Below are 72,089 nucleotides of genomic sequence, written 5' to 3' on the forward strand. Positions count from 1 at the left end.
TCTTAACAAAGGTAAAAAAGGAATCAGTCCATGTTAAAAAAATTGGTTTAGCAGTTAACTAACCGAAACGAACCGAAATAACCACCAATAAACGATTAACCGAAATTGAATTGAAATGTTCGGTTATGGTTTCGATTATATCCATTAACGGAACCATGCACACCCTAATGTAACGTTAAAAGCATTTTATGTTGCGTAGATAATTCCATCTTGTAATTCATTTTTGAATCCCATCGCATCACGTGGTAATCTAAGTAGTTGGTACGCATAAGGAAAGCGACCTGCACCATAAATTGCATAATAACTTTAATACCTCACTACATTAGAAATTCACTTATCTAGATTCAAATTAGTGAATCGAGGCAAGAGTGATGTTGATTATTGTTGAATCGTTAATACCTAACCGGGAAGATAAGAGTACATCGTCTAGTAAAGCGTGAAACTTAGGGTTAACGAAACTGAAGTAGAAATTACTGATTGCAGATCCTCTGCCAAGAGAAGGTTCATCCTGGTCAGTCAGCCATAATTGCTAAAGGGAGTTTTTAAGCACCAATGTTATGATTTGATATTAGCACAACTAAGTTTGAATCAAGCTCATGGTATTTCATAATCCCTACTATCGATCTCTTTCTTGCTTATATCCAGCCGCTTCCACTGATCCATTAATTAATTCGCCTGGTAGGTTAGGCTCATGAATACGATTCATATAACTTAATAAAGGATTATTGCGCACTTTTTTAGGTAGACAACCAATTTTTAATAGAGAAAATTCAAATGTTTATTGTAAACTAATAGAAATATATATACATATATTTTGAGGAACGAAATTTCATACTAAACATGAACTCAAATTGAAGTATTTTTTGTTTGCAAGTAACAACTAAAAACAGACAAATAGAATGGACTGCATCACGTAATAAGTCCATATATTCCTTCATCAAGAAGTGATTATCATAACATTAGACAGGCAAACTTTAAAGAATATGTGCAATCGTGCTTGAACATGGTTTGCAGAAGGCTTGTAACGGCTTCAGTTTTGCCATAGACAAGCCATAAAAAACAGTCATGTCAACCTGCTCCTCCGTGCCTATCTTCTCCCATTCGAATACTTGAATCAAAGTTCCCAATGCCAACCCAAGGACACGATATCCTAAATTGGTTCCCGGGCATCCACGCCTACCAACACCAAATGCAAGCATTTTATATTTATCCTCACCCCTCCTATCAAACCTTTCAGGCATAAATTTATCAGGTTCATCCCACAAGACAAGATCCCTTTGAATGGCATGTGCATTAACCATCAACATTGTTCCACGAGGCACAGAGTAGCCAGCAATTGTAATATCTTCGGAAGCTTCGCGTGGAAGTAGTAAGGGAAGAGCTGGATACAAACGTAGACTCTCGTTTATGACATTTTGAAGGTATCTTAGTTTACCCAAATCGCTTTCTTGTAATAAACAGTGAGAACCAACGTGAATGTTAATCTCGTCCTTGATTGTTTCCATAGTATTCGGATTGTTCAGTATCAACGACATACACCATTACAGTGCTATATATGATGTTTCTGTACCGGCAACTAACATTTGCTGCAGGTTTTGAGGCATGGATCAGGTGGTTAACACTATTCCTTTTATATTGTAACAATAAAAATAAATTCAAGAATGGAGAGACAGCGTTAAAGTAGTTATCTAAAAACGAGTTATTCCCGACGATTATTATTATTATTGGGGAAAGTTAACGCACAAGTTAAATTAATGTGCTAATCGTGAGAATCAAGTAGAGTAATCATGTAATTATATTACTTTATGATGTAATTACATAATTACTCTAATTGTATATATAATTACTGTATTTGATTCTCATAATTAGCCATACGGGGCGGACCCCATGGTCGTGTAATTATAACTGAAGTGTTTAGAAGAAGGTGTTAATGGTCGATTGGCTAACGCGATGTCGTTTGTTTTGGTGAAGCATTCTTCGACCGCGGACGGACAAGTGACGATTACTGCCCTTTGGACACCAAACCGGATCAACATCACAGGACCATATTTGTGGGAGATGTTAAGTAGGGATTCGTAGAGGGGTTGTTTAAGCAGATGGAGATGGCCGAGAATAGGCAGTGCCGGAGGGCTTGGGGGTAGGCTTGATTTGGTAATTATTTTTTTGCATATCATGAAGATGATGATCGTTAGAACTAGCGAGAGAATGAAGGTTAACACATTTGTTTCTACCATCTTGTTAAATTTTGAGAATTCTTCACTTGCATAAAGTGTGTATATATATAAATATATAGGGTCAAGTCCAGGAAAGAAGTAAGTAAGTTATGGCGAGAAATATGAGAAATAATTCTGACCAATCACTAGAATGACATATTAGTAAAATTATTGATTTTCTTAGTTTGATAATTGTTTCTAATTAATAGTAAGTTACACTTCAATATATTAATTAATTTACTTTTTACTTTAGCCTAACATTATGATTGTTTTATTAGTTTGTAAATTCAGATCACTTTTACTCCTACACAACAATTTATGGATCCTACATAAATTTTTATATCGTAAACAACGTATATGGCATCCTACACAACCTTTGTATATCACAAATAAAATATTATCATTTATTACTACACAACAATTATGTATACTACACAAACAAAAAATTGTCTTTCATTCCTACACAACAATTTATGAATCCTACACAAATTGTTATATAACAAACAATGTACATATATGTTTCTGACACAAACTCTATATATCACAAAGAAAATAATTTATTTCATTGCTACACACCATGTAAGGCTCATTTCTAGTTTAGTCTTTTGTATTTGTAACATGAATTTTGTTAGTAGTTTGTTTAATTTATCTTTGTAATGATTGGCCCAATGTCATTTGTACTTAAGCCCATTGGGCTATTTTTTTGATAATGAAAGACTTGTGCATGAGAATACACACACTATATATAGTGTGTATCTCATACACAACATAACCCTTTTGCATATATCTTATCTTTAACTCTCAAACTCTCTCTTCTCCTTCTTTACTCACGCCAATAAACATACACACTCAAGATCCTAGATCTTGGTCCTAACTAGTTGTTTCCGCCAATTAGTGTAGAGGTTGATCCAAAATAACTAGTACTAGTTGTTGTTTTGTTAGATCTGGTCAAGGAACTAGTACCTGAAACTTACAATCTCGAGCTCTAGGGCTTATGGCTTAATAAATACTACTTGCAGGCTTACTCCTAGTACCTGCGGCAACCATGTGTATACTAAACAAATAAAAATTGTCTTTCATTCCTACACAACAATTTATGGAACCTACACAAATTGTTATATAACAATTGTGGTACATGTACGTTTTCTACACAAACCCTATATATCACAAAGAAAATATTGTCTTTCATTGCTACATACCAACTACGTATACTACACAAACAAAAATTGTCTTTCATTCCTACACAACAATTTATGAATCCTACACAAATTGTTATATCACAAACAAAGCACATGTAAGTATCCTACACAAACCTTATATAAAACAAAAATATTGGACACCAATTACATACTTTTAGATATACTACACAAGCATCAAGCATGTATCATGCATAAACTATTATATATATAGTATAAAGTGTTAAATTTTAACAATAATTACATGGTTTGAAAATTGTCACGTATATAGAAACCAACAAACCTGCAAAATGAATCCTAAATACTATGGCATTATTGTAATTATTGAGTTTCTATTTTAAATGTGTTTTAATTGAAAAAGGGTATTTTAGTATTTTGGCTGATAGAAAGAGATTATTATAACTCTATTGGTGATTATTATAACTCTATTGGTGGCCGGGTATGAAGAGTGGTGTAGTAGATTATGTCAGTGAGTGCTTAACTTGCTTGTAAGTCAAAGCTGAACATCAGAAGCCTTATGGGAAAATGCAGCATTCGGAGATACTAGAATGGAAATGGGAACACATCACCATGGATTTCATAACTAGGCTACCCTGTACAGCTAAAAACATCATGATACCATCTGGGTGATTGTGGACCGTTTATCAAAGAGTGCTCACTTTCTGCCTATACGAGAGGCTATCTCGTAAAAAACGTTAGCAAGTTTGTTCATAAAGGAAGTTGTGACTAAGCATGGAGTGCCATTATCAATCGTGTCCGATAGAGATACTCGTTTTACTTTGAGATTCTTGAAGAAGTTCCATGAAGCCATGGGGACAAGATTGAACATCAGTACGGCGTATCATTCTCAAACAGATGGACAGTGTGAAAGGACGATCCAAACCCTTGAGGATATGCTACGTGCTTGTGTTTTAGAATTTGGAGAGAGTTGAGATATAATCTGCATCTGGCAGAGTTCTCCTATAACAACAGCTACCATTCAAGCATTGGTATGTCACCATTCGAGATGTTGTATAGAATACGATGTAGATGTTGGGGAGAGATTGGCCAGAAAGAGATGGGAAGTCTAGAAGTTGTGCAAGAAACTTCTTCAAAGTTTGATCAAATCAAGGCAAGAATGAAAGCAGCTCAAGATCGTCAAAAGTCGTATGCTGATAAACGGCGACGACTGATCGAGTTTAACATTGGTGACAATGTGATGCTCAAGGTCTCGCCTTGGAAAGGAATTATTCGTTTTAGAAAGAGAGGAAAGTTGAGTCCGAGGTACATTAGACCGTTTAAGATTGTAGATCATGTGGGTGAAGTGGCTTATAAGCTAGATTTACCCGAAGAGTTCGAAGGAATTCATCCAACCTTCCATGTTTCTCATCTGAGGAAATGTCTGGATGATGACACGTCTCATGTGCCACTGGTAAACATTGAGGTTGATGAACGATTGAACTACATTGAGCAACGAGTAGAGATAGTTGAACGCAAGGAAAAGCAACTCCGTCACAAGGTTATACCCTTAGTGAAAGTGATATGGAAGCATCGCAAAGGATCAGACGCTACTTGGGAAGTTGAAGAAGACATGCACAAGTTTCACCCAGATTTGTTTTAGTAATGGTTAGGTTTTGGGGACGAAAACTCTTTAAGGAGGGAAGACTTGTAACATCCTAAACATTATAATAATAAATAAAGGAAATGATGTTCGTTTATTTAAATGTGTGTTGATATTTAGTTAGGATTAAATATAATAAAAAAGTATGGATTTGGGTGGGGAAAGATGGAATACGGGATGGGAAGGGCCATAGGTCCATGGGTTTAAAAGAGTATAAATACTTCTTAAACCTCCCTAAAACCCTAAATCCCTCATTCTCATCTCCTAGCCTCCCTACACACTCTAAAAACACATACACCACCCTATATCACGGCCGCGACCTAGTGGAAAGATCCAAGACCGAAACCAAGCTTGGATTTTGATTGATCTTGATTATACAAGCTAGATACGACTCGTGAGAGCATAATAAAGCTAAACTGTAGCCTAGAAACGTCAAAAGGTATGTTCTTTGCATATAAAAGTTATGTTTTTATGAACGGTTTGCCCTAAAACTTAACCCTAGAGCGAATCGGGTTTAAATGTATCATAAAAATACAAACTTGATGTTTAAAATGGACTTAATGAACTCGTTAGTAAAAACGGTTCACTTAGAAACCCTAGATCTAGCTTAAAAGCTTTTAAAACTAATAAAGGTTCAAACTTTATGATACCCGAACTAGATCTTGGGCAAAGGAGGTGACAGAAACGTTTAAGGGTAATATGGTACGAAGTTAGGAGAATGGATGATAGCCGATGGCTTGAAAAACGATAATAATGGACAAAAAAGTAACAGCTCATTCGAATACAATTGAGATTTCGCATATAACTGGGATTTTGCATACAATTGAGAATTCGCATACAATTGAGATTTTGCATACAATTGAGAATTCGCATACAATTGAGATTTCGCATAAAATTGAGAATTCGCATACAACTGAGATTTTTGCATACAATTGAGATTTTGCATACAATTGAGATTTCGCATAGCATACAATTGAGATTTCGCATACAATTGAGAATTCGCTTACGATTCACATTTCGCATACAATTGAGATTTCGCATACAATTGAGATTTTGCATACAATTGAAAATTAGCATACAATTGGGAATTCGTGTACAATTGAGAATTTGCATACAATTGAGAATTTGCATGCAATTAGGATTTCGCATACAATTGAGATTTCGCATACAATTGAGATTTTGCATACAACTGAAAATTAGCATACAATTGAGAATTTGCATACAATTGAGAATTTGCATACAATTGGGAATTAGCATACAATTGGGGATTCGCATACAATCCCCTTGTGCATAAAAGTGTTTTACTGGAATACAAGTTATAGGTCTAATCGAACAAGGGAAGAAAAGAAAAGGAATACAAAGGGTTCGAATACAAAAGTATACGAATACAACTGTATTCAAATACAAGAGTACTCGAATACACGTATTCGAATACTAGAGGGTTTGAATGCGATGTGTTTGAATACAATGTAATCTAACGAATAGGCAAGACTTAACCGTTTCTATTAAAACCCAAATAATGTGATTAGGACCAGTATTGATACACGTATTAATGTACAGTTAGCCGAGCCCAGTTAAAGAGAGGAATAACAATTAACGGAGAACGTAACATAATCCAAATGAGTTTCTAGCCCCATTTCCTTGTTACGTTTTCGGGGTTGTGTGCACACTCAATGTGAATGTTAATACACTTACCTTAAATGGTAATTGTATGTCTTAATGATGAATGTGATAGTTATGTTTATATTATGAATGAATGTTTGACAATACGTGAACGGTCTTCGGATATTGCACGTATTGTTAAGGAAGGTATAGTATAGTAAGTATAAAATGAGTATGTGAAAGAAAGTATGTATGAATATTGCATGTATGATATTATGAAAAGTATGTATGAATGTTATAATGATAATAACAAAGACAGGTAGTGTATGGTGGTATGGTATGAAAGGAACCGGGCTCTAATAATACTCGAGGCAAGAGGGAACCAAACCCAAAAAATATTCGAGGCAAGAGGGAACCGAGCCCTAACAATACTCGAGGCAGGAGGGAACCAAACCCTAATAATATTCGAGACAAGAGGGAACCGGGCCTTAAAAATACTCGAGGCAGTAGGAACCGGGCCCTAATAATACTCGAGGAAAGTAGGGCGTAATGTTCTTTAAAACGTAAGGTATGAAAATGAAAGAAAGAAAGTATGAAGGCAAGTAAGTGTATAATGAAAGAATGTATGAAAGTATAATGTATGAACGAAAGTATGTATTTATGAATGTGTTATATGTTGTATGATTAACTAGAACTCACTCAGCGTAGTTGACTTTTAGTATGCACGCAGGTGAGAAGAACGAGGCAGCTAGCTTGAGCGTGGCACATGGCAGAGGAATAAGAGGCTGGCATATGAAGACTCAAGATATTTTTATGTTTATTGATGTTTAATTTGAAAGACAAGAATGCTTGTTTACGACAAGTTATGAAATGCTATGAATGTTTAATGCAAATTTTTATATTCCGCGAAAGTTTTAATTAACTCTAATATTTAGAACTGTGTTTATGAGTAAATCCAACGTCCAATGTAGGGCACCGGTAACGGGACCTTACACTAAATTAGTCTTGTGCACCAATAATTCAAATCGCCACGCTTGCTCGTTTATTTTTCTTTTGTCCTGATCATGTTATGTTCGTTTAATATGAATTTGTCTCAATTTATGACCTTACACTCTCCCCTATGATGCTACTAAAACCTTCAGTTTGAACAACAACTTTTGCGTCCAATGCTCTTGCAATCTCCTTTTTTTATTGCATCATCCAACTTTGAACTATAGATACTCCATATGCTTTCATTGCAGGGAATAATCTTGAAAGAATAATCAACTTTGATACAAAGATCAATCAAATATATTTTTGAAAACATTTAATCAAGTTATTAAATTTTATACAACTTGAATTTTTTGCTTTCGTGAGCTAAGCATCTCACCTCATCTCCATCATAATCATACACCCTAAATGGGTCCCAACATCATCAATATCATGACGAGTTCCATAACAGCATACACCGGATTCACATATGCACGATTAACATGATGATGCGTTTATATCACATAATTCATCAATACTAATGCCTAATGCATGGGAGTCTGCCCACCAAACCAACGCAACAAGCGATCGGTTGGTCCTACAAACAAAAGTTCACATAAAGCACAACCTATCGGGTAAGAAAACCTTATCGAGCTGCGCATCAGCCCTTTGTGTGCGTGTTTAAACTAATTGTTCAAGTTGATCCATGCTTCATAATGGTGAGAGTTTCTTGCCACTTTGTTACTTAGCAATAGACGATTAAACACAAATAATTAACCCAAATGTTAGTTGTATTCATGTTTATTATCATCTTTAATTATATATTAATTTAATTTATTGATTTTTTTATTATTGCAATGGGTCCATCGTCATGAATCGATTTCGACGGGGTGGATGCAGCGACGTAGGTGGTGGTTATCGAGAAACAAAAACGGATCTTCTTTTGAGAGCATGTTCAAATAACGATGATGATAAAAGCTTTTCTTCTTTAATGATACCAATGTAGATGGTACTCTCTCCACTAACATAATGCAATGTGTTGGATCTTCGTAGTTAAGTGAGACAATTTATTGTTACATTTCTATAATTTTAATCTTTTAGTGTGTTATGAGAGATATTTTGTTTGTATTTCTGGTACTACATAAACTTTTGGAATTCAAGTCAATTGTATTTCTGTTATGAGAGAGATTTTTAATTTAAACATTCAATTGTTCCACATAAATTTTCAAATATTTCACAAATTTAACCAAATTGACAGGGTAGTTAAGCAGGGGCCGTGAATTTGTATGAAGCATAAGAAAAGGCAGACCAACCCCAACTATGGTGGATAAGTTGTGCTTTGGAGTCCGCACCCGCAGCACCCATGGCAACATGCAATGGGTAGAAATGGTCGGGCGTTGGATGTGACAAGATTCCATGTGGAGCCTTCTCCTTGTAGTTGTTTACATCATCATACCTCCCATCAATTAGAGCCTCTTTGAGCCATGTATCAAACTCTTCGGCCCAAGGTTGCACCGCAGGTTGCACCACAGTGGCTTTCTGAAACATTTTGAGGTTGTGGGTGGTGCCACCTGAACCCACAATGAGCACCCCTTCGTCTTTAAGGGTGCCAACGCCTTACCCATATTGTAATGGTAAGTGGCGTCTTTATCTGTTTGAATGGATAGTTGACAAACTGGAATATCAGCCTCTGGATACATTAGCAACAGTGGGGACCATGCACCATGGTCAAGCCCCCGATTCTTCTCCTCATCGACCCTCTTGAACCCGGTAGACATTAACAGTTCCTTGACTCTCTTTGCCAGTTTTGGAGCTCCTGGAGCTGGATACTTGAGCTGGTATATTTTAAAATAAACAATGTTATCCTATTACCAAATTAAATAGGGGTGTCAATATTTTGACATGGCACAAAACATAGACATGAAAATAATCAGGTATTAGATTGACATATCTAACTTATTTAAATGACAGGTTGTGTTTGGGTTGGACTGTTTAACTAGTTTATTTAATCATGTCTACTAACCAACTAGTTAACTAAATAGGTCGACACGCTAACCCGTTTACCCATTTTTTCACAATCCACCAACCCAGTTAACACGCGTACAAGTTGATTATTACCCGTCAAACTGCTAGCACGTTTAGATAAATAAGCTAAATGGGTTTTTAAGTGTGTGCATGGTTCATGTTCTTTACACAAATGAAGATATCGGTGTAGTGTTTGGGTTGAACAATTCTACCTGGTACATAGCTTCAGGGAAACCATCGAAATCGTATATGGTATCAGAAGGGCCGCCAGAGACTACGTTGACGGTGGGATATGAAGTCTCCCAGTGACCGGAGATGAGAAGAATGGAAGAAGGACGATGATGGCATTCCGTTTGTTGGAAGGATTGGAGGAAGTGTCTCAAGGGGATACACATTTCTTCGATGATCAAAGAAGGAGGTCCATGTGATATGTAAAATGTGTCTTTAATCTTCTTCATCGCCATGAATATGATGAGTTGATTACCAGAACAAATGAAACTGATCATGAAAGTCAAATAATTAGGAGGATTATAAAAAAATGGAAGGTTCTTTCAGGTGTACCTACTATCCCAATACTTCCAATCAGAATTGCTTACTTCAAATCTTTTTATTGTTTTTAATATTTGGATCATATCTTTTATTATTGTTATTTTAATTAATCCAAAATCTATCTAATATTAGAATATGTAAAAAGCAAGTTAACAAGTCATCTAGAAGATGAAAGAAAAAAAAGTATCTACAAGTTAGGTGATGACATGAGAAGCATATTGAGTCGCTTAATTAAATTAACTTCAACTTTTGACATTTTACAAACCAAGTAAAAGACATTTAATATTTTAAACTCAACTCTAGATCAATATTTGGTCCATTTCGCAATGCGTTTTCTTTCTATCTAACAATCTAACCAACACAAAACAGAGTCGAGCTCGAGCTCAAGTTTTTATCTTGAGTTAAGATCCAGGTTGAGCTAAGTCAGGTCGGTTTAAAAGAAAAGCCAAGATCAAGCTTGATCTAGCACGTCTTCTAAATAACCCTATAGGTTAATGTTGTCTTTAGACAAATGTTAAAAAACATATTTTTTACAACTATTAGTTTTAAATGAAAAGTACATTGACAATCATATATTAAATTAATAATGAGATAAAAGTATGGTTCGGTTAAGTTGATCGATATGTTATTCATATTATTGTAATTGTTCTTCAATTTAATTCATATGTATATGTAGTTGGCAGTTATTAAGCGACACAGGTAATTGATTTAAAGTTGGTTTGGAGCTCACTTATTTTATGGAGCAGTATAATTACGATTCAAGATGATCAAACTTCCAAGTGATAGACCCTTTGAGCGATTCATTTCAATTTTCTTCATGTGAGGGAGTTTTCAAAGGCACATAATTACCGTTTGAAATCTGTAATGGCAAAGTTCGTGAGAGCTACAAGACCAACCTGGGGTCATGATAAAACCCATTTTGTGCATATGATAATCAATTGTACATTATCGGAAATCCCATTAATAGGAATCTTCTTGAATGAGGGATGAACTGTTGTTACAGATTGGGGCCAATCACAACTGTTTGTAGTTTTAGCAGCCATAAATCGTTACCTAGCAAAGCTTGTCCAGAAGACAGTCTTGGGACAAAGCCCAAATATCCATGTGACAAATCGCGCGGGTCATACAATGCACATGGGTAACCTGTATACCACATTTTAGACCCCGACGGCAACAACTGAGTTTCAAAATTAGAGCTTCGAGCCAATATAACCTCTGCTGCGAAGGTAGTTGTGGATGGCTGGAGTCATGGTGGATTTAATTGACTATAATAATAAGTACTTGAAGTTACAATCCAAATTCAGTTCAACTTGATACTTAACGTTAACCCGCCTGTAAATACTACGAAGCCAAAACAGAGACGTATAGCGAAAGAGAAAGTGTAGCCAGTTGTGGGGTTCGTTAGCATCCAGGTTGATTCGATTCTGGGGTATTTATATTTTGTTGATTTTTTTTCATGTTAAGGGGTAAAATAGTCTTTTTGTATAAGGGTGTTTGGGATTCCTTATTTTACATCCTTATAACTTTTTCCATAAGATAATAAGTTACAACTTTGTATTTTATTAACTTAACCTCTCAAAATAACACATGATACCAAACACCATTTAACATTTTCAAATGTTAATATGTCATAAGTTACTTAAAATAAGCAAATCCCCAACACCCCCTAAGTTGATGGAAGTTAAAACGCTAGTTAGTGAAAAGAACCAAATTTGTTACGGGTGGCAAAATAATGAGTACCAACATTTCTCTATAAAACAGCAAAACACGTTACGATTATAGTCAAGTAATAGTATCCATATATTTATGTAACATATTTGTGAAAATATTGATAATGATCTCATTGTATAGAGATAGGATTTGTTCCCATAAATTACGGGATTCGATTATTGTATATATAGAGTCGATTATCAATGAAATCAGGCAAGGAATTACAATCCTATATGGTATCAATAGCCTAACCTCCCCACCCCCCACCGTCGGCCCTACTCTCTCCCCCTCCTTCACGGCAGTTTACACCACCACCGATCTTGCAACCTTACACCCTCTACTCACCATCTCTCCATGGATTCAAAACTTCACCCCGGCGGTTACCGTATCCAACATACACCTCCTAATCCCCATCGTTCTTGAAAACGAAACCGGGCAATACACTTCCTGGTCCACCCTCTTCAAGATTCACTGTCGTGCATACCAAGTGTACGATCACCTTCTTCCTCGTGTCACAACATCTGCTTCCTCCTCCACCCCACCCCACCTGACGCTGCCAAACTGGCTGCAGCCTCAACCCCAGACGACCAATGGGATCGACTTGACGCCATAGTTCTCCAATGGATCTATGGCACCATCTCGTTGGACCTCATCAACACCATTCTTAAACCCGTCACCACCGCTCATGAAGCTTGGACAACTCTTGAAACCCTTTTTCAAGACAACAAATCGTCTCGTTCCATCTATCTCACCCAGAAATTGAATAACACCCGCCTTGAAAACTTTGACTCCATGGCCGCTTATTGCTGTGACACTCGTCAATTTCAGGTTAACTCCGTAATCCAAACTCCGCCAATTCAAACTTAAGATCACTAGAACTATAACGCACATCTCATTACATTTAAACTAGGGTTTTAAATGACGCTCGACAATCACTACACATGTAGTCTTTTGGGATTGCACTAAAACGCAAACGAGTTGACTCAAACCATTGGTGAACAAACGACAAATATCAAACGATAAATACTTGATAATTATGTGTTAACCTATATGTTACTTGATATGTATGTGAAATATTAAACGCAAGAGACAAGAGTTATTGTTTTACACTAGAGTTTGAACAACTAGAAGTAGAGGGACCATTGTGTAACATTATTAATATTAAATAATAACAAAACCCTAACCCCTACCCCTCCCCATAACCGATCGGCCTTCACCCCCTCTCCCTCTCCTTTGGCAGCCGTGAGCACACACACACATACATACAACCTTGTTTCAAGTTTTGTTGAAGAATTAAGGTGCTAGGAAGGTAATTAACAACTACTCTATGCATTTTATGTGTTTAATTTTAATATTGAATGGGTTAATCAAAACCCTAATTCTCGAAATTGATGATTAAGATGAGTTAGGGTTTGATTGCATGTTTGATGATGATTTGCTAGTGAATTGATAACTAGTTGTGTTACAATTGCTTGTTAATTACTTGTTCTTTGATTTTAAACTTTCAAGTAAAACCCTAACTATGTGTGTAACGTAAAATTGATATGCATGGTTGGTAAATCTTGTGTATAGAGTGTTATATGCATGGATTATGGTTCATAGATTGTTGTTATGTTGAGTTTTGATGTAAACTGGTACTGGACAGATTGTTAAATTGATGTTTAGACAACTGTAACTGGATGTTAATGTGGTAATTGGTCGAAATTATTAACACTACAGTGTACTAGGTTGAGTCTAGTTTCTAAAGAGTCCAAATTTGTAATTTTTGGACGTGTAAAAGTTAACTTTTATTATTTTACAAAACTGTAGTGCAAGTCTGAATTGTGAGGTCTGCTGTTAGGCTGTTTTGAAATTATCATATCTCATAAACTACAAGACCAAATGGGTTAGTTTCACTTCTGGAAGTTAAAATATTGAGTTAAGAATCTAACCCAATTGGTCTTGCATTAATAGAATTTACCATTTAACGGGAATAACAAATATCATTCTGTTGCGTACGATTTTGACTGCTGTGAGTTTACTGTAATGTTTTGGTCTTCGTGAGAAAACTATGTGGAATAAAAATAAAATAAAAATATTTCTGGAATCCTAACTCATGTGTGATTTTGTGACGATTTTTGGTGAATTAATTGATATGTTATGATCTGTTGAATAGAGTAATCTTTCAAGTATAAATCTGTCTTGATAAAACTAGCTGCTGAACTATGTGAAAATACATGAAACGTGTTTGTTAATAGATAATTGCCATGTTTTACTAAATTGCCCCTGCGGGGAGATAATTTACTAGTAATATACAATGTTAGTATTTGATTCTTAAGTAGTTGTATACACCTGTAACGTGTCACCAATGTGTTTGTCGAGTCACACATAATTCACAAACGAAACACGAAACGTATCTCATGCATAGGTATTATGTGCCAAGTCTAGAGACTCAACAGTAGCTTAAATACTTAGAGAATCTCATTTTTGTTTTAGAGCACTAGTGAGGATTTTCTTTTACGCGCATCTCTCGGATTTGTTTTTGAATTCTTCGCAAACAGTGAGTTTCACGTTCCCCTTTTACTCTTTTAAATGCTTTTTACTTGGGGGAGATAACATACTCCAAACACTTTAGATTTTGTTATTGGTTATATATCGCTTGTAAGGCTAAGTGGCAAACAAACCAACTAAAGTCCTTCATAACATCGAACCATTTAGTATTTATATAATAGCGAGTCACTTTTGAGTAGTACTACTGGTTTGACAAACCCCACCCAACCAGAAACTCGACTGTAGGTCGAGTGGGTGTAATCTTGGCTAACACATTACCATGGTCGTGGTTGACATGGTGGCAAGGCATATGATAAACAGTCAGCTTCGGTGTCGAACACTTAGTAATACTTGTTTTATAGGCTAGCTACCTATTGATATATAATTGACTTAACATTATCTTGTAACGCAAACGCAAACACTTAAACGTAAACGTTTTCCTTTATTTATATATGTGAACTCACCAACCTTGTGTTGACACTTTTAGTATGTTATTCTCAGGTAGCCGAGGCGGGCGCGCGGTATAGGGACATGCATTTCATTGAACACTATCGTTTTGAAAACTTGCTTTTTAAACTCTTATTAATTTGGTTTTAAGTCGTCCTGCGTGACGCAACACTTGGCTTATGATTTACGCATCCGCATTCATTAAACTTTAATATTTGTGGTTTAAAAACTTTGAATATGATGTTTGATTATAACTAATGATTCCGATCCTGTTAGTTCACACCCTCTGAAGGTAAAACTCCGTTAGTGGATTTTGAGGGTGTGACAATTGCCAAGAAGTTAAAGTTCTGGCCGATCAACTGGCCAACGTTGATGCTCCTCTAACCGAAGAAAAAGATGGTTCAACAGTTGGTTACTGGTCTGAACGAGCAGTATGAAGGTATTGCCACGCTCATCTCCAACCTCACACCACTGCCCTCGTTCCATGAAGCTCGGTCAAAACTCATGCGCGACTATGATCGAAAAACAAACATGGCCCAGCTTGCCTCACAAACCGCCGGTTCCGCACTCCATGCCACCACCGCCAAATTGGAGTCACCTCGCCCAGAACATCGAACCACCGAACCAACCTCTGACCGTGGAAGAGGCTATGGCCGAACAAGGGGACACGGTCGAAACAGTGGCCGGTCCTCTTCAGGGCGTGGACAAAATTTCTCGACTCCCATGCCGGGACACTGGGTTTTTCAGCCCGCTTGGGGTCAACCGCAACCATCGGCCTCATGGAGTAACCAACCCCCCTGCTCGTACCATCTACACCACGATCCACCACTAGTCAAGCTCCTAGGATTCTTGGACCGAGGCCAAACCAGGCTTATGCAGCCGGGTATACTCCAACCGACATCGAGCAGGCCCTCTACACCATGTCCCTCAATCCTCCCGACTCTCAATGGGCTATGGACAGTGGTGCCACAACTCACATGACTAATCAACCAGGTAACTTCTCGTCTTATTCTACTAATAGCACTAATCGTAATATAATCGTTGGAAATGGGTCGACCATACCCGTCGTTGGACAAGGTGATCGAACCCTAAAACCACCATTCCCACCCCTAAAATTAACCAATGTCCTATACGCACCCAACCTAATTCATAATCTATTGTCTATACATCGCCTAACTACAGATAATTGGATATCTATTAAATTTGATCCTTTTGGTTTTACTGTGAAGGATCTCAAGACGCGGACCCGTATCCTCAGATACAACAGTTCAGGTGATCTCTATCTTCTGATGCCACAAATGCTTACCAAAGTTAAATCTCACTCAGCAAATGTGGCGATTTCTCAAAAACTGTGGCATCAACGTCTTGGGCATCCGGGAACTCAACCTTTGCAAACCCTCAAAGAAATCCTCTTTTATTTCGTTTTCTAACTCGAATAATACTTTGTGTGAACCTTGTGTTTTGGGAAAACGCGTTAAGCTCCCGTTTAAAGATTCTTGTAATCGCACCTTTGCAGGTTACAGTGACCTTTGGACCTCCCCAGTTTTGATTTCCGGGGGTCACCGATATTATGTTTTGTTTATTGATGATTTTTCAGATTTCATATGGACTTTTCCAATTGCTAGAAAATCACAAGTTTATAACATATTCTGTAAATTTTATAACTTAATTCACACCCAATTTGAAAAACGAATTAAACAACTTCAATGTGACAATGGTAAGGAATACGTTAATAGTTCCTTCAACCAGTTTTTCGAACAAAACGGTATGATCTTCCGCCTCTCGTGCCCATACACGTCCTCCCAAAATGGGAGAGTGGAACGTAAAATTCGTACCATAAACAACATGGTTCGGACTCTCCTTGCCCAAGCCAATCTACCCATTACGTACTGGCATTACGCTCTCGAAACCGCTACTTATCTCCTAAACATCATACCCAACATACCCAACAAACTCAACAGCCCCACCACCACCCTCTACAATCGATCTCCCACATACGAACATCTTCGTGTGTTCGGATGCCTTTGCTATCCGATCAAACCGCCGACCACCATTAACAAACTTGAATACCGTTCTAATGCTTGTGTTTTCCTCGGTTACCCCACCAACCATAGAGGATACCGTTGTCTCGACCTCACAACTCGTCAACTAATCACTTCCCGTCATGTGAGTTTTGATGAAACTACTTTCCCACAAACTAACACCCCATCACCAACACCGAACCCTTACAACTTCCTATCTGATACCCCCCACCCGACCTTCTGGCACCATCTCCAGCCAAACGCGTCCCCTACCACCACCATAAGACCCAGCCACGGTGGTACCTCAACACCACCTCACCATCATCCCAACACCACCAATCACACCACACCACCTTCCACACCAACCACCGCAGCTACGCCGACGGGAACCCCTTCACAGTCGGCTGTTCCCACACCGCCATCCTCCCCACCCGAAATCCTCACATACTCTCGCCGACATAGAACTACCACACCGGCCACGTGTATTCCTCCACCCGTACAACCATTCTCCCCTCCCGTATCACAAGCTCAACCTCCACTGCCCCACCTCAACCGACCCGAACAATGCGCACCGACGCAATGGACGGGATCTCCAAACCCAAACCAACGTTCAACCTCAACACCTCCACCACCACCATCGAACCATTACCGAAATCACCAAAAGAAGCCTTGTCCACACCTGAATGGCGAAATGCCATGGCCAGCGAGTACGATGCTATTATTAGTAATAAGACATGGGAGTTAGTCCCACGCCAACCAGACATGAATGTTATTCGTAGCATGTGGATTTCCAGGCATAAATTTAAATCTGATGGTTCATTGGAGCGCTACAAAGAGCGGTTAGTTTGTGATGGCCGAACTCAACAAGTTGGCGTGGATTGCGAGGAGACATTTAGTCCGGTCGTTAAACCAACCACGATTCGCACCATTCTCTCATTGGCTCTGTCACAATCGTGGGCCGTTCATCAGCTTGATGTGACCAATGCCTTCTTGCACGGTCACTTAAACGAGACGGTGTATATGTATCAGCCGATGGGTTTTAAAGATAAATCGAAACCGGATCATGTTTGCTTACTAAAGAAGTCACTTTACGGTCTAAAACAGGCACCGAGAGCATGGTACCAACGGTTTATGGATTTCATGATTTCCATGGGTTTCACACAATGTCGGAGCGACAACTCTTTGTTTATCTATCATCATGGTCCGGACACGGCGTACTTGTTATTATACGTCGATGACATTTTATTGATCACCTCCTCTAAGAGGCTTCGAGCTACCCTCATGGATCGACTCGGTTCAGAGTTTGCTATGAAATATCTGGTCCGGTTAGCCATTTTTTAGGTATTTCGGTAGCAAGAACGGGTAACACAATGTTTTTGTCTCAGAAAAACTACACTCGTGACATTATAAATCGAGCGGGCATGTTATCTTGTAAACCAGTAGCCACACCCGTAGACACCAAAGGAAAACTCGGCTCTTCCAGACCTGAATTTGAAGACCCATCGTTATATAGGAGCTTAGCCGATGCCCTCCAATACCTAACCTTTACCAGACCAGATATTTCTTACGCCGTCCAGCAAGTCTGTATGTATATGCACTCTCCTCGTCTGTCCCACTGGGACAGTTTGAAGAGAATAATCACGTACCTTCGTGGCACATCTGATATCAGTCTCACACTAGGCCCAGTAGCGTCTCCTACGCTACGTGCCTACACCGATGCTGACTGGGTCGGGTGTCCGGACACACGTCGTTCTACATCATGATACTGTGTGTATCTTGGTGATAATCTCATCTCCTGGTCATCAAAGAGACAAACAACAATTTCCCGATCTGGTGCTGAGCCAGAATACCGAGGCATAGCTAATGTCGTAGCGGATATTTGCTGGATACGAAATCTGCTACTTGAACTTCATCGACCGCTCACATGGGTTTCTTTGGTTTATTGTGATAACACCAGTTTGATTTATCTTTCGGGAAATCCAGTTCAACACCAACGAACAAAGCACATCGAGCTTGATATCCACTTTGTTCATGAGCAGGTACACCGCGGTCTGGTTCGTGTATTACACGTCCCCTCTAGATATCAAGTGGCGGACATTTTTACTAAAGGACTACCGAAGGCATTGTTCGAAGACTTTCGGTCCAGTCTCAGCCTCTGAGAACCTCCAGCTTCAACTGCGGGGGTATAATAGTATACATATATTTATGTAACATATTTGTGAAAATATTGATAATGATCTCATTGTATAGAGATAGGATTTGTTCCCATAAATTACAAGATTCGATTATTGTATATATAGGGTCGATTATCAATGAAATCAGGCAAGGAATTACAATCCTATAAGACTTTTATACCAAGACAGATAGACTTCCAAAACTTCAGCATCATACAAAAGAACCGGAACGAGCTGACTACATCTAGTCTTCCCACAAACAATCCTTAAAACAAAAATCAACAGTATCTTAGCATGCGAAGCACAATGTACAATAAATCAAAACACAACCCACAACAACCACTTTAAACATCAATATATAACTATAACCAAATGATATATTACATGGAGCATACATAAGAAATATTGTTAACCTTGGGCAACCAATACCATGACAATGTTTCAAACAAACTACATATAAGTGACTCACAAGAAAATCATGGCTACTTATCTGGGTCCTGAGAGAAGAGATGAAGACAATTGTGTGAAATCTCTTTCCTCTGCGGCTGCCATATCCAGAATTTTTCTGTCAGTGAAGTTGTAATCCAAGTTTGATTCAACATCCATTCCTCCTTCTAACACCTTAATCACCGATGACATCGAAGGCCTTCTTTTAAAATTTGTTTGTAAACACCATGCAGCCACTTTCATCATCTCCACCACTTCAATTTTGTGTACCTTCATATCTTCACTATGTGTGTCAACCATATCTAACAATGTTTCTTGCTCCCAGCATTTCTGAAAGACAAAGAGCAAGTGCCAGCATTAGCTTTCTTCTGGTTGGGATCTATCGAAATTTTTTCTACCACATAAGATCTCTAGGAGAACAATCCCAAAGCTGTATACATCCACCTTTTCTGTGATAATTGAGCTCCACCATTCTGGAGCAATATAGCCTGGCGTTCCTTTTATGGTAGTCATCACTTCGGTTTGAGTTTTGTCAATGAGCTTAGATAAACCAAAGTCAGATACTTTGGCATTGAATTTGATGTCAAGAAGTATGTTTTGAGGCTTAATATCGAGATGCACAATTTTTTGCCTACATTCTTCATGGAGATATGCTAAACCTTTGGCTATGTCAAGAATAATATTATTTCTACATTCCCAACCGAGTATGTGCTCCCGAACTCCATGGTAGATCCACCGATCTAATGACCCGTTACTCATGAAGTCATACACAAGAAGTCGTTGGGATTTCCAAGCACAAAATCCTCGAAGTCTTACAAGATTCACATGGTGAATGCTGCCAATGGATTGAACCTCGGCTAAGAATGATTTCTTAGCGTGTGAAAGGCCTTCAAGGCATTTTACTGCAATCTTGGTGCCATCTCCGAGAGTTCCTTCGAAAACTGATCCAAATCTTCCTTCACCAACCTTTTTACTAAAGTTCTCGGTGGTGATTCTTAACTCTTCATAAGTAAACCAAGTCGGCATTCCTGGCACTTGATCTAAATACTCTTCCTCCATTTCAGCACCCCGTTTTCGTTTGTGGACTATGTACACTATAAGCCCTATGCCCACACCAAGCACAAGCACAAAACTTCCAATCGTAGAGCCTACAACTCTTGCAACTTGATGTGATCTTACGTTTTGGACTTTTATGAAAGCAAAAGCTTTTACAGTATTTGCATCAATAGTCTTCATTGTAAATAGCTATGAAGGTAAAAAACATTTTCCACTTGAAGCATTTGTATCATATTGAAAAAACGCTGCTTTACATGAGCAGTTATTTTGGCATGCTTGTTTGCAAGTCTTCATATTCACCCGTCCATGTCGGCGATAGAGGTAAAGTATGTGACATTCTCGAGTGTGATAAAACGTGGATCTTGTGTAGAATTGCATGTGAGGGGTATAACTTCAGAGCATCCCAAGTTGAGTTCACGATCGTTCACTGGTCTAAATTGTTCTACCTTGGGACAACTACATTGTTGGTTAGTTGAGCAAATGGAATTTCTTCCGCAAGTTAATGGATAACTACACTTTTCTTGATAAAGAAGATCGTCTACCACTGCCCACTGATCTAACTGCCATTCAAACACTTGCAAATGCCCATCTGGCGTCAGTTTCAAATACTTAGTTGATGATGCTCTAGTTACGTAAATCACATCATCAGGATCACTTGGCTCAGAAGAATAAATGAAGAATGACAAATTCCCATTCAAGAACCTAATGTATCTTCTTCCTTTATGTTTATCATTTCCATATGAATAGACCAACTTACTGTAATAGGCTTGAGGTGGATTTGATTCAATATATCCAGACACACCTTCATCTGTGACTTGTAGAGAAAACATACCTTGTGAAGAATTGTCTGAAGAAACATCAGACTTCAGTTTTTGAACTTGAAACAGCTGTTGGCCAGGTAACAAACAGTCTGTTGGGTGATCAAAAGATTGCCAAACTACCAAGTTCTGGTTATTGAATAGGACCAGGTTTCCGGTATCAGTTAAGTTCATGCCCACAACAGATTTTCCTGCAGTGTTTGTGGTCCAAACTATGCTTCCGTCTACTTCCGTTAGGACCAACTCTCCTGCAGCAGTTAAAGTAAGTACTGCATCAATTCCGACTGGATAGTCTCTGTTAGCTGACCAAACGACTTTTTATTCCCCAGGGCCAGTGGTCGGATTAATGAATATGGCAAAGATGTGGTAGAAAGATTTGCCATCGGTACAATTTCCTTCACAGAGAAAGCCACAGGCGAACTGAGCTCCAATGGTATCTCTAAAGAGCATGGGGTAGACATCTGAGTAACTGGTATCCCATGTAGTCGAAAGATCTGCTGTATAAGAATGTGATTGAAAAACTGTAGTAAGATCTTTTATCACTTTCCACTCTTCTGACTGCCATTCAAACACATTCAAATGCCCATCTGGCATCAGTTTCATATATTGAGCTGATGATGCTTCAGGTATGCGGATTACACCAACGGGATCACTTGACTCAGAAGACTCTGTGAAGAATGACAAACTCCCATTCAAGAACCTCATGTATCTTCTTCCCTTATTTGTATCTTTGCCATAGACCCACCAACTATAATAGGTTTGAGTGTATCCATTTGATTCATTATAACCAAAGACACCTTTATCTATGAGCCGAAGAGAATACATCCCTCCCAATGATCTGGTTAAAGAAACACCGGATGTCAATTTTTGATCTTGAGACAGCTTTTGGCCAGGTAATAAGCAATCTGTTGGGTGATCAAAAGATTGCCACACTACCGAATTCTGATCATTGAACAACACCAGGTTTCCGGTATCCGTTAGGTTCATGCCAGCAACCCCTTTTCCAACAGTGTTGGTGCTCCAAACTATGTATCCGTCTTCGTTAATTAGCTCCAAGTCTCCAGCTGCGGTGAAATTTAGTGTTGCGTTCTTCCCGAGCGGATACTCTATGTGGGCTGACCAAACAGATTTCGACTGCCCAGGGGTTCTCGTGGTAGGAGAAATCAGTATGCCAAAGTTGTAAAAGGTACAATTTTCTTCACAGAAGAAGCCACAGGTGAATACAGCTTCATTGGTTTGTCTACGGAGCATGGGTTGGCCATACGAGTCGCTGGTGGTCCATGTAGTGGAAAGATTTGCTGTGGGATATAATTCAAAAAGCATAGCAGTGGGTGATAGCACGATTATTAGAGAAAAGGCAAAGAAGAAACTAGAATTAGTCCTCATGATTGATCGATGGAATGCATGATTCAAAGTTCAAACATCCAATATGTTATAAGTCTTCAACGTTGACACATTTGAGTCAAGCTTACCGTGTTGGACCAACCACTTATGTTGGAATTATACGGAAAATAGTAAGAATAATATTAACTAATGATTATAAATGATAATCGAATACGAATTTATGATTAATTATTCAATTTAATTCGATTCAAAATTCGAATTTAAATTTTATATAATTTTGGCGAAATCTATAAATATAAATGTCAATTAAAAATTAATTATATCCAATTGCACGTACTATTATTTCTTAATTTTTCCCATATTTCTCAATAGCTCAAACCCCTTTATTTATTCTTTTTAGATCGCATTTATATTACTCAAACCGTAATTCAGACTATTCATAGCCCATGCTTTTATTTCTTAATTTACCCATATTCCCCAAACCCTTTTTAGTGTGTTTTACGAATATGATTATGGTTTTTGAAATTTTTAACATACGTGTACATGAATCAAATCGAATTTATTCGAATTCGAGTCGAATCGAATTTCATTTTTGCCATATAAAACGAATATAAATTTGAATTGAATAAATCAACTTTTAATCAAATAGGAGTCGAAAATACGAATATTGTTCGAATTATTCAATTCGATTAACTCAAAAATTAGTTTTTTGTATTAGTTGATGGAAGTTAATATTGTGAAATATTTAATTCTGCAGCTATATTATATAATTTACTATAAAACGATTACAATAAAGTGGCAGGCAAACGGGCAACAAGCTGCGCCGCAACCCCCTTTTGAATAGCAAAGCCAATCCTGCTAAAAACGAAGCTATGGGACTTAGAAGCTGAAGAGGTTCCGTGTACGACGCGCTGAACCCTACTCAAAAATTTCACAGCCTCTGGAGCCAGAAAACCAAATGTATCAAAGGCAAATGGTAGAAAGACATGTTGATTATCTAAACAAGTTTTCTCGTGTTTAACAACGTTGCCCGATTCAGCCTTCAACGCAGCCTGACCCACAACAAACCCACGGTCCATGAGCCCAACAAGAGGAGACACTCCTGTAAGATCCACACAGGCGTGTTTCCCCCTGCCCACCCAAACATAAAAATATCAGCTGGTCGTAAAGTAGACCTCCCTTCAAGAGGATCCGTGAGAAAGTTAACAGGGGCCTCCTTTTTAGCAGAAATCCATGCCCGTTTAAGAACATCACACAGAACATCCCTAACCAGATCATGTCTGTATTTAAAGCCAGACAATTCTTTGCAATGCACCGCATGGTCACCAAAAGAGTCCAAACAGACCTTGCGACAAATTGGGCAAGGTTCATCCATCGGGAACATAGGGATCATTAACCGGTACTTAAGGATAGCCCGATACTCCAAACCCGACATACGTTGGCCTAATCCTTTAATGGGGATGGCCGTTAGAAAATCCTGAGCCCGAGGAGCCCGAAGGCATTCAAACACCGCCTTTTGGCGAGGGGATAGATCAAACTTCACTTTTAAACTCTTGACGATTCCACTAAATAAGGCACTCGCCACAACATGTTGGGCTTTAGGGGGGCAGTGTCCTTATTAGAGAACCCGCTAAAATCAAAATCTGGAAGTGAAGTACGTAAACGATCCATCGCACACCCATAATCAGAGTCCAACCCATAAATATCACAACCCCGAAGAATATGGTCTTGCAAACACCACGACTGTGCTCTCGAAGCCACAAAAGCATATGTAGATACATCCTCGGCCGAACAGAGACCCAACCCCCCATAACGGGTCGGAAGTGATGCTAACCTCCATTGGAGATCTCCAAATTGATATTTTTATTGATTGAGCTGTTTTGTTATTTTCATACAAATAAAGTTAATTTGAAGTTAAATAGAAAAATTTTCATGGTTACAATGGAAGTGTAGTAATAAATAAAAGAGATTGAATCCTTAATTGATTCACTCCAACGGCTCCATCTTGCTGTCAATTAGGTGTAGTAATCTCTAAGAAAGGAAATGATGTAAATAATGATCTTTGTCTTATTTTATGTTTTTAACACCCCCCCCCCCCCCCCTCAAATTGAGTATTAGGGCATTCAATACTCAACTTAACAAGGCACTCGCTGAATATTCTTCCATTCACAGCCTTTGTTAATATATCTGCCAGTTGGTCTTCTTATCGGATGAATGGTAGTTCTATAATCCATGCTTCGAGCTTTTCTTTGATGATATGCCTGTCAACCCCCGCATGTTTTGTATGATCGTGTTGAACTGGATTTTCTAGAAATCTGTATCGCGGCTTTGTTATCACACATAATATTACTGGCTTCGGTTTGGGGAAAACCAATTTCTGATATAAGTTTATGTATCCACAGAACTCATGTCACGCCCCGTGCAATTCCTATGAATTATGCTTCGGCACTAGATAGTGCTATTACTTTCTGTTTTTTGCTTCTCCATGTATCTAAATTTCCACCAACTAGTGTGAAGTACCCTGAAGTTGATCTTCCATCATTTTTGTCTCCTGCTCAATCTGCATCAGTATACAGTTGGACCTCTAGGTGTTTATTTGGTTAAAAGAGAAATCCATGTCCAACTGTTCCTTTGAGATAATCTTATAATATGTATTACTGCCTCCATGTGGGAAACTTGAGGTTTGTGCATGAATTTGCTTACAACTCCAACTGCATATGCAATATCTAGACGAGTATGTGCGAGGTATATTAGTTTACATACTAAGCATTGGTATCTTTCTTTGTTTGTTAATTCTGCTTCTTCTTCATTATGGAGCTTATGGTTGACTTTCATTGGGGTGTCAGCTGGCTTGCAACCAATTATTCCGGTTTCAGCAAGAAGGTCAAGAATTAATTTCTTATGGCATATAAAGATCTCTTGTTTGGACCTTAGTACCTCAATTCCAAGAAAATACTTAAGTCTTCCCAGGTATTTCATTTCAAATCCTATGAACATGTTCGCCTTCAACTTTCTCATTTCTTCTTCTCATGTCATCAACATTATGATTAAACAAGTTACATGGTTACCTCTTTTTTTAAGGTAGAGTGTATGATCGGAATTGCTTTGACGAAAGCCATATCTCTTAATTGCTATAGTCAATCTCCCGAACCAAGCTCCAGTGTATTTTTTAAGCCCACGTGTAGTTTTTTTAACCAACATACTTCCTTTACTTTGAAATTTTCTGTTAACCGAGGTGAAGCTTCCATGTAGACTTCTTCTTTTAGTTCCAATGAAGGAAGGCACTCTAAACATCAAATTGATGAAGATGTCATCCTTCCTTCATTGGCAGCAATCGAAAAAAGGACCCTAATCTTGGCTACCGGAGAGAATGTTTCTTGGTAGTCAATTCCATACGTTTAGGTATAACCTTTAGCTACCAATCGTGCTTTCTATCTTTCAATGTTTCCATCTGGTTTATTTTTAATTGTGAACACCCATCGACGTCCTACTGGCTTCTTCCCCGTGGACGGTTAGATTTCTCCCATGTATCATTGTTTATCAATGCCTTCATCTCAGTTTCCATAGCATCCTTCCTGTTCTTGGATTTTAGGGCTTGTTCTAGAGAGCTCAGAACTTGTTCAGCGTATAAAGAAGCGTTAAAGGCTTTGGTTTCTTTGGATAGATTTGCTTCGACTATATTTGCCATGGGGTATCTAGAGGATTTGGATTGTTTCTCTGGGCGGTATCTTTTTGCAGGTATTGTTCTATTAACTGTTGGAGGGAGGACATATTTCTCGGTCGTTTCTTCTTGTTTTGGTTCTTCAGGTATAGGTTCTTGTTCCACCTGTAGTTGTTCCTCTTGGACAATTTCATGCACCATTCGTTCTTCTTCTACTTCATGATTGTTAGATGCATTAACATTTTCATAAGTTATATTTTCATGTATATGAAATTACTTACTCTGGATGTAAGGTTTGGAGCATTTTGGTCTGGGACACTGATTGAAGGCCCACTATGTTGATGTGAGATCGGTGACTCATCTTGGATACTATGATTAATTTCTTCAGATGATGAGCCCCATTTTGGAACCCATTTTAACCAACTCAGAGATGCATACTATTTCTCCCCCTCACTACTATGTTGGGAGGTATAAACCAGATGGAGACAGTATTACACAAGAAGCCACACCCGAACTGAGCTACATTAGTCGTTCTAAGGAGCATGGGTTGTTGGTCCTCCCATTGTAAGGTCCATATAGTGGAGAGATTTGCTATAGGATTTGATTCATAACGTTGAGCAGTAGGTGAGTAACAAGATAACAAAAGAACTAGAAAAATGACAAAGAATAAACTAGAAATCTTTAATATTCTTCATGATAGATGAAAACTGGAGCACCTATGGTTTTGAAAACAGACTGCACTAGAAATTCACCTTCTCACAGGTTATTATGTGCCAATCGGTCGATCCAGTGAACCGCAGGGAGCGGAAATAAGGAGAAGGGCATAAAAGTAATAACACACGATCTTCTATCCACATGCAAGTCACATGTCAATTTCCTTATCATTTTAAAGCGTCAATAATTTTTTATACGATATTTTTTAAAACAAAAAAAATCATCATAATAATGAGTGTTTTTTATGTTTAATATGAGTGATATATTGCTATAAAAAAAGTTAGCGGTTTTTTTTATAGATTGTGTTCTAGGTTCTAGGCATTGTGTTTTTAAAAAATGTGTTATTTCATGGTGTTTTACCAAATTATGTTTTATCAAAGTGTTTTATTTCATTGTGATTTAATAGTTGCTTAGTGTTTTTGCCATTGCATTTTTACAAGTAGGTTATTTCATTGGGTCTTTTTTCCATTGTGTTTTTACTTTTTACCATTGTATTTTTTACAAGTGGGTTATTTCATTATGTTTTTGTGATTATATGATTGTTCAAACTTAAAATCACTGGTAACAATCATAAGTTGCTCTTAACAATACAATCACAGTCCATAGATAAAATCACGGTTAACTATCCTTTCTTTTCCGCAACGTCTCATCTTTACCCAAGCAATTCCCTTTAGTCCTTAATTTTTGAAAAAGAAATTGAAAGGCTCAGATTATTTCTTAGACTTCCTACAATTTAAAACTTCTTATTTGAACCGGACCATTTAATTATATCATACCTTATCTTTGTTTTCTATTGAATTAATTATCATCATTATTATTAAACTTTAACTGTAACTGTAACATAATGTTGTTTTCAAAATCTGTCTGAACGATCCGACTAATGAAGTGCTACACCCACCAGTATGATCAGGTTTTAAAAATTACATATGTACTTTAACAACTCAAGTTAATGCTATTTGAGCCACCGTGTTGGACCAACAACTAGTTGTAGCTAAAGCATAAATATGTTGTTGAGCATCTTTAACGAATATAAATTGAGCCACGCTTCCATCTCATGTTTAAATATTTAATTAAATATTTAATAAACCGCTCTATGAACATGCAGTATTCATTATGACTCTCCTTCCGGCTAAAATTAGGGAATATGGAAAGCAATCCCATCCTTTAATTAAATTAAAACGAATTGATGGAATTGAAAATATATCAATTTTTTAAGGTGCGGCAGGTTCGCGAAATTCAATGGAATGGGAATTTAAATTCATTCTTTTGATTTGTTTGGTTCGCAAAATACGTTACAATTGGAATTTGAATGTAATTCCATCAAATTATACTTCATTTAAAGGATTTCATGTGAAAGAGTTAACCCAAATTAAGTAAATGGAATCTTCGACCCTGCCTCTGCGCCGGTTAAACAGTAACGGTACGTGCTGGTTTGGTCCATGAACATATTATCAAACAGCATGGGTTTGTGGAAGGTTGGCATCTCGTTCGGTCAAACGCTATCGACATGGTCAACACATCCTGGCCCAAGTAAACTATATATGCCCATATCTAGTATTGTAGGTCCATTGGAAAACCTCGTTCGGGTGAACGACGCTAATCAAAATCAGTTGGTCGAAAATATTTCCAGATTCTACTACCCAAAACGCAGTTGACCAGATGAGAGAGGTCCCATGTCGGGAGTCAACTCACTAGTTGTGTTGGTCTTCTTCCGTATGGAATGAGTCTGCTAGGACAATATTTGTGACTTGCGTTATCAAATTACGAAAGTCGTTATATATTAATGGTCAAGTGAATAACTAAAGCCGACGAGAAAACCGGACACGAAACGAGAGCTCCATGACGCGCGTTTAGCTTCAATGGGATAAGGTTTCTAGAATATTATTGTTTAGCTATAAATAAGGACTTGTATTGTTCTTATTTTTGTGTGTTTGTAAGATGTAAATCACCACCCAAGGGGACTAGGGGAGCTCACCTTGGGTGGGTCGGTTCTTTGTTTAATCTATCAATCTTTTAACCGACAACGAGATCATCTATCTTATCATTATATTTATGTTCGGTCGTTTGATTTACCGCACCCGTCTCGAAAACCGTGTCAAGAGCAAAACCGTTCGGTGGTCGTTTTGGGACCTACAGAGTCAAACGAGTAAGCTGACACGTATTGATGCTAGGAACAACCACGCTAAGAATGGGTTGATGGAAATGACCATTTTACCCCTTGCTGTAATCCAACACCCGAGAATGAGAATATTGAGATGATCGTCAAGTTCCAAGTTTTTCCAAAAATTCCACGAACCAAACGTTGATAGCTGCTCACACATAGACAAAGGTATAACTTCTGATGACTCGTTTGAGGAACTGAGGCCCAAATGAACCAAAAACATTGGCTAAACTATCCAGAAGAGAATCTTGGGACGAAGCTCACGCCTCCACGTGACAAATCACGCGGGTCATACCATCCATTCCATCCGACAATCGACTTTCAACATTAGGGATTTGAGCTCTGCTGCGAAGGTAACGGTTATGATAGGCTGAAATACCAAGACAGATAGACTTACAAAACTTCAGCATCATACAAAAGAACCGGAGCGAGCTGACCACATCTAGTCTTCCCACAAACCACAGAAATCCACAAAACAATGTACATTAAATCAAAACACAACCCATAACAACCACTAATATGAACATCAGTATATAATAACAACCAAATGATTACATGGAGCATACATAAGAAAAAATATTAAGCTTGTCAACTTATACCGTGACTGTATCAGGGAACAAGAAGTGGGTACCATCAACGTCTATATAAAAATTATTTATTACCAACATTATTTCAGCTGCTATAGGAACAGAAAATAAAAACATTAAACAAACTACATAGAAATCACCCACAAGAAATTCATGGCTACTTATCTTGGCCCGGAGAGAAGAGATGACGACAATCGTGTGAAATCTTTCTCATCTCCAACTGCTATTTCTTGAATTCTTGGATCTGTGAAGTTGTAATCCAAGTTTGATTCAACATTCATTCCTCCTTCTAACACCTTAACCACCGCCGACATTGAAGGCCTTCTTTTAAAATTTGTCTGTAAACACCAGGCAGCCACTTTCATCATCTCAACCACTTCGGTACTATGTGCGTGCATATCTTCACTATGTGTGTCAACCATATCTAACAATGTTTCTTGCTCCCAGCATTTCTGAAAGACAAAGAGCAGGTGCCAGCTTTCTTCTGGTTGGGATCTATCGAAATTTTTTCTACCACATAAGATCTCTAGGAAAACAATTCCAAAGCTGTATACATCCACCTTTTCTGTGATAATTGAGCTCCACCATTCTGGAGCAATATAGCCTGGGGTTTCTTTTATGGTAGTCATCTCTTCGGTTTGAGTTTTGTCAATGAGCTAAGATAATCCAAAGTCAGATACTTTGGCATTGAAATTGATGTCAAGAAGTATGTTTTGAGGCTTAATATCGAGATGCACAATTTTTTGCCTACATTCTTCATGGAGATATGCTAAACCTTTGGCTATGTCAAGAATAATATTCTTTCTACATTCCCATTCGAGTATGTGCTCCCGAACTCCATGGTAGATCCACTTATCTAATGACCCGTTACTCATGAAGTCATACACAAGAAGTCGTTGGGATTTCCAAGCACAAAATCCTCGAAGTCTTACAAGATTCACATGGTGAATGCTGCCATTGGATTGAACCTCAGCTAAGAATGATTTCTTAACGTGTGAAAGGCCTTCAAGGCATTTTACTGCAATCTTGGTGCCATCTCCGAGAGTCCCCTCAAAAACTGATCCAAATCCTCCTTCACCAAGCTTTTTACTAAAATTTTCGGTGGCAATTCTTAACTCTTCATAAGGAAACCGTGTCGGCATTCCTGGCACTTCTTCTAAATACTCTTCCTCCGTTTCAGTATCCCTATTCCGTTTGTGGACTATGTACACTATAAACCCTATGCCCACAACAAGCACAAGCACAAAACTTCCAATCGTAAAGCCTACAACTCTTGCAACTTGATGTGATCTCACGTTTTGGACTTTTAGGAAAGCTAAATATTTATAATTATTATCCGTAGTCTTCATTGTAAAAAGCTCTGAAGATAAAAAACATACTCCATTTGAAACATTTGAATAATAGCAAAAAAAAAAGCTGCTTTACATGAGCAATTGTTTAGACATGCTTGTTTGCAAGTGTCCATATTCACCCTATTCAAATCAGGGGCAGTTGAGGTGTAGGCTGTGAAGTAGCTGACGTTGTTGAGTGTGATAAAATGTTGATGTTGTGTAGAATTACATGTGAGTGGATTAACCTCATAGCAACCCCGGTTGGGTTGGCGCTCATTCACTGGTCTAAAATAACCTGTTCCGGGACAACTGCATTGTTGATTAGTCGAGCAAATGGAATTTCTTCCGCAAACCAAAGGATAAGTACAATATCCATAAACCAAAATTTCGGTAACATCTGTTACCTCTCTTCTCCACTTAAACGCTTTTAAATGCCCATCTGGCTTAAGTTTTATGTAGTCAGCTGATAACTCAGTGAAGATCACATCATCAGGATGACTTGGCTCTGAAGAATGAATGAAACATCATTAATAACGGTGTAATTTACTCATTAAAAACGGTTTTATAATAAGGTGTTTTAAAAGGTTATGAACAGGTGTAAAAGGTCATAATCTTAAAAATAAAGTATACCATTTAAAGCGGTCATTTTTTAGAAGAGAAGATACAACGTTTTAAATTTTAAAAATGGTTATATAAAACGGTTTTAAGAATTATTTAATGACACCATTTTATTTGAGTAAATTCATTTAAAACGCTTTAAGTTGGACCGCTATATTTGTTGTTATTTTAAAATTACTTGTATGGTAAGTTTGTTTTAATATGCTTAATTAAAACGGTTTAAGTTGGATCGTTTTATTTGGTATGCTTATTTAAAATGGTTTATGTTTGAATCGTTTTATTTGGCCAAAATACAACTGCATTTTTTTGTTACACCTTAATTTAGTTTAGGCGGTTGTATTCCAAAAAATTAAATTTTCACCGCCAAAAAATAGGTTTTCTGCATAAAAATAGAACTCACAACCATTACTTTTACCTCTTTTGAGGGTTTTTTCCCATTATCATTAACTTCCTGCAGATTTGCAATCGTTCCCTCTGTTCTCTCTGGGTATTCAAATGTTTATCTTTGTATATTGATTCATCCATTATTGTCATAGCTTTAATTGTGTTTCCAATTGATAACTATCAATAGTTTATGAAATCGATTCATTGGGGTTCTTCGGCTTTTAAATGAGGCTAATTTTTCAAAGCAAACACACAGTACTGATCGATTTAATAATACATGGTGCAATGGTTAAGATCAAAATAACAATTACCATTAAATTCGTATATGTTGCTGTTAGGTAATATTATAATCTGAGACATATTGGTGAGGTTTCATGTATTTTGAAACTTAAAAAAAGCATCAGTTACATGTATGGTTGTGCCTCTACTATGTTACTCAAATATTGTGTTTTTCGTAGTTCGTTGTCATATAATTGGTGTTTATATGTTGATCTGTTAACTTGCATCTCAATTTGGGGCACATAATTATTGATTTAGATTCACAGTAAATTAGTAATGTTTTTGCGATTGGAAAAAGTGCAGGGCTTTTGAAGTCATGGTTTATCTAGAGTTTAGAAAACAGATTCTTTATTATAAACTAGCTACGGACATAGAAAAAAAACCAGTATAATGATGTATAAGGTATTGTATTTTCGTTTTTTAATTTTAAATATTATATGTGTTACCATTTATGTTTATATATTGCTTTTAAACATGTAGGCATCGTGGAAGATACCTAGCGATGACGCAAAAGATACAATTGTGAAAAATCGAAAGGACTTGGTAAAAAACTTTCGACATTGTTGACGTATGTTTACTAACATTGTTCACGTGTTTGCAGTCAGTAAGTACTTGTGATCTTTGATCATTCTACGACTCCTTCCTCGATACGGTTTTAGGACTTGAACAGGTTTATCCTACTTTTGTTAGGATGATATGTGAAAATCCATGCGGATTCTATACACGAAAAATATACAAGTTACCTTGTGACGCCACACACAAAGAATCATGAGGAAGTAACTGTTTGTTTACTTTTAAGTTGATTATAGTTGTAATAAACTACTTTCACGTTTCTATTTTTTTATAAATATAGGTACATAATGAGCTCCACTTCAAGTGTGTTATTCAAAGTGTAACTTACAGGTTTTAATATGTTTGTTTTTTAAGTATTAATGCTAAAAATATTAACATCTTTTAAACTTTTATTTTAGGTACTCATGGTTGGTATTTCACACTCATTCAAGGATGGGAGTATCTTTTTTTGTTAAGCATTTATCAGTTCTTATGGGTTTTCATAGTCACTCACCAAAGGCTCTTGTATGTGATTGCAATGTTGAACCATAAACTATGTAGAAACATTATATGGTTTTAAAGTTTTGTTTATGAATGGTTTTACTGATGTAGAAACATTATATGATTAAATTTTTGTTGTTGCTTTATGTATATTGGATTAAATATTTTGTTTTGGTATTTAATAGACGAAGAAAAAAAATTATAAACCATTTTATATCTTAATTGTAGGTGCCATATCTATGTTTCATATATAAAAAATTGTTGTATTTGTTAATATTAAGAAGGTTGTATTTGATAATATTAGACCGCTGTATATAATAACAACTGAGTCGTCGTATTTGATAATATTGTAATGTTGTTTTTGTTAAAATTGAACCGTTCTATATGGCTTTTCTTTCATTTTTTGATAGACCTTTTAAAATGGTTCACCTATACTTTTTAAAACAGTCTTAACCTTTTAAAGCGCATACATTTAAAGCGGTCATTCAACCGTTTAAATTGTGTTTAAAACCCGTTGTAAAAGACCTATTTTTTGTAGTAGTTAGTGACAAACTCCCATTCAAGAACATAATGTATCTTCTTTCTTTATTTGTGCCCTTGCCATAACCCAACTTACTGTAATAGGCTTGAGGTGGGTTTGATTCAATATAACCAAACAGACCTTTATCTGTGACTTGAAGAGAATACATACCTTCTGACAAATTGGTTGAGGAAATACTAGATATCAGTTTTTGACCTTCATACAGCTTTTGGCCTGGTAACAAAGAGTCAGTTGGGTGATCAAAAGATTGCCAAACTACCGAGTTCTGATGATCAAATAACACCAGATTTCCGGCATCAGTATGTTCATGCCAACAACTGATTTTCCAGCAGTATTGGTTGTCCAGACTATGTTTCCATCAACATCTTGTAGAACCAAGTCTCCAGTTGCAGTGAAATTGAGTATCGCATTCTTCCTCACTGGATGGTCACGGTTGGCTAACCAAACGGGTGTATCAAATTCAATGTGTAAGTCAAAGAGACGATCTGGATTAATGAATATGCCAAAGATGTAAGAGGTACAATCACTTCCACTTACACAAAAGAAACCACAGCCGAAATAAGATGTATTGGTTCTGCTCATTATGAAATATATATATTGATCGCCGGGGGTCCAAGTAGTGGAAAGATTTGCTATATGATAGTATCCAGCAATGGGAAAATCTAAGTGAGCAGTGGGTGAGTAGGAAGATAACAAGATGAGTAGAAAAAAGGCAAAGAAGAAACTAGAAATCCTCATGATTGATGAACACTATGAAGAATGCATTGTTCGAACTACCTTCAATAAATTAAGTTAACAGTCAACACTCTAGTTGGCTCAGTAAAGCCATCTTGTTGGACTGGATTCCAACCACTAGTTGAAGATAGGGAGCCACAACTTCGAAAATCATAATAATGGTTGATTGTGCATCAGTGATGAATGTTAGTTTTCATTATAAATGATGATATTATATATTTCCCAAAATATATTGAAATTCAACTAATTAAAATAAAATAAGGCTAAAAACCATGGCTTATTTGAGTCATCCTCCCTCATTCATCACATTTGCGTCACGTCATCTTTTTTTTCATCATTCAAACTCACCCTTCAACTAAGGCTATGGATCATTCTCCATCATTCCATTATTTAATAAGATAAAAAATTAAAAAGAAAATATAGAAAACAAAAAAAAGGTGATCGGTTCTTACCCCCTCCCCCTGAAATGAGACGTCTAACGATGGTCATTATCCTCATTTCACTACTGAAACGCGGATAAGGGGGTGGTGTTCAAATGAGGTCATTGAGGAAAATGCGTGCCACATGACCCGGCCCGTGAAGGTTCTTCACTGAACCACACCCTTTGACCTAAGGTTAAATGTGGTGATTAAAGAAAAGTGAAAACTGATATTATTTTAATTGATAAATTATGTTTAGTTAAGGCTTCTTAACATGTAACAAATAGTTTCTATTATCTTCACAAAAACCCGAAGATTCAACTAGTTATTGATCTTAACATCTGTTAAATAAAATATTGGCTTGAATATTATTGAAGGCCGGATTGAATTACAATGTATAGAAATCATAACAAAACCGTAAGTAACCTAATGATCCCGTTCTAAGACCGGAAAGTTAAAAAAAAGATAAAAACTAATAATAGTTAAGATAAACATGCTTCGATCGACTTGAAAATCCAAACTTTTACCGACAAATCCATATTGTGCTTGATGTTGCCGTCCATTTTATTGTCCTGTAGAGACATGGATCTTTAATAAAAATATCACAAATTTTGTAGGAATTACAATGTTGCAGCTCATTGGTTTTTGGTTCCCGTAATGATAAACACAATCGGATAGAGGCGAGGAGACAACAGGTGACCATAGTTGTTTGTTAGCATGTTGAGGCTAACAAGCGGCGGTCCCTTGGATCCATAGAACAAGACATTAGATCCGAAGATCTAAAAGGAAAATTGAAGAAACGTGGATCGACTCACTGGTAGACGATCTACTTTCCTCGGGTGTGATTATGCTATTCCACCGATGGTTTCTCTTGGATCTGATGGATCTGGGTTCTTCCACCTACAAAATGAACAGCACCGTAAACTTACCCCTCAGAAAGGGACAGAGGGGTCCTCTTTGGGGTAACCCTCCGGTGTGAGAATAAGTATTTGTGGGAGAAGATAATAATATGTGAGAGTAAGGAATTTGGAGTGTATTGCTTAATAGCTGAATACTCTGTAATTGTGTGTAATTGGATTTTATCAGATGATATTGGATGATCCCTCCTTGTGGAGTTGATGTGATATTTATAGTGCTAGGGTTTCCCATGATTGGGCTCAGACCTAATTAGGGCCTTGTTGGCCTCCTCCAATTGGTTTGCGCCACGTGTCCTTTGGGACACCTGATGCTTTTTCATTTGTTATAATCACGTGGTAGCACATGGGTTTTGCTGAGTTGTCCACCTTTCATTGGCAGCTGTCAACATCAGCATATTCTTATTCCTTAAAAAGATACCTTCTGGAAGGTTATCTGACGTGCACAATCAAGGTTGCCCTAATCCTGATTTGGATAAGGACGAGGTTGATTATGTGCATGTGTGATACGCGCCTATCCTGAGGATGCGCGAGGTCTTCTCTTTATTCTCACGCGCAGATGTTTCATGCGCAGATGTGATATGCACGAGCATGTGATATGCGCCACGCGCGGATGCGCCACGCGCATATGTGATATGCGTGAGCATATGTGATGCGTGAGCGTATGTGATGCGTGAGCATATGTGATGCCTGAGCATCTGTGGTGCCTGAGCATATGATGCCTGAGCATGTGATGCATGAGCATATGTGATGCCTGAGCATCTGTGGTGCCTGAGCATGTGATGCCTGAGCATGTGATGCATGAGCATATGTGATATGCGCCATGCGCGTAGGTTTTGGCTTTGTGCCTTCATAATGTCTTGATTTCAAGCCTCTTGTCCATATCTTGTGGGTTGACCCGCCTCGCTCGTTGTTGAGGCGGGTACATACCTCTTCAAAAATATAAAAGAAAGCAAGGTCATGACCGTAGTCAAGCAGCAGTCTCTTGGATCCGTAGATCAATAGACGTAATCCATAGATCAAAAAATAAGAAAAAAAGATAATAATCCAGTCAAACCTTAGTTTAAAATTGGTGTGTGCACCGTAGTCCTTGTTGTGGCTAAAACACCGTAGAATAATTCGAGAAAAAGGAAAAAGAAAAAAAAATAAACGATCGGGAATTTGGAAATGAACCAATAACCCAATCGAAATGAAAAATGTGTATCAAGTATATATAGCACATACAAAATGACATTAAAACCCAAAAGGTACATTACACAAATGATAAATGCTACTATAAATGTTGCCAGGAAAATATGGCATACATAAAGTTTCATTAAGTACTTAGATTTTAGTTGCACAAATGTTAAATGCCACTAAAAGTGTGTACCAACCAATTATGGCATACAAAAAGTGCCAATTAAACTTATATTTTAGCGGCGAAACTGATAAATGCCACTAAAAGTATGTGTTAGCAAATGTGGCATACTCAAAATGTCATTAAAACCTAAAATAGTGGCACAAAAGTTAAATGTCATACAAAATGTGTGCCGCTAAATGACATTTTATTTGTAGTGATTCTTACATAAAAGATACGTAACATGTCTTCAAAAATTATATTTTCGACTAGTTTACAGCTTATCCATCATCCATGATAAATCATCCTAATTGTAACAAAAAATAGTAACCATTAAATTTAAGTAGTGTGTTGTATTTTATCTTACCGACCAAGTATTACTTATAAGATAAAGGATACAATACAATAATCCCTGATCGTACATTATGCACGCAAGTTCCTACATCATCGACTTCAAAAAACACGCGGTGGCAATATTGTAAATTTTATCAACCTTGATCCACCGCTTCCATCGATTCCGTCCACCTTCACCGTCACCATTCATCAATCCGTCGTCGTACAACAATTTCGTCCACCATCCACCGTCGAAACACCATCCACAATCATCAACATCTGCGCCTGTTGTTGTTCACAGGTTTGTTTATCTTTTAATAAAATTGAAATTGATGAGCCCAATTGATCAATTAACCTTGAAAATGATCCAATTAATCATCAATTTGAAGCTTCAATCGTTCAATTTTGAGTCTTGATTGGTGGTTGACCTTGAATATATTAAGATTAAGCTTGAGCGTTTTAGGTTCTAAGCCTGTACGTTTTAGTTTAACCTTGAATGTATAAAATTTAAGCATGAACTTTTAAACTTTTTGTTATAAACTTCTAAACTTTTTATTATGAACTTCTAAACTTGAATGTCTAAAGGTGTTTGTTTTGGTTAGAGCGTTCCAATTAATCATCAATTTGAAACTTCAATCGTTCAACTTTGAGTTTTGAGTTGTGGGTTTTAACCTTGAATGTATTAAGATTAAGCTTGGAACGTTTTATGTTATACGCATGTACGTTTTAGTTTAACCTTGAATGTATAAGATTTAAGCATGAACTTCTAAACCTTTTGTTCATAAACTTTTTATTCTAAACTTATAAACTTTTTGTTCTGAACTTCTAAACTTAAACGTTTAAAGGTGTTTGTTTTGGTTAGAACGTTTAAATGTAGACAGTGTCTTCAGTTTTGTTCAGAACATTTAAACGTAATATTTTGAACCCTAATCAGAGCTCAATGGAGTGTAAAATTTCTGCAATTTCATAATCGATTGATGAATCTAAATCCTTCGACACACCAATTAGATTGATTAAATCATCATTTTTTTTATCAATTTTGAATATTCTTGATGTTCAACGATAATTTTGGTTTTTGATTTTAGAGATATCATACTTTAAGCTATGATTGGGGTTTGGAAATTGGATGAGATAGAGCGAGGACTTTAGAATTTGGATCAGAATGGATATGTAATTGATGAATTTGATCATGAACTAATTCGGGTTATTTACGAAATTGTCACCACGTGTTTTGTAATCCAACACTCTGGAAAGTCTTGTATGTAATGTATGATAAACCATTATTGTACAATAACCCACCCCTTACTTATAATATGCAACTTTTATATATGGTCGTTATATACATAAATAATTGATAGAGTTTTCATGCATAACATGTAGCTTCAGTATATTATTATTATTATTATTATTATTATTATTATTGGTGAGTTAAAATACAATAATCCTTAGTGTACCCTAACGTACGCGAATCACGCTCAAGGCAAAAACAAAATGCTCAAAGCCAAAATACAAAGCGCTCAAGCCAAAAATACAAAAACGCTCAAGAAAATTGCAAAACGCTCAAGAAAATCGTAAAACGCTCAAAACAGGTTTCGTAAAAAAATTGATTGATTAACGATCCTAATATGTTTTTTCTGTGAATCGATGATTAATTGGGTATGTATTGATGATTCTGAGATGTTGGGATGCGCTTTCATTGATCAATTTCATGAATATAGATATTTTTGTATGTTAAGGATTATTGTGTTATTTCTTTTATTATTATTATTATTATTATTATTATAGAAGTTCATCAACTACGAAGTAAGTTAGCTTAAAAGAGTGTTGGAACAATATTTGTTTACAATTAACAAATCACTAATCTTTAAAATGTGGGCCAAAAACAGTTATTTTAAATGGTCCATCATTTACTATTTCACTAGTCCAAAATCTCCCAGCCAACCCACCCGTTGAGAGACTGGGACCACTATGACGTGTCCCCGTGCTGGAGTCCGAACCTAATTCGTCTGTAGTTCCCTGTTTGCTAAGAGTCCGATTTCGGTTATTTTTCTTGAATATTCTTATGTAATATGAACCAAATTGGACCATGGCTATGTGTACCTTTTTTATTATTAGTAACTTTTGTTTTAAGTCTGCACACATAGTTAATATCCAAGTGAAAAATGGCCCATCTTCGGCTGCAAATGCCCCGTTTAAGACATGTAGAAACAGAATGCAGAACAATGACATGGTATATATTTAATATAGTACAAGCATAAGCAGCTAAAACCATAATAATTTAAAGTTATTACAACTATTTAGTTGATACTCACAACAAAATTAATATAACAAAACATAAATTCAATTTAGATCGAAAAAAGTCAATGAAGACCAACTTTAGCTTGAAACAAAATGCAGAAGCATAGAATGTTTAACAGGAACCTTTAAACCCGCTTACTCACCTTGGCCCAGATAGAACAGAAGCCAACAATGGTGTTGTCTTTTTCCTGGCTGTTGTTTCTTTGAGGTCTTGGACCCGTGAAGTTATAATCCAGGTTGGATTCAATGTCCATTCCTCCTTCTAACACCTTAACCACCGATAACATTGAAGGCCTTCGGGTATAATCCGTCTGTAAACACCATGAAGCCATCTTCATCATCTCCACAACCTCTATACCATTTATTTGCATATCTTTAACCGTGTCTAACAATGTTTGTTGCTCCCAACATTTTTGGAAAGCACGGAGTAAGTGTCAACTTTCTTCTGGCACAAGATCTCAAACATAACTATTCCAAAGCTATACACGTCCACCTTTTTAGTGATAACTGAGCTCAACCATTCTGGAGCCAAATACCCAGGGGTTCCTCTCATTGTAGTCATCACTTGGGTTTGATTTCTATCTATGAGCTTAGACAACCCGAAATCAGATACTTTGGCGTTAAAATAGTCATCTAAGAGTATGTTTTTAGGTTTAATGTCGAGGTTGGATGATTATCAACCAGATGAGAAATGTCCCGTGTCAGGAGTCAACTCACTAGTTGTGTTGGTCTTCTTCCAGATGGGAATGAGTCAAACGAGTAATTTGACACATACTGATGCTAGGAACAACCACGGTAAGAATGGGTTGATAGAAATGACCATTTTACCCCTTGCTGTAATTCAACACCCAAGAATGAGAATATTGAGATGATCCTCAAGTTCCAAGTTTTTCGAAAAAATTTCGCGAACCAAATGCTGATAGCTGCTCACATATAGACAAAGGTAGTCAAAACTTCTGATGACTCGGTTGATTGGAATCAAGAGGCTGAAATACCAAGACATATAGACTTACAAAACTTCAGCATCATACAAAAGAACCGGAGCGAGCTGACCACGTCTAGTCTTCCCACAAACCACAGCAATCCACAAAACAATGTACAATAAATTAAAACACAACCCATAACAACCACTAATTTGAACATCAATATATAATTATAACCAAATGATTACATGGAGCATACATAAGAAACAATATCAAACCTGGGCAACTTATACCATGACTGTATCAGGGAACAAGAAGTGGGTACCATCAACGACTATATAAAAATTATTTATTACCAACATTAGTTCAGCTGCTATAGGAACAGAAAAAAAACATTAAACAAACTACATAGAAATCGCCCACAAGAAATTCATGGCTACTTATCTTGGCCCGGAGAGAAGAGATGGCGACAATTGTGTGAAATCTTTCTCATCTTCAACTGCTATTTCTTGAATTCTTGGATCTGTGAAGTTGTAATCCAAGTTTGATTCAACATTCATTCCACCTTCTAGCACCTTAACCACCGATGACATTGAAGGCCTTCTTTAAAAATTTGTTTGTAAGCACCATGCGGCCAGTTTCATCATCTCCACCACTTTAGTTCTGTGTACTTGCATATCTACACTATAAGTGTCAACCATATCTAACAATGTTCTTTGATCCCAGCATCTCTCAAAGACAAAGAGCAAGTGCCAATTTTCTTCTGGTTGAGATCTATCAAAATTTTTTCTGCCACATAAGATCTCTAAGAGAACGATCCCAAAGCTGTACACATCCACCTTTTCAGTGATAGTGAAAGTTGATCTCCGCCATTCTGGAGCAATATAGCCAGGCGTTCCTTTTATGGTAGTCTTCACTCCAGTTTCAGTTTTGTCAATGAGCTTAGATAGACCAAAGTCAGATACTTTGGCATTCAAATTGATGTCAAGAAGTATGTTTTGTGGTTTAATATCAAGATGCACAATTTTTTGCCTGCATTCTTCATGAAGATATGCTAAACCTTTGGCTATATCAAGAATAATTTTCTTTCTCCATTCCCATTTGAGTATCCGCTCCCGAACTCCATGGTAGATCCAGCGATCTAATGACCCATTACTCATGAAGTCATACACAAGAAGTCGTTGTGATTTCCATGCACAAAATCCTCTAAGTTTTACCAGATTCACATGGTGAATGCTGCCAATAGATTGAACCTCAGCTAAGAATGATTTCTTAACGTGTGAAAGGCCTTTAAGGCATTTTACTGCAATCTTGGTACCATCTCCGAGAGTCCCTTCAAAAACTGATCCAAATCCTCCTTTACCAAGTTTTTTACTAAAATTCTCGGTGGCGATTCTTAACTCTTCATAAGGAAACCGAGTCGACATTCCTGGCACTTGATCTAAATACTCTTCATCCGTTTCAGCATCCCTTTTTCGTTTGTGGACTATGTACACTGTAAACCCTATGCCCACAAGCAAAAGCACGAAGCTTCCAACTGTGGAGCCTACAATTTTTGCAACTCGATGTGATCGTGCATTTTGGACTTTTATGAATGCTAATGCTTTTATAGTATTTGGGTCAACAGACTTCATTGTAAATAGCTCTGAAGGTAAAAAACATTTTCCACTTGACATGCCTGGATAATACCGAAAAATAGCTGCTTTGCATGAACAATTGTTTAGACATGCTAGTTTGCACGTCTCTAATATCACCCCATTCATGTCAGAAGTAGAGGTGAAGTAGGTGACATTTTCAAGTATGATAAAATGCGGATCTTGTGTAGAACTACATGTGAGAGGAGTAACTTCAAGGCATCCTAAGTTCGGTTCGCGATCGTTCACTGGTCTAAAATGTGCTACCCCAGGACAACTACATTGTTGCTTCATCGAGCAAATTGAATTTTTTCCGCAAGTTAAAGGATATTCACACTTTTCTATATTAAGAAGATCGGCTACCATTGCCCACTGATCTAACTTCCATTCAAACACTTGCAAATGCCCATCTGGCATCAGTTTCATAAATTGAGTTGATGATGCTTCAGGGATGCAATCAGGATCATTTGGCTTAGAAGAACAAATGAATAATGGCAAACTCCCATTCAAGAACCTAATGTATCTCCTTCCTTTATGTTTATCATTACTATATGAATTGACCGACATAGTGGAATAGGCTTGAGGTGGGTTTGATTCAACATAAGCAACCACACCTTCATCTGTGACTTGAAAAGAAAACATACCTTGTGAGGAATTGTCTGAAGAAACACCAGATTTCAGTTTTTGACCTTGAAAAAATTGTTGCCCTGGTAACAAAGAGTCTGTTGGGTGATCAAAAGATTGCCAAACTACAAAGTTCTGGTCATTGAACAACACCAGGTTTCCAGTATCACTTAGGTTCGTGCCAATAACAGATTTTCCTGCAGTGTTTGTGATCCAAACTATGCTTCCATCTCCATCCATCAGGATCAAGTCTCCTGCAAAATTGAAATTCAGTATTGCATCATGCCCAACGGGATGGTCTCTGTTGGCTGACCAAACGACTTTATATTCCTCCGGTCTAGTGGTCTCTTTAATGAATACTGAAAAGATGTAGCGGGAAGACTTGCGATCGGTACACTTTCCTTCACATAGAAAGCCACAGGCAAACTGAGCTCCATAATTGGCATTTCTAAGGAGCATGGGTCGGACATGTGAGTAACTGGCATCCCATATAGTAGAAATATTTGCTGTATAAAAATTTGATTGAAGAACTGTAGTAAGATCGATTATTACTTTCCATTCTTCAGATTGCCATTCAAACACTTTCAAATACCCATCTGGCATCAATTTCATATACTGGGCTGATGATGTTTCAGGTATGTCAATTACATAATAAGGATCGCTTGGCTCGGAAGAATCTATGAAGAGTGACAAACTCCCTTTCAAGAACCTCATGTATCATCATCATCATCATCGTACTCAGTATATCCCACCAATAGCAATGCTATGGTAAGGTCTGAGGAGGGTAAGATGTAGACAGCCTTACCTCTATCCCATAGGGATAGAGAGGCTGCTTCCGGTGAGACCCCCGGCTCGATAGTAGTTTTGCATCAAGCCTTGGACATAAGGCACATAGCACTCAATCATCAGGGACACCGGCTGATTGGTGCATGTGCCCTTGTCTTTCGGCTATCAACGCCACCACATGATGCCTGATTAACCTTCCGCCACCTTTAACGTTATTTTCACGAGATTGGTAAAATAACGTCAAAATTAGTGCAATTTTACTTTTGCCCACCCGAGGGTTCACACATATATACTTTATATGCGCGCACCGCAAGCAGGGCGTGCAAGAACCTCATGTATCTTCTTCCTATATTTGTATCGTTGCCATAGATCAACAAACTGAAATAGGTTTCAGACGATCTCAATTGTGATTCACTATAACCAAACACACCATTATTCGTGACTTCAAGAGTATATGTAGGTACCTCCCAATTAGATATCAGTTTTTGACACTTTTGGCCAGGTAACAAAGAGTGTTGGGTAATCAAACGATTGCCAAACTACCGAGTTTTGATCATTGAACAACACAAGGTTTCCGGTTTCGGTTAGGTTCATGCCAGCAACTGCTTTTCCCGCAGTTCTTGTGCTCCAAAATAGGAATCCATCTACCTCGTCACCGTCCACTAGCACCAAGTCTCCAGCTGCAGTAAGTTTCAGTGTTGCATTCTTCGAGAGTAATCCATACTCTCGGAGGGGTGACCAAACACATTTAGATTGCCTGGGAGATTTCGTGTTTGGAGAAATGAATATGCCAAAACCGTTAAAGGTACAATCTCCTTCGCATAAGAAGCCAAAGGTGAATACAACTATATTGGTTTCTCTCCGGAGCACAGGTTGGCCATACGATGCGTTGTTGGTCCATGTAGTGGAATGATTTGCTGTGGGATATAATTTAAAAAACTGACCGGGTGATAACATGAGTATTAGAGAAAATGCAATGAAGAAAGTAGAATTACTCCTCATGATTGATAACATGAGCAGTGGATGAACACTGAAGGATGAAGAATGCATGATTCAATCTGTTATAAAGTCAATGCTAATATAGTCCACTCATTAAAGCCACCGTGTTGGACCCACGACTAGTCGGAGACACAACTTTCTTATCCTAAGAATAGTAATCAAAAACCTTTCAAAAACTTTCCGAAAAAGAAAAAATAGAATAGTAATCATAGAATTTAAGCAATATGCTACATTTTATCGACTAACTAGTTGGTTTCTTAAACTGAACAAGTTTTATCTCACTATATTGTCGTAACTTTGAGCGAGTGCTCACATGCATTGGCGTTATAAAGTAACACGTTAGTTCGAATACTTAGTCTCTCCTATCATGATATTATTAATAATCCGACAAAAATCTTTCATCACATATTTAAAGTGCTGAATATATATATATATATATATGTATATATATATATATTATTTGTGCCATTATATTTTAAACGAATGAAACTTGTCAGATATATCGACCCGGGAGTGAATCTTATAGTGTCGGATCCAAGTTTTTTCGTCAGTGGTCTCATATTGATGTGTGTGTGTGTATGGTTAAGTTCATGAGAGAAATAAGATTATTGCGAGAAGTGCGAGAAATCATCTCAACCTATCCAAATTTTTCTTTTTCATTTTTTCTTTTAATTAATTACAAGGGTACAATGGTAAACATTCAAATTGCTATATTTGGAAAATAATTAAAACTATCCATATAAATTTCCAATTTAATTAATCACATTATTATTCATATTAATCTACACAGATCATACTATTAACCTATATCGATTATAATAATAACCTACACATTATTCATATTAACCTACACAAAACATACTATTAACCTATACTGATCATTAGGGCTGTAAACGAACCGACCGAACACGAACAAGGCCTTGTTCATGTTCGTTTGTTAAGAAAATATTGTGTTCTCGAACGGTTCACGAACACTTACCAAACGAGATTTTACGTTCGTGTTCGTTCATTAAGAAAATTAATAGTTCACGAACACAAACGAACACAAATAAAATCGGTAGAGGCTAGAGAATAAGACCGATGTATTCATCAATGTGAATATTGAAAGACCATAAATGAATCGAATGAACGAGGACAAGGGCATATTCGTGTTCGTTCATTTAACTTTATAATTAATCGAACAAATATTTATGTTCAAGTGCGTTTATTTAAAAATGGACATTTGTGTTCGTTTATGTTCGTTTGTTTAAAATCTAAACAAACATAACTTGTAAGGCCCCGTTACCGGTAGCCCTACTTTGGGGTTGGATTTACTCATAAACGCAGTTCTAAATATTAGAGTTAATTAAAACATTCACGGAATATAAAAACTTTCATAAAACATTTCATAACAATCCAAAACTTGTCTTAAACAAACAACTTGTCTTTCAAAAACTAATTAAAACATAACACGTCTTGAGCCTTCCGATGCCAGTCTCTTATTCAACGCCACGTGTCCCCTCAAGCGAGCTGTCTCATCCTACTCACATGCGTGCATACTAAAAGTCAGCGTAGCTGAGTGAGTTCTAGTTAATCACATAACATACAATACATTCATGACCACATACTTTCATACTTTCGTTTATAATGTACTTACTTACTTTCGCACTTTCTTTCTTTCATATACTTACCTTACGTTTTAAGGAGCATTACGCCCTATATCCTTCGCTGATATTATTAGGGTCGGTCCCCTACATTCGCCGATATTATTAGGGTCGGTTCCCTACATTCGCCGACGTTATTAGGGTCGGTTCCCTACATTCGCCGACATTATTAGGGTCGGTTCCCTACATTCGCTGACATTATTAGGATCGGTTCCCTACATTCGCCGACATTATTAGGATCGGTTCCCTCATTCTATCTATACCTTTCGTGCATTTCTATACATTCATAATTATAACTTTCATACGTCCATACATTACCTATACATCAAATCTTTATACTATCCCTTAACGACACATGCAATATCCGAAGATCGTTCATGCACCGTCAAGCATTCATTCATACATAAATCATATAAGGCATACACTTACCACTTAAGGTAAGTGTATTAACTAATCACATCGAGTATGCACACAGCCCCGAAAACATAACAAGGAAAATGGGGCTAGAAACTCACATGAATCCTGTTACGCTCTCCGTTAATCGTTATTCCCTTATTGAGCTGTGCACGGCTAACTGTATAATATTTACATGCATCAATTAACCACTACCACTCATGTTGTATTTCTATATTTATATAACCCACAACGAACGGGGGTCCGAGTGCAGCGCCCCTGGCAGCGGGGTTCTAGGGGCGGTAGCCCCTAGCGGGGTCCAAGGGGCAGAGCCCCTGGCTGGGGTTAAGCGAACTTAACTTTTAATTCACTAGGATTAACACATTTTTCACTAGGATTTTAATTCATTTTTCAGCGAACTTAACTTTTGGCGAACTTAACCAGCGAAGTTAATCATTCAGCGAACTTATCAGCTAGGCGAACTTATAGCCTCAGCGAAGTTCATCAGTAGCGAACCTACTGGGTGAAGTTAACACCTTGAGCGAACATAAGCTAGGCGAAGTTGGCACTAGGCGAAGTTATAACCAGCAACCTTATCTGGCGAACTTGGCTAGCGGCGAACTTATATAGCAAGTTCGCTGTAACAAGCTGCTGCTGCCGGGGTCCGTTTTATCAATCAAAAACGTGCGTTACCACCCTTAGTTCGCTCGTTTATGGCTCGGCCTTAACCCCATCCATTCCCTAATCCGATTGCGGCCCAAACTTGACCCGTTCGTAACATAAAGCATGAAACTTTAAGGTCTAACGTTTAATACTAGGCCTAGGGTCCATTTTAGACGAGCCGCACTGATTTGCAGGTCCATTAAGTTCGTTTTTAGCATCAAGTCCACAACTTTACGTTTTATTTACACCCGATCTATTCTCGTTCTAAGTTTCGAGGTTAATCATTAATAAAAACGTAAACTTTAAGATCGGAACATACCTTTACGAGCTCGTTTGCTCTAGGTTAGCTTGCTTACGGGTTAACGATCTTGTATATAGCTCGCGTAGTAATGGTCTATCAAAATCACGTTGTTAGCTCGGCTTGAATCACAACTTCGCTCTCGGTGGCCGTATATAGGTGTGTAGGTGTGTGTTTTGAGTGTATTTAGAGAATAAGATGGAAGGAATGAGGGTTTAGGGTTTAAGGGTGATTTAAGGTGGTATTTATACCCCTTAAGGCCCATTACCCTTAATCTATCTTAATTAAATCCAAGTCCATGATCATTTCTTTTTAGACGTTAGTTAATATTATTAAACGCACGTCGATTAAACGCAACTTTCTTATTCATTAATAGAATATTTAGGATGTTACAACTAAACAAAGATAGACGAACATAAATAAACATATATGAACCAATGTGAATGAACACAAACAAACATAAACAAACTTAAATCTGAAAACACATAAATGAACACAAATTAACAAATAAAAAACCTTTAAGCAGGTGACATATCCAATTAATATTTAATTATTTTCTATTAATACATAAACGAAAATAAACGAATGTTTATGAACATAAATGAACGAACGGAACATGTATTCATGTTCGTTCATTTAATTAAACGAACACAAATTTTGTGTTCATGTTCGTTCGTTTATTAAATAAACGAACATAAACGAACTTCCCGCCGAAAGGTTCACGAACAGTTCACCGAACGTCCGGTTCGTTTATAGGCCAACTGATCATGATATTAACCTACACATTATTAACATTACAGTTTTGTTCGCCGTTCATGATGCAACATTAACCCTAAGGTTAATTATACCAAAAAATTAACAGATTTGATGATTGATGATCTAGGGTTCACAATACTTTCTGGTTCGCAAACCTGTTTGATTTTATCGTACCAGATTCATGTTATAATCAACTGAACCCCTAGGGGTAAGTGTGTTAAAGACTTTGTGGCCCCAGTCCGAGTTTTTAGTTTTGTTGTTGTTAATTACCATTTAATCATTAACTCTTTTAACTATTTAAATTATATTATTAAGTATTATAAATATAATAACTAACCTGTGATCTATTATACCGACATTTTTACCGATCTCTTTTCCGAACCTTGAGTAAAACCATATATATATAAGTGTATATATATATTATAGTTATTTAAATCGGTAAAGGTTTTTAATAATAAAGATGTTAACGAGGTTTTTATAATTTAAAAATGGATAATTTAAATATGTTTTGTACAAATAATTATTGGTAAAATACTTTCTAAACAATTTTATATTTATAAACAGATATTTAATATTATTTAAAAGGAATATTGGTTTTTAATAATCTCTATTAAATGGTATTGGCCGATAATAATCCTTATTCGTTTTATCGCCACTGGCGGTTGCAAATTCAAAAAAGTTGGCCCCCAATGGTCCTCGTTAAATTTGACTTAACGGCGTTATAGTTTTTTCTGAATTTCAAACCAATTTTTTAGGTCTTTTGATCGTTAGGAGGATTCGAGTCGATTGGTGTAAAATTTAGTTTGAAATAGTGTTTCAAAATGACGAAACATTGCTTCAATTCGGGTGTTTGAACTTACAATTAACCAAAAATAAATTCGTTTGGATCATTGTTTCGAGCTAAGTTTTACATCAATCGACTTGTATCCTCTTAACGATCAAAAGCCCAAAAACATTGGTTCGAAATTCTGAAAAAACTATAACGCCGTTAAGTCAATTTTAACATTGGACCATTGGGGGCCAACATTTTTGAATTTGGGACCGCCAGTGACGATAAAACGAATATGGATTATTATCGGCCAATACAATTTAATAAGGATTATTAAAATCCAATATTCCTATTTAAAACAACTTTACGATTTATAAGTTAAGAGATCTACTTTTATTGTTACTAATATAAAACCAACTTAAAATAACTTATTATTTCACGAATATCTGTTCAATCTCAAATCGCTTTATATATTTTATCAAAACTCATAAATATTTATTTAATTAAGTATTTTATAAATATATAACTAAAAATATACTATTTATTATAAACTTGATAAAAAAAATAGTAATGATCTAAAATAATAAAATTAATAATAAATTAAAGTAATAAATAGCTTTTGTAAGATTACACCCGCTCATCAAACCCCTATTTAGTTTTAGATTCTTTATTAAATCTGTATTTACTCCGCAATTATTTATTACTTAGGATTTCTCGTCGGTATTCCCGAAGAGCATGATTTATCGCTTTCTTGTTGTATTCATTCCCGTTTAGCTTATTTGATATGGTGAGTATCACACTCCCCCTATTTACTCACTATTACTGCTTTGGGGACATATGCGTTTCAAAATATTTTATTATTATTTAATACTCAACTTGCAACTGTTAGTCATGTGTGTTTAACAAGTTATGTCTAATGTGTTATATGCTTATATGCTTTATTTGAATACATTTTGGAGAGGTCCGTCATAATCTCATAATAGTATGATACTATGATCATACGACCGCCGTAGTAGCCATCGTCCAATTCATCTGGCATCGTTCTTACCGGAAACTTATTTACTTGCTCATTTGGTTAAATTGTTTATCTCAATTGAGATACAGTTTGCATATTCTCTATACTTATTATATATTCACTTATCTTGTGTTTTACTCACTCATCCTAGTGTTGACAAAATTATTGTATTTTTAACGCATATGCGGGTCACCGTAAGATATGATTATTAATATTTCTTTGAAGAAACTTAAGGTTGCATACTAGAGAAGAAGATACAAGAATTATATTTTCGATTTGTTTTACTTGTTTAATTATGAATTGTTGTATTTGTTTATTTAAATCTTGTTGAAATATTTGAAATTAATTAACAGATATTGTCATTTTAAATATTGCATGATAGTACCTTGACACTACAAGAAATTTGGGTCTTTAACCGCACATGGTATGTGTGGATAAAAGCCTATAATGTGTTGGTAGTTTCCTTTACCTACACATAAATTAAGTGTCGTGATGTGTTGCCTAAGGACTGTTGAGATAGATTATTACCAACACATAAGTTATGTGTAGGTAATTAGCCTAATGTACCTATACATACATGTGTAGGTAAAACTAATAGATATGTGTTGTTAAAAGTATAACTATTTGTTTGATTTTAGCTGACGTGGCAGGTGACATGGCCGATGAAGTGGAAGATGACGTGGGTGTTGACGTGGCATTTACATTCAAAGTGTTGTGGCACGTGTTATAAATTTATGTGTGGGTAAAAGTAATATTATGTGTGAGTAAAGATGATCAATGTGTAGGCGTAGATTTCAAATTATGTAGAAAATAAAAATAATTGTGTTGGTAAAAACATGTTTATGTGTGGACATTGACTACAATATATATATAGGTAATAGTCTTAAAATACATACAAACAAATACAAAATAAGAGATGCAAAACATGTACAACCAAAATTACTATTCTTAATTGAAATTATTCAAACATGATCGTTTAAACCATAAAAGAAAAGTGTCAATAATTAAACACTACTTAAAAACAACAAACTTAGTATATTTAAGCTAGATAACTGGATGTTCAAGTTGAAGTACTGGTGTTGTTAACCAACTAGGCACGCTATACAATCAATCAACCACTTAGCTCCTTTTGTGTCCTCGGTGCATATGTAGCCCATGTATTCAGCCTTCTGTAAACAGTTCCTACATAGCCTGACAACCAAGTTAAAAGGGATGTAAGTAGATATTACAAATTCACAATATTTCAAGAGGAATGATATACGTGTAGGTCAAGTAAATGATATGGTTATAAAGAATCAAAAGTACCTTCAATGGATCACAGCATGGAGGTTAAAATTTTGATAAGGTGGGCATGTTGTCTATTGACTAACCAAGAGCAAGTGAAAATGCCATAACGAGAACATCTTCACTGCAAAATACAAAACCAATCAGTTTAAATTGCATACTTTCGTAGTAAACGGGAGCCGTTTACACACCAAATATCTTCTTAGATGCTTTCATTACCTTTCGAGCTCCCTTTCCGCAACCAATGCCATGTTTTGTCCTTGTCATACCCTCACTAATTTATTTCTTCCTTGGATTCATAAAATGTGTATACAAACAATATCAAATGAAAGCCATTGAACATGTTCATAGTGATGAAGTCTCCCTAGGATTGATCAAATATGCCCGCACTGATGATGATGACAAAAGGAATGTTGATGCTGATAAACATGTTAATATATATGTATTAAACAATGAACAATATAAAATAAAATAAAATCACCAAATTACACTCCATAAAATCCTTAAAGCAAATACATATTATCCTTAATAAATGCATATACATATCCGAAAGCATAACAAATAGCTAAAAAATATGTATTAAATATAGCAAATCAAAATATCAACACTATCTTAGCAAATTAGAAAGCATAACAAAAGTAATCATTTAACACTTATCACTAACTAGGGCTGTACACGAATTGAACCGAACCTGAAGAAACCTTGTTCATGTTCGTTCGTTAATTTTTAGCGGACAATAATGGATCATAATAGTATAACATTAGATAATGTAACAAGAAAACAAAGTATCATAAAAATAAATTAACATTTCAATGGTATATAAAAATTATAATTCTTTCAAATCAAACATTCTTTGCAGACCATAGCTACGGAAGACAAAATTATATAAATGTGCATAATTTTTTCAAGTGTCTAATGCATTCGATCAACCAATTCAAAAGAATAAATTTACAATCACTTACTCAATAAATATATTATCAATAAGTCAACTGAAACTAGAAAATGACATATTAAATCTACCAAATCAGAAACGACCTTAAGTGAGAATGTTAAAGCGATAATCCTTTACCGTAAGATATGAAGCTCGAAAGAGGATGGAAAAGGAAGTTGGGTAATGGCGAAGGCAGGCCGGAAATGGAAACACTAATTGGGAACGGCGAGGTCGACGGAAAATAACGATGTAAATTGGAAGCGGTGATGGAATGGAAAGGGATTGGTTTTTGATTAAGGATTTAGGGTTTTAGTTTAAATAGCAGGGTAAAAATCAAGCTTAATAAAAAGTAATATTAAATTTTGGAAGAAAAAGTCACAAAATAATTTTAAAATTAAAAATGAGTCTTTGATTAAAGAACCAATGAAAAAATTAAGAGCGAAAATAATCGAAATCACTTAAAAAACAATTATAATTATAGTTAGATGTCTGCAGTTGATCATGGTTAGCTCAAACCAGTTGACCACCAATAACCCTACCTGGCCAACAATGACTCGGTTGGCCATGTTTTACCTAACTAACCAACAATAACTCTAAATTTTTGCCTAACTGTGATTGAGCAATCATGACCTTAGCAATTTAGTTAGTTCCTAATGGCCTTTTTCCTTAAGTGAGAGTATCCAATAGCATGTAATACATCTCTTAATGGCCATTATTGGCCCTAATAGACCATAACTCGAACCTCTTCACGATTAGTGACCTTAGATGATCATCAATTATCAATTTGATCATCATTAGTCTTAGTTAACCAATTATGACCATAACTCAGCAGTAATACCCATATAACTTAGCCCGTAATGGTAACTTTTCTTGTCGTGACCTTAAATGATCATCAATGACCAATTTAACCATCCTTAGTCCTAGTTAACCAATTATGAACATAAATAAGACCAGGTGTAGTGGTCACGTTGTTGGCCAACGTTTTGTGAAAACGCGGGGGGTACACCGCTCCCCCTGCGTTATGTTGAATTTTTTTTTGTGCGTTTTATATACAACGCGGATAATGTCAACAAAAAACAAGTGTATAACTCTTGAAACACCGCCCCCCTCCAAGTTATGGAGGCTTTATGACTACACTTGTTTTTTGTACAAAACCATAACTCTGACTGGGCGTCACGTGACACATAACCCCTGGATGTGGAGCTTTACGACTACACATGGTCTAAGCAGTAATACACATTATAATTTAGCCCGTAATGGTAACTTTTCTTGTAGCGTGTGACTGCGTGTATCCGATATCCACAAACATTGTACATTTAAAAACATGTTAAAATTTTAATTTGTCACATAATTTTTTAAATAAATATTTGTTTACCTAATTAATTTGTATCCAATATCCGCACATATCGTACACTTTTAAATTTGTGTAACTATTTATTTTGCTATGCCATCCTTTTTTTAAATAAAGGTTTATTATCTAATTAATTTGAATTCAATATCTACACATATTGTACAATTTTAGATATGTGTAGGTATTAATTTTTCCACGTCGTTTCAAACAAAAAAATATATTTATTTACTTAATTGATGTATAACAAATATCTACACGTATTATACATTTTTAAATATGTGTAGGTATTCATTTTGCCATGTCATTTTTAATAAATAAAATAAAATTTATTAACTTAGTCTATCACACAAACATAATTAGATACCTACACATATGTTAGTTTTTAACACATGGGTAGATAGTTTACCTACACATAACACAAATTTTCCACTTGTGTGGGTAATTCTATATTTAGTTGAACGTCAATTTTGGGGGAAAGTTTTCCCACTAACGTCAAGTGTAGCTACAAATAATTACCAACATATTTTAAGTGTTTGTAATTTTGAAAAGATATCATCAACCACTATTCACACATATACAAACATGTGTAGGTATTTACCCACACATTTAAATGTGTAAGTAAATTATGTGTGGGTAAACACCCCAATTTCTTGTAGTGTGAAAGCTGTGAGCAATTAGTTTACTTTGAGTTTTAAGAACTCAAAAGAACTCAAGGTAACAACTTGTTTTTTTTTTTGAATTTTTTTACACGTATGTATTATGTAAGTGTAAGTAATTTTTTTACACACCGAGTCGACTTTTTACACATGTGTAACTAACATTTAAACTTGTGTAATTATAAAAAATATGTATTCTCTCTCATGATTAATTTAAACTTGTGTAACATTTAAACTTGTGAATACACACTTTCTACAGTTTTTAGACACACTCCACTTCTTATTATAATCTTGATATAAATATATATGGGAGGGATAATTTGAGAACTAGTTGAGTTGAAAGAACTTTAAGATTCAATATCAACCACACATTTAATTAATTTTCTAATAGTTTGTGTTTGTAGTTTAAACTAATTAAAAAATTAAAAGAGTTAAACTTAAAAATGTATATAATATACGTGAAGGGTATTGGGGTAATTCACCTTACCCATCATTTCTAGATTTATTAAAAACCTGACAATGACATTTATTATTTTTTTTTTCAATTTGTTTATATACGTATATATATAACATATTAATTGTTTTATAAAATATTTAAACATTTTCAATATAGAAATCAAGACTATTATGTATAAAAAAAAACTTTATATTTTCATAAAACGAATAACTAACGACTTCATCTTTTATTTAGTATCTTGATTTTAAATAATAAACAGTTAATACTCGATGCAACATTTGTAATCATTTTGTTTAATTACACACATGTAATTGTTACCGATAACAAATACTCATATTACACTTATGTATTCTATGATTCCGTTGCATAGTAAGATTACATATATTGAGTAAAAAGTTAAACATGTGTAATACGTATATCAAAATAATTGTAAAAAAATATTACATAAAAGTGTAATACGTGTATTAAATTATTCGATATGTGTAAGAATCTAAATAATTGTAATAAAGGGTACATAAATTACTAATTACATATGCTATACAAAATAATAATGAATTATGTATACAAATGCATAACTTACCCAATTACACAAAATTTATAAATTACTAGAATTACACAAATGATAGAAACTACACAAACTACAGAAATTACACTACTACACAAATGACCAAAAGAACTACACAATACACAAATGACATTAAATACCCAAATTACATATACATCAATTACCCAAATTACATTAATTACCAAACCACAAATACCTAAAATTACATTAATTACCACTTACATATACTACTTAACGTACATAAATTACAGAATACAAAATACCTAAATTACTCAAAGTACAAAATTATACATGTTACATACATTACACAAATGCATAAATTTATGTAACTTATGTAATAATATTTGCACAAGTTATTTGATATTTAAGAAAAAAACAAATTGTATATAAAAACGGTGTAATTTGGTTTTGAACGGCCAATTTGGACCATTGGTGGGTCACTGGCCAGCCGATAATCTCTACTCCATCCCCATAATTAAGGAAACCCACATAAATATGAGATACTTCCTAAATCAACTTAAGGCCTTTTATATATATATATATATATATATATATATATATATATATATATATATATATATTTATTTATTTTGTATCAAGTTCGACTTGAACCAAATACCCCATTTGTTAAATTGATGTATCTGAGTGATTAAAAGACAAAATGGATTTAAATATACAATGAATTTAAAATTGAATTAAAAATCAAAAAGACCATGGATGCTCAAGGAAGTATCATCCACGGGTCACCTTCATGTCCATGCCTAATACTACATTGGTGATTTAAAAACTAAAAAAAAACAGAAAAAACAACAAAAAACAAACTTAGTACGAACTGGTTATCAAATATTCATACCATAGATCTCATATGAAAGCTTATTACTTTAACTTTTCTTGCTACAAAAAGTTTTATGTAATATCATATTACATCTATTTGTCTCGAGAAAAAACGTAAATAATGAACCGAACACTACTACACAAAGGGGCAAAAGTGACCGAAATTCGCGACCAACCAAAATGGTCGCAAATTTAGCGACCGTATTAGCGACCAAATCAATAGCGGTTGCAAATTTACCAACAAAAACAAAATCAGTCGCAAAATTCGCGATGAAAACAAAATCGGTCGCAAAATTAATGACCGAACATTTACGGTCGTTAATCGGTCGCAGTTTTAGCGACCGAAGTTGTTTCGGGTGCGAAATTGGTTGCTAATTTTGTTTTTAAAATAAAATTATAAAATATAAATATGTTCGGTCGCAAAAATGGTCGCAAATTTTTTCAAACAAATTGATTCGGTCGCAAAATCAGTTACTATCGGCCGCAAAATTAGCTACCGAACATTTGCGGTCATTAACCAGTCACAAATGTTGCGACCGAAATGATTCGGTTGTAAATATGGTCGCAGTTTAAAAGAATAACAAAATAGAAGTTTATTTGGTCGCAAAATTAATGACCGAACATTTTCGGTCGTTAATCGGTCGCAGTTGTAGTGGCCGAAGTTGTTTCGGTTGCGAAATTGGTTGCTAATTTTGTTTTTTAAATAAAATTATAAAATATAAATATGTTCGGTCGCAAAAATGGTCGCAAATTTTTTCGAACAAATTGATTCGGTCGCAAATTCAGTTACTATCAGTCGCAAAATTAGCGACCGAACATTTGCGGTCATTAACCAGTCACAAATGTTGCGATCGAAATGTTTCGGTTGTAAATATGGTCACAGTTTTAAAGAATTACAAAATAGAAGTTTATTTGTTCGCAAATATGGTTGCAAATATTTACACCGAATTAGACGGTCGCAAAATTAGCGACAAAAAAAGATCGTTATAAAAATTGGCGACCGAACTTATTCGGTTGTTAATCGTCATAAATGTAGCGACTGAAATTGTTTTGGTTGCATATATGGTCTCTATTTTTAAAGAATATAATATATTAAAAAAAAGGTCGTAAATTTTCCTACCAAAATTGTTCGATTGTGAAGCATAATACATTTATTAAAGGTTAACCCTATAAAAAACCCGACTTTAGAAATTAACTGTTTTTAGTTCGGGTTATTCGGGTATGCCCATTTTGGGTATTTCAACCAGTGTTTTGAAAACCAGCCCGCCCCGATCGGTCGGACCGGTCCAACCGGAGCCCGGTCCCTAATCCCTATACTAGGTTTTTAAAAACCCGGCCGGTTTTGTGGGTGGACGGTCTGCCCGGACCGATCCGACTGGTTGACCCGGCGGGTGAACCGGTAAAACTAATTTTTTTTATTTAATTCAAAATGAAATGTGCATGCCGGGATTCGAACTTGAGACATTTCGGAGATAAAAACTTCAATTATTTCCCACGAACCAACCAACCAAGCTTCATTAATGTCTCTATTGATCAAACATATATCATATATATTTAAAAAACAATGTATAAAACATAGATAAACATTAAAGTTTGTTATTATTATTATTATTATTATTATTTTTTTTTATATGTATATGAAATATATATATATATATATATATATATATATATATATATATATATTAAAATTATTTATGATATCATACGGTCAAACACCGGTCCGCCCTCCCAGGTCGGTCAAACCTTTGACCCGGTAAGGTGTCCGGGTCGACATCCGGGCCGGGTCTGAAAACATTGATTTCAACCCAAATACTAACCCGATTATTTTATCTCGTGTCGGGTTAAGAGCTTATTTGGTTTGGGTAAATTCGAGTCTCGGGTCACTTCTAATCGGGTTTTGTATTTGAGTATGGTTAAAAAACACACCCCTTGATTGAACTCAAGAAGCTTGCTGTTTGTGTAAATAAATAACTCATGACACCAAAGTACTTTGTGCCACCTACGATGATGATGATGATGATGATGATGATGATGATGATGATGATGATGATAAACAAAACGATGGAAATTTGGCCATTTTCTTCTCGTTATCTAAATCAACGAACACCTAAAATTTGAAAATTTCAAACCTCATCTGACCCTAAACCTCAAATCAATCTTACGATAGCCCTCCTAACACCGGTGAGTCATCTGATCCCGCTTAAATCATGTCGACTCGTCTCCCGCGATTCTGAATCAGCTGAGTGTCGTGTTCATCTGATTGTTCCTAACTTACAAAACACCAAATTCTAGTCGTTCTAGATTTTGGACGCAACCCCGCATAATACTAAACAAAATAAGGTTAGTGTTTATCAGTTAGTATTGATCAATCAGGTTAATTGGATAGATATTGAATTATGCGTTAGCAAATTTACAGGATTTAGTCAATAACATGCATTCTGTAATGGATTCGGTATTCCCATGGATTAGCGGTACCTATACAGCCCAGGTCCGAAACGGATTGCATCCTAAAACACTTGAGAGATATAGCACATGGGCCTCTTAATTGTGTTAGATCACACAAAGGCTATTTGATAAATGGCTACAAGTTCAATACACGAACATCTTATCATGGGCGGGTCACATATAATAGTGGGGGTGTGTGTGAAAGGGGCTATCTATAACGAACATGAAAGTGACTATTATGGGATTCTAGATGACATCCTCGAGCCAAATCATGGCTCGACGAGCTAACACAAGTATTTCAAGAAAAAAAAATGATTTTTGATGGTAAATTAGTGTTAGCTAGGGGCAAACGTTTTAATTAGCAAGATTAGGCTCAAGGATGATCAGTTAGGGCGATTAAGTTTAATTAGTGTCATTATTGATCATTATAGTCGATATTGGTTATCTAACAAATGAGCCCGAGCCTAAAAATAAGCTCTTTCAATAAATGAGCCCGAGCTTCATTTATCGAGCTCGAGCCGCCTCACTAGCTTAAACGAGACTGTCATTTATATATTTTCTTAAAGTATATATTTAATATTATATACGATTTTATACATAAAAGTTATAATAGAAAAATATATAAAAATAAATATAATTATATAAAATATAATTGATAAATTGTAAATGAGCTGTGCTCGAGCTTCAAAATCTACTCAGGAGTCGAGCTCGAGTTTTGAAAATAAAGCTCGAAACGAGCCGAGCTTGAGTTTTATGTAAGTTAAATAAGCCAAGCTCAATCCCGAAAAAATGGTGTCACACACCCAATATAAGAAATAATAATAATCATAAAAGTATATGAATTATCATTAACACAACATGGTATACAATTAATCATTAACTGGTTTATTAAAATAACTCCAAACCAAACATTTATATAAAATGTCAAATACTCATCCTAAATTCTATTCTAATAATTGATAAAACAAGAAAGGGATCGGTGGCTAAAATTCTATCATCTTTATCTCAATATAATTTAATTCATTCTCTTCTCTAATTATCCACCCACTTCTCCTTTCATCCATTCCCGCTAATTCATTCCATGGAGCACTCCGTATTATTGGTTCCCACCATCTCTACCGGTTATTATAATCACTCTCTTCTCTCATGGCGATTTTCCCCTAATTTTAAAACCAAGAGCAATTTGGTAAAGGTAATACATATGAATTGTAACTCATCATCTGCATATTTATTTATTTATTTATTCGGAGTCTTGTAATTAGATTGATAATATTGAGTTTGCCCGTTAAACTCAATATTCATATATCTTCTCAAATAGTCATCACATAATCATCTTCAATATCTCGATTTGATGCTTCCGGTTAATGAATCTACGATTTTCTGTTTAATGGCAATTATCTAAATATATATTTTTTTTTGTTGTAGAATGGCTCGCAGTTCAGCAGGAGGTGGTAGGGGTAGGGGCCGAGTTAACGGTGAAGATAGTGGTACTGGTGAACAATTAGCTTTGGATGCGTATGAGACACATACTCAACATGAGAGTGATGATGATGACGAGTCAACTGTTGGCCGAAGGGGACCAGTTGCCCCTACACCACTGCTTGAACCAAGAAATCGGGAGTGGATTTGGATTATTTATGGACAGTAAGTACATTATATTAATACTTTCTTTATACGTATTATGTAATTCAAGTAATGTGGACTTTGTTGCATTGTTATCGTTTTATAGATTCAGTAATCAAAGTAACGCTACCCGGATTATAGGAGAAATTTTGGAGGCCATGTATACCGAGCCTTGGCTGAGTTGGAAAGATGTCTCTACAGTGGATCGAAACAGGATGTTTGAGCGTTTCAAGGTTTGTATTTACAAATATTTGTAAATAACATTGTCTATACCTTAATAATCGACTACTAAAGAATGATTTTTGTAGGGATACTATCAATGGGAAAATGAGTGGGATGACCAGGTTTACTCTTGCTGGGTGAAGTTTAAGAAAAGAAAATTTAAGGATTTGTTGAGTAGGCTTCGGGAGGGTGCTAAGGTTGCTGCAAGTATGGCTGGTGTAGAATTTGTAGATGATTTCAGAGTTATTATTCCATATAAGCCACAATGGATGGGGGATAAGATTTGGGAAGATCTAATTGACAAATTGAATACAGACGAGTGGAAGAAAAAGTCTTCTCAGAATATCAAAAATAGAGAGAAATCAACAGGAGGCAAACATACTCTCGGCTCACAATCCTATGTGACGGTTAAACTAAAAGCCGTAAGAGATGTTAAATGCCCTTTTATAATAAACATTGCATGCCAATATTAACCTTCAAATATGACTTTTGTAGGATCAAGAACTTGGGCGGTCTGCCACCGTAGATGAAATTTGGATGCAGTCACACGGGAAGAAAGGGACAAGACCTTTAGATAGATTGGCAAGTCGTAAAGGAGGCGAGGGTTCAGGAGATGCGAATGCTTTGGATGAGATTGATATACATAACGATTTGATTGGGTTGACACACGAGCAAAGGATTCTCTTGAGAGTTTCTTTACTTATAAAATGTATGTTCTTATTAGTTATTTATCAAAAGTTATAAATATTACAAAACATTATTTTCTTGTATGTTATAGATATCATATCATAAATATGTTAAGGAGAGGCATGGAGATGATGCTAGCAAACACCCGTTATTTGATCCAGACTCTTGGGTACAAGCTGTTGGGGGAAAGAAAAAAAGGTAGACTTTATGGGTTTAATGATATCAGTGACCCACATGCTGTGATGGCGGGCATACCGTCAACACCGGGTACTAGTGCTTCGTATTTACCTGCAAGAAATGAAGAGGTATGTTTATTTTATTTTGGTCAACTTTTTCATTTATATTTAAGTGATATAATATATTATTTTGTTACATTTGTGCTTAGAATTACATGACATTAAATTAATAGGAGTAAATAAAAAGGGGACAGGACCGGATTCGGTTAAACCATATTTTCAAGCCCGGAATCTGACCACTACAAATGGGCCAGTCCAGGTTTTGAAACGAGTTCTATGGGTCAGGTTGGAGGGTTTCACGGGTCTCTTATTGACCATTAATCTGCAGCTAAATGATTTTTTAAACAAGGTTTAAACTGGTTTAAAAAATTAGAAAGTATGTGAATGTTTCAGCATGTTTTGATCAAAATCTGGTTATGTTCTAGCCTAGTATATTGTGTCCATTAATATAATCTATATTGGTAAAAACCTTATATGCCCAAACCATTATACACAGTTTACTTTTGTATAGAAAATGTGATGAATAAATGAAGTATAGAATCCCATATCTATGTTACAAAAGTTGGATCTTCACGGGCTTGCGATTCCAACATTGTTCCGCCGGGTATGATCCGGACCGAAACACTTCCTGTTTATGTCAAATCTTCGAATCCGGATTTGGTTGGTATAGTACACCTGGTTATGGGGAATACGAGTTTGTTAAATGGGTTTGGCGGGCCGGGTACATGGGTTTGGCAGGTGTGACCCGTTAGATGCTCACCCCATTAATAAGCATAATAAATTAACAAAATATACAAATGAGAAAATATGTACTATTTAGTGAGATGTTAGACCATTATCATCTAAAAGTATGATCTGCTTTACTTTTACATGTTTGTAAAAGTTTGTTTCTAATGTTGTATTTTAATTATAGGTACAACGGTTGAATGAGGAAATAGTGCAACTACGACAAGAGAAAGAAACGGAAACACTAGAGAAGGAAAAAGAAAGAGCGGAGAAACTTTCAATGATGGAGCAAATAAAGGAAAATAGGGTTGCGAATACCAAAATGCAAGAGAAAACGATGAAATGCAAGAGCAAATTCAATTCCTTTTGAAGAACATAACAAAAAGTATCTCTAATTAGTTAAATTTGGTTTTTTTGTTAGCGTAACTATGTTTGACATTTCTCATTGTACCTCTATACTTTTGTCGTGTTTGGTTTTAATGTTTAGTTTGTTTTATGAATTGGTTCAATCTTGTTAACTTTGCAACTATCTGATTATGGTATTCAAATTTATATATAGTGCAAATCTGAATTCTATGTATTAATATTTTACTGCAACTATAGCTAAAAGGCCGGTCACAAATTTATACCAAAGCTCGGTTGCGAAATCAGTCGCAAAATCATGTGTAAATAGATTGTCGCAATCTCGGTCGCTAAATGTATCAGTCACAAAAAGGTTCACTTGCGGTCGCTAACAATTTGGTCGTAAAATCGGTTGTTAAAGTTTTCAGTTGCAAAATTAGTTGCAAAATTTTCGGTCACAAAATCCGTCGTAAATAGGTTTGGTCGCAAGGCCGGTCGTAAAATTTTCGGTCACAAAAACGGTCGAAAATAGGTTCGGTTGCAAAGCCGGTCATAAAATTTTCGATCGCAAAACCGATTGGGAAGAATTGCGGTCGCAATCTCGGTAGCTAAACATTCGGTCACAAAATCGGTCACAAAAACGACTCGGTTGCAGATTCGGTCGCAACAATATTTTCGGTCGCAAAATATGGTCGCAAAGTAATTCCCGACCAGGGTTTAGCCGACCGCTGAAACCAGTCGCAATTCGGTCGTAAAAGGGCATTTCCAACCGATTTGTGACCGAAATGACGGTTGCAATTGCCCAGTTTTCTAGTAGTGGAATATCAAATAACCGACATATAAACTCTACATAAATTGTGTAATGAAAATTAATCGAGTAATAAACGTTTCATTAGAATTTCTATGACTTGTTTTTTAGTTTAAAAAAACAATAATATTTTAGAATACCAAATAAATTTAGAAATCTAGTTTATTTGTTGTTCAAATGATAGAACGATTTATTTATAAACAAACTATAAATAACAAGTGTCAAATTATTTAGAAATCTAAAATTTACTTTATTAATTTAAATTAGGATAAAATAAAGTGTCAATAAAATATTATTAATTAATAACTAATGGGAGGAAGTGAAATGAATTAAAAGAAGGGAAAATATCATAAAAAACTAACATACTTTCTCTTGTTGCTTATAAAAGTCCCTTAACAAATTTTTGCATGTTAAAGTCCCTCCACATGCTGATTTTGAACATAAATGTAATATAACTTATAATAACATGTTTTTTTTGCTTACGTGGCATACACATAAAATTAAATAACTGCCTATGTGTCAAAAATTGACATGTGAGCAAATTATATTGATAATTTTTTTTATATTGTTCCTTTTGAGTCTTTTGTAATGTGGTTATTGTTATTTTTATATTTTAATATTTATACTTTTATAAATACAATTATATGTTTATTATATGTTTATATTAGAAGATAGTTGTTTATTATTATTATTGTTGGATGATCAAATAAGAAGATGTATGAGCTAGGGTAGAATAGTTATACCGGTGATTATGGTGATGGCCGTGGAATAGAACGAGCTGTGCACACAGTATTGACAAGAGCATTAGAACGAGTTGTGCACACATTATCATCCAACAATAATAATAACCAACTATCTTATAATATAAACATACAATTATATTTATAAAATAATAAAAATTAAAATATAAAAATAACAATAACCACATTACAAAAAACTAAAAGAGAACGGTATAAAAAAATTATCAACATAATTTGCTTACATGTCAATTTTTGACACATAGGCAGTTCATGTTAACGTATTTAATTTTATGTGTATGTCACATAAGCAAAAAAAACATAAGTTATATCACATTTATGGTCAAAATTAGCATGTGGATGGACTTTAATATGCAAAAATTTGTTAAGGGACTTTTATGAGCAAAAAGAGAAAGTATGTTGGTTTTTTATGACATTTTCTCTTAAAAGAATGATGAGTTGATGATTGTTTGATGTGATAGAAGAGAGAGAAAATCAATTTATCATATTACCCTTTTTACCTTTTAGTGATTTATGATGTAACTTAATGTCATCCATATAAATGGTTCTTAAGTTCTTACAACTAAAAGAGGTTCTTAAATGAAATCATCCATATACATATATATATATATATATATATATATATATATATATGTGTGTGTGTGTGTATATATGTTTAAGTTTAAAAAAGAAATCAAACTATTGCAAGAAATGAAAGAAATGAATATTAACCACTAGTTTTATTTTAGGTTTTAAATATTTAAAAATAAATAAAAAAGATGTAAATGCAACAATAAATGCATTCTCTCTCTCTCTCTCTCCAATTAATACAACTAATATAAGCATAATAAATCTCTCTAATTAATATATCTAACTAATTTAACTATAATAATTAAAAAAATAAAAACACTACTTTAGTTCTATTTTTTATTTACACATTCTTCATTTTATTCAACATAAATATAATTTATTAATATAATATATTCTTTATATTAAAAAAATAATTTCCACTCAATTTATTAGCATGTTTTTTAACACTAAATATCAAAACATAATATATATTGTTTTCAATTAGTATGTCTATAAAAATTATTGTCATAAATAATAATAAAAAAATATTATACAAATGTGTTCATTAAATGTAAACAATAAATATACAACTTACACAAAGTTATATAACATACACTTGTTTTGAGCGATAAAAACGTACAACATATAAAAAGCATACAACTTACATATGTAATTCGACATCAACAATTATATAAACTACACAAAGTACACATATCCTACACATGCGTTGGTTATATGTTTTTCGTATGTAGGTTATATGTTTTTTTATTCTTAGAACAAGTGTAAGTTATATGTTTTTGTGTAGTTGTATATTTTTTATTGACATTTAATGCAAACAAGTGTAAGATAATTTTTTGTATTATTCATCACATGTAACTACGTGTTAATGGATATTGATATGTTAAGTTTAAAGAAATTGGTTTTGAATAAAAAGACATTAATATATGAATAAATTGTATTTGTGTAAGATAAAATTTTTGTGTGTGGGTTATATGTTTTTCGTGTGTAGGTTATATGTTTTCGTGTGCGTATGTATTTCATTGATGATAAATTTTGTGTGTAGGTTATATGCTTTTCGTGTGTAGGTTATATGTTGTCTTATTCTTAGAACAAGTGTAGATTATACGTTTTTGTGTATGTTGTATGTTTTTTTGTTGATTTTTAATGCAAACACATGTAAAATAGTTTTTCGGTATTATTCATTATAATGTAAGTATGTTTTAATGGATATTAATATATTGAGTTGGAAGAAAATAATTTTGGATAGAAATAAATTTTAATGTATGAATAAATTATACTTATGTAGGATAAAAATTCAAGACACAAAAAATAAGTTATAAAAATAAATGAGTTATTAATATTTTCCAATTATAATAATTTAATTAGTTATATTAATTAAGTAGATAAGTATTATGGTTTATTAGTTATATTAATTGAAAAAGAGAATGATTAATACTTTCTTTATTTAGCTTTAAACATTTAAAACTTAAAACAAAACTAGTGGCTCATAATCATTCTCGCATTTCTTACAGTAATATCATTTCTCTCTTAAACCATCTCATATATATGTATATATATATATATATATGGAATATATATTTTAAAAACTAGTTGAGTTGTGGAATATATGGAACTTTGAGAACCAATTCTGACCACACATTTAATTAAATAAGTATTGGATTTGTGGTTGCTATTAAACCATAATATAAAAATGAGAGAGGTGAGAGAAACAATTATATTAAATTATAAAAGGGCATTTATGAAAAAATTCTTACACCATCTTTTTAGAAAGGTTACATCATATCATTTTTTTATAATAAATGAATTTGTTTAATAACTAGACTTTTTTTACATACTATTATTACATGAATCTTTCGGTAAAAGCTTCAAAAATCGTTAGGCTACGAGTTTAAAAATACGTAAACGACACAAATTACTCAAATTACTACACAATCCATAAATGACATAATTTACACAAATTACATTTATACCAACTATACAAATTATCCAAATTACATCAACACTAATTACACAAATTACCTAAATTATATTAATTACTCAACTACGAAATGCACAAATTACATATATTACACAAGATACATAAAGTACACAAACATACGCAAATTACTCAAATTCTTCAAAATTAAAGAAATTATACAAGTACAATTCACAATACATATTTTTGTTGTGTAATATGCTTTTATAAGATAAGTCTATTATAGCATTCAATAATAAATAACCTTTAAAGAATGAAAAAAAATTTATTCTATAAAAATTGACACTTTTTTCAAACCGAATGTGAAATTATAGTTTATTATAAATGTAAAAGCTTATTATGAATGCGTAAAAATATAATATAACACGATGGTAATATTAGATTACGTGTAATGAGCATTAGGTATATTAAACCTATTTATTTTTCAAAGATATTGTAAGTAATCTTATATTACTTAAAAGAAATTTAATTTAATGAAATTTACAATTAGGTCTAGACACTAAAAAAACCCTTTACGTTTTTCATATTATTGTAATAAGATCCATATTATTATAATAAAAATACTAAAAATCACATCCATGCCTTTATAAAGAAAACCCACATTCAAATTCATTAACAACTAAATTTCGTATCTAGAGAATATTTTATTTTGAAAAAAAAAATTAGATGAAGATGGATGGTATAAATGGAGAGAGAAAATAATTAAATAAAGATAGTGGATGACATGACCATGGATAGAGAAAGAAAATTGGCATTAGATGGACTAAATTACCCTTATATAAAATTAATTAGATGATGTGGATTAATATGGACCAAGTATTAAGTTCTCGAGTTCTTAAAACTGAGTTTGGTTCTTAATTGAAATCATATATATATATATATATATATATATGGTAGGGTTAATGTAAAAAACAATATTTTTGTGAGAAGAATAAGAATAGATCTAGGTCCTTGGATCTATGATCTAGTCGTTAAGATTGGTAGTTTCTAATTAATTGTATTGTTCCTATTACATGGTATAGTGTCATATTTAGGTGGTTTGTTTTATTTTAAAGCTATTATCACACTTCTCACAAAACTATTGTTTTTTATTTGAACTCTTTTATATATATATATAGGTATTGGATTATTTCAGAAGTATTTTTACAGCGAGAAGTGAAGGTGTAACTCCATTAATCCCTAATTTCACCCCCTTTCTTATTTGTAGGTGCATTTGTATGTGTGTAGGTACGTGTGTTTGTATATGTGTACGTATGTTTGTATATGTGTATGTATGTTTGTATGTGTGTAGGTACATAGATTTGAATGTGGCTCGGTACATTTATATGTTTGTAGGTAGGTTTGAATGTGTAATTAAGACATAAATACAACCAACCTACATATATGTATGGAACATCATATGAAATGGAGTTAAATTAATGATTAATGGAGTTATACATTCACTTCTCGTTGTAATATCACTTCTCGCATGATCCATCCCCTATATATATATATATATATATATATATATATATATATATATATATATGGGTGGGTGTGCCAAGATTTGGTGTTGAATGCGGTGTGCCAAGATTTGGTGCCTATCTATTTTCAAGGGATGTACTCAAAATGTTTACAGTTCAAAATGATATGCATGGAAAAGATATTCAAATTGCAGTGGAATGTGGTAAGCTTGTAAGGGTGATAACTTTTAAAGCAAAACGTCTTTCATACTCGAGTCAGAATTATGCAACCTTTGTACATGTGGTAGTGAGGTTGTATTTGGTAGTACATCCATATTTGCTCAAAAGAAATAAAGGAGATGTTGTGCATACACTTTCTCACAAGAAAGAGATTATTTTATATGCTAATTTTACCAAGCATCACTGGAAATTCCAAGATCGTTCGGTCAACAAATCAATGGAAAAGCACACTAGAGAGCATCGATCGAAAATAAAGAATATGACTTGCAGTTTTGGGTTTTTCCTCTTCAAGTCATCATATTGTTTGCATCAAGGGCAGTCTATTCTCAGGTTAAGTTCACAACAATTTAAAGTTCATGCAGAAACGAGCCGGAATTTCGGCTAAAAAAGAAGCCCCGTAAACTTTCTTACGGATCCTCAAGAAGGAAGATCTACATTACGACCGGCCGATGTTTTTGGGTGGGTAGGGGGAAACACGCTTGTGTCGACCTCACAGGAGTGTCCCCTCTTGTTGGGATTAGGGACAATGGGTTTGTAGCAGGCCAGGCAGCATTGAAGGCGGCATCGGGGAAGGTTGCTAAATACGAGAGAGCTTGTTTGGAGAATCAACACGTGTTTATCCCCTTTGCCTTTGACACTTTTGGTTTCTTAGCTCCAGATTCCGTGGACCTTTTGAATAGGGTTCAAAAAGTTGTGCATAGTAACGTATCAGCCCATAAAATCGAAACTTTGTTTTTAGTAGGATTGGGTTTGCTATCCAAAAGGGGGTTGCGACGCAGCTTGTTGCCCGCTTACCTGCCACTTAATTGTAAATCATTTGGATGTTTCAACATAATTTAAGTATAATAATAATAGTTAACATGCAGAAACTGTTTTTTTGCAAGAGATAAGGGCTAAAAAGTTTGTAGAAACGCTCAAAAACACTACATCAAGAAAACCAACTATAATATGTTATGGGAAAATGGCTTTAATTTTTCGCGTTACGGGGTCTCGGTCTGAAAGCAAGGGTTGTTATGTCTTTAAAGCTGTAGCCATGGAACACAAGTGCCCCCCACCCCTGGCCTGGCATGTCAATAAAACTGCTCCAGATGCTAACGGGAGATTTGAGTGGCGTCCACCATGGAATGGGCCGAACCAAAGAGTACACGGATTCTGCAGTTTATTATTATTATTTATCTTTTTTTTTTCATTATTCTTGGGGTCAAGAATCTTTTAAGGGTGGAGTATTGATACGTGTCGCTTTTTGTTTATTTGAGTTTTAAGTACCTTGCATTCTATAGGGACGTATTCTGGTTTGTTTTACTTATGGGGTCAAGTTGTAAATTTAGTTTTATATAATGAATGAATCGAACCTACTGGAGGGTATCCCAAATTTAAGTAAATCTTCTCTATCTCCTAGTTTTCTTTCTTCTTACCGTTTCTAACCCTATTAAAGTGGAACATGATGTCATCAAGCAATATCATCACTGAAAATATCACCGAAAAGTACTTTTATTGTGTCGGAAAATAAAAACAACGTAACATGCATCCTCCTAAAATAAATCGAATGACAAAAGCAAGTCTCACAATTTTAACGAGCGATATAAGTTTTATCAATTATTCTTACATAAGTAAAACAAACCAGATAAATCATCCATATTTTCCAAAAGTATATTTCCAGCTAGTTTACAACTTATCCATGATAAATCATCCAAGTTGTAACCCACAATAGTAACCATAAAATTTAAGTAGTGTGCTGTATTTTATCTTATCGAGTATCGACCAAGTATTACTTAAAATATGCAATCTTTTATACATGGTCGTTAATCGTTATATACATAAATAATTGATAAAGAGTTTTCATGTACTCCGTATAATATTTAGCTTTTAGCTTCAATATATATTTCCGAATATTATTATTATCATTATTGTTATTTAATTATAGAAGTTCATCAAGTAGGATGTAAGTTAGCCTTTCAAAGTGTTTAGAACAATATTTGTTTTAAATTAACAAATCATTAATCTTTAAAACGTGGGACAAAAACAGTTATTTTAAATGGCCCATCATTCACTACTTCATGACTGGTCCAAAATCCTCCAGCCAACCCACCCGTTGAGAGACTGGGACCGCTATGACGTGTCCCCGTGCTGGAGTCCGAACCTAATTCGTCTGTTGTTCTCTGTTTGCTGAGAGTCCGATTTCTGTTATTTTTCTTGAATAATCTTATGTAATACGAACCAAATTGGACCATGGCTATGTGTACCTTTTTTATTATTAGTAACTTTTATAAGACATGTAGAACCAGAATGCAGAACAATGACATAGTATATATCTAATATACTACAAGCATAAGCAGCTAAAACCATAAAAAATTAAAGTTATTACAACTATTTAGTCGGTACTCACAACAAAATTAATATAAAACATACATAAATGCAATTTAGATCGAAAAAAGAAAATGAAGACCAACTTTAGCTTGAAACAAAATGCAGAAGCATAGAATGTTTAAAAGGTACCTTTAAACCTACTTACTCACCTTGGCCCGGATAGAACAGAAGCCAACAATGGTGTTAAATCTTTTTCTTTGTTGTTGTTTCTTTGTAGTCTTGGACCCGTGAAGTTATAATCCAGGTTTGATTCAATGTCCATTCCTCCTTCTAACACCTTAACCACCGATGACATTGAAGGCCTTCGGGTATAATCCGTCTGTAAACACCATGAAGCCATCTTCCACATCTCCACAACCTCTATACCATGAATTTGCATATCTTTAACCGTGTCTAACAATGTTTGTTGCTCCCAACATTTTTGGAAAGCACGGAGTAAGTGCCAACTTTCTTCTGGCACAAGATCTCTAACATAACTATTCCAAAGCTATACACGTCCACCTTTTCAGTAATAACTGAGCTCAACCATTCTGGAGCCAAATACCCACGGGTTCCTCTCATTGTGACTTGGGTTTGATTTCTATCTATGAGCTTAGACAACTCGAAATCAGATACTTTGGCGTTAAAATAGTCATCTAAGAGTATGTTTTGAGGTTTAATGTCGAGGTTGGATGATTATCAACCAGATGAGAAATGTCCCGTGTCAGGAGTCAACTCACTAGTTGTGTTGGTCTTCTTCCAGATGGGAATGAGTCAAACGAGTAATTTGACACGTACTGATGCTAGGAACAACCACGGTAAGAATGGGTTGATAGAAATGACCATTTTACCCTTTGCTGTAATCCAACACCCAAGAATGAGAATATTGAGATGATCCTCAAGTTCCAAGTTTTTCGAAAAAATTCCGCGAACCAAATGCTGATAGCTGCTCACATATAGACAAAGGTAGTCAAAACTTCTGATGACTCGGTTGATTGGAATCAAGAGGCTGAAATACCAA

The 72,089-nt window shown here is 35.3% G+C and overlaps 6 pseudogenes across 2 annotated transcripts; all 6 read right to left on the minus strand.

Moving 5' to 3' along the window:
- Nucleotides 1-884: 884 nt before the first annotated feature.
- Nucleotides 885-1,604, minus strand: LOC143616181 (cytochrome P450 81F3-like; annotated as a pseudogene).
- A 7,171-nt stretch (nt 1,605-8,775) lies between these two features.
- On the minus strand, nt 8,776-10,093 carry LOC143616187 (extradiol ring-cleavage dioxygenase-like; annotated as a pseudogene). Its single transcript, XR_013150615.1, has 2 exons — nt 9,818-10,093; nt 8,776-9,415 (listed from the first exon to the last, which is right to left on the minus strand). The product of XR_013150615.1 is annotated as an extradiol ring-cleavage dioxygenase-like (transcript).
- Nucleotides 10,094-19,482: 9,389 nt separating this feature from the next.
- Nucleotides 19,483-22,850, minus strand: LOC143616184 (G-type lectin S-receptor-like serine/threonine-protein kinase SD2-5; annotated as a pseudogene).
- A 6,981-nt stretch (nt 22,851-29,831) lies between these two features.
- Nucleotides 29,832-34,974, minus strand: LOC143616188 (G-type lectin S-receptor-like serine/threonine-protein kinase SD2-5; annotated as a pseudogene).
- A 5,105-nt stretch (nt 34,975-40,079) lies between these two features.
- On the minus strand, nt 40,080-45,279 carry LOC143616185 (G-type lectin S-receptor-like serine/threonine-protein kinase SD2-5; annotated as a pseudogene). The gene is made up of 2 exons (XR_013150614.1): nt 44,362-45,279; nt 40,080-43,954 (listed from the first exon to the last, which is right to left on the minus strand). The product of XR_013150614.1 is annotated as a G-type lectin S-receptor-like serine/threonine-protein kinase SD2-5 (transcript).
- Nucleotides 45,280-71,715: 26,436 nt separating this feature from the next.
- LOC143616182 (uncharacterized) overlaps nt 71,716-72,089 on the minus strand; it is a 10,593-nt pseudogene continuing 10,219 nt past the window's right edge.

This window comes from Bidens hawaiensis, unplaced genomic scaffold, assembly GCF_021521415.1.
Source record: "Bidens hawaiensis isolate Kalapana, Puna unplaced genomic scaffold, B.hawaiensis_p1.1 tig00046147_1, whole genome shotgun sequence".
Classification (NCBI taxonomy): Eukaryota; Viridiplantae; Streptophyta; class Magnoliopsida; order Asterales; family Asteraceae; genus Bidens; species Bidens hawaiensis.